General features: G+C 40.0%; 2 protein-coding genes across 2 annotated transcripts; both read left to right on the top strand.

Annotated features, from left to right (window-relative positions):
- Positions 1-5316: 5316 nt before the first annotated feature.
- Positions 5317-14015, top strand: CCDC112 (coiled-coil domain containing 112). The gene is made up of 10 exons (XM_063421606.1): positions 5317-5416; positions 5759-5874; positions 6996-7117; positions 8671-8760; positions 10082-10157; positions 10749-11139; positions 11906-12313; positions 12994-13089; positions 13581-13699; positions 13777-14015. Exons 1-10 carry the CDS (start codon positions 5369-5371, stop codon positions 13805-13807), a joined length of 1497 nt encoding a protein of 498 aa, XP_063277676.1. The 5' UTR covers positions 5317-5368; the 3' UTR covers positions 13808-14015.
- Positions 14016-14160: 145 nt separating this feature from the next.
- On the top strand, positions 14161-48498 carry PGGT1B (protein geranylgeranyltransferase type I subunit beta). The gene is made up of 9 exons (XM_063421607.1): positions 14161-14329; positions 19123-19241; positions 27438-27505; positions 33750-33901; positions 35325-35457; positions 37891-37936; positions 39604-39788; positions 40091-40199; positions 44015-48498. The coding sequence occupies exons 1-9, from the start codon at positions 14190-14192 to the stop codon at positions 44197-44199; spliced, it is 1137 nt and encodes a 378-aa protein (XP_063277677.1). The 5' UTR covers positions 14161-14189; the 3' UTR covers positions 44200-48498.
- Positions 48499-57264: the final 8766 nt, after the last annotated feature.

Genomic DNA, 57264 nt, shown 5'->3' with positions numbered 1-57264 from the left:
GCTATTGGAATCTGGAATAACCTGTGAAACTGGTGTAACCTTACAGTGGCCATGAAAGTAGTAAAAGTTGTCCTTGTTTCAGGTATATTTTTTTAATCTGAATTTGGACAATATTAGGGGGGGAGGTTTGCAAATGGACTTTATGTTTATGTGTTCCCTTTTTAAACTACAAAGACACGTTAAACAGCAGTGAACGTGTCTTGCACCTTTCAGCCATATATCCAGAATAATGGAGGTGAAAGTTGGGACTGCGATTGGCGTATGTGTGTTGCGGTGCTGGTTGTGCAGTTAGAGTCCCAAGTCACACACATGCTCTTTCAGCTGCTGAAGCATAAGGACTTAACCACAAATAAAAATATAGAAGTACTACATGATCACTAATTTAATCACTTAACTCTCATAGCTACCATAGCACACTGGTAGGGATCAGAACTGAGAAAAACAAAAATAATCATAAAAGTTAAGGGGTTTAATGTGCACATTAGAAATGCAGTGCCAAAATTCTTGAACACTTCCAGTTGCAGCAATGCTAGGCCACACATTTGTGACAGACTATCTTTATTTGTTTATGTCAGATTTGCTTTTGTGCACCAATATTCTTGCACTTGCACCCAGTATGGGTCATCTTTGCCAGCCAGCTGTTTTCTTCAGGCACCCAGGAATACTCTCTCTTTTTTTGCAGCACACACTTCCCTAGAGAACCTTCATTACACTGGTAATGCATTCTCATTTATTTGCCTCTAATGTGTTTGAGGTCTTCAGAATGCTGCTAAGAATGGTTGGAGTTAGTCAAATCTTGGCCTTTAGGTGACAGGAGGAAGAAAAGCTCCCAACAGCCCAAAGCAGGCGGCCAGTTTTTTGCAGAAGCTACAGAAAAAGGCAACAAAAGGCCATAAGAAAGTCAATCACATTTGATTGCATTAATAACCAGTTACAGAAAAGCAGTATAGGAGCATATAAATTAAAAACTCCTGATGAAAAAGTGGCAGAGACAGCTGCTGAGTAAGGTCTTAAAGCCCCAGCATGACTGATGTAGTAGTATGACCTATACAGTCTGCCAGTTCCCAAGACAAGCAGCTGCTAAGGTTGTTGATTGAACGTACAAATGTGTACCAGGGACAGCATCCAACTTTTTGCTGTGTTGAGGTTTGGCCAAGACTAAAATCTCCTGTAATTTTGCCAAAGCACATTTCCGTCCCCTGCTTGCCAAGATCTAAGAAGAGAGGTTTTTTGAAACACTGGGAATTGAACTTAGAACTAACACCTTCATCACATCCAGAATGATTTTCAACAAAACCTTTGAGACTTAAGACACATTAGGAATTGTTTGTTTACTGGCATGCCTGCTATCTCTTTTTTGTTTCTTTCAAGTACACTTGTAGGAAACATTTTCTTTCTCCTTTTATAACAGAAAACAGAGATAAACAAGGACATAATTACAAAAGAGGGGAGAATGGGAAATGATGTGAAAATATATTAAAAATTGTAGACAACAGCAAAGAAAAGAAAGGAAGAATTGGAGATGAAAAGGAAAAAATAGTATTCATAATTATTCAGTTGTCTTTTACATATTTATAAATCAAGAGAAAGTAAAGAACACAAATTGATGTTCACTTGGACTTTTCCAGGGTTTATTCTTTTCCCCTTTGGTTTCCATTTCAATTTTACTGTGAAATCTAGATTTCAATGAGAGTTCAAACAGAGAAGGAAAAGGAGGGGAGGGGAGGGGAGGGGAGGGGAGGGGAGGGGAGGGGAGGGGAGGGGAGGGGAGGGGAGGGGAGGGGAGGGGAGGGGAGGGGAGGGGAGGGGAGGGGAGGGGAGGGGAGGGGAGGGGAGGGGAGGGGAGGGGAAGTTGTTTACTTGAGCAGATATTTCAGTGGATACTTAGAATACAGATTTTTATTATTTTAGATAATATATTCCTATTTTTTATTATTTTTATTGTTTTATTTTTATTATTCCTACCACCTATATTCTCCTACAAACACATACTAAAACTAAGTTACTGACTCCAGGCCTCTTTTCATATCTTTTCATATGCTTCTAGTTTCTTTAGGATATCTACAGAGAAAAAAAGAGGAAAGCCAAGCTACCTTTCCTTGCCATCATGCTATCTACCAAAGACCCTTCTACCTAAAGCACACCTTTATGCAAAAATGAGTTGGGTTGAGTGGAATAGGCACTCATATGGGGAACAGAAAACTAATTTCTATGTCATTATCAAGTCTAGAGTTCCTTCACTTCTGGGGCAAATTAGGCACTGGCAGAAGAAGGTACTGGGGGACACAGACACTGGTGTGCAGCTGCAGAGCCACAACCCTGATTGTGTCCAGGCTGTCAGGTCTGCCAGCACTCCAAGTCAGGATTCACAGGGAAAAGTGTGGACCGCTCAGTCCTCATCACATAAAGGGAAGCTGATGGTATCAATATGGGGCCAGATCATCCCAAGGGCTGAATGCAGGCTCTGTTATCTACAGACACTAAAAGCTTGCTGTTGGTTTCTAAAAAACAAATGAAAATACAAAAGCTAAGCCTTTAGTAGCTATCGTGTGTTTCTCAGACGACACCTGGTGGACAAAAACTAAAGAGATGAAAGCCTTCACAGTGCAGAACCTTGATCCGTGCACACAGCTGCACTACTGCACTTACTGCGGGTGCACTATCAGCTGTCCTCCATACTCTGCTTATCCACCCCATGCCCCAAATCCATTACTACAGTTGCCCAGAATAAGCACATATCACCCATGTACCTGCAACAGCGTTTTTCAGCACTCATATCCATTTTATTTATTCTTTAATTATTATTCTGACTCATGTCAGAATATGCAAGTCAGAGGCTAGGCTAGAGTGGACACACTATTTCCAAAAATAAAAATGCAGGGAATGCCCATGGTAGCAGCAACAGGGTGCTTTTATGGTGTGGGATAACTAGATAATATTGTGAATGCTTTCACAAGAGGCACTCCGAGGGTTAAAAGCTGTAGTTTCTTCTGATTATTAATTTACTCTTCCTCTTTTAAACTAATTCCAGTTTGCTTTTTTTTTTTTTTTTTTTTTTTTTTTTTTTTTTTTTTTTTTTGTGGCTTTACAATTGCCCTAATGCATCCCTGTTGAGATCTCAGAAATAAGTTAGCAATATAAAGTGGGAAAAAGGTAGTCTGAAGAGAAATATGTACTTAGAAAAGTGTTTCTTCTGGGTATGCTTTTATCTTGTGGTGAAACAGGTGGTTTTCTCAAGGATCTCATGGAAAAGAATATTAAGTTCTGTTTCTCTATTTGGCTCGAAGGATCTCAGAAAATGTCAGATACTGCTGAATCAATGCTGTGACTTATGAAGCCCCTCCCATAAGTAAGGTGGCCAAGATCAATTATTTGATTGCTGGCATTGCATCTTCCAGGTTAACAGGTTTTTTCCCTGTTATTTGCTTTTTTCCTGCTCTATGTATACTCTATTCCTTTAAATGTTAACAACTTTATTTTTTTCCTTGGTTCCATGCCTTCTTTTTGTGCCAAATCCTGGAAGATTTTATGAAGCAAAACACAGAGAAGTAAGGGACTCATTGACTTCAAATACTAAACTAAGCCAAAAAGAATGTGGTAGAGATCAGAAGGAAATGACGTAATTATCTAGATTGCTTCTTCTGGATTCAGATTACCTGTTTGGCAAACAGGCCAAAGAGTTGTGGCATCATATTTGGTCTGGTTGAGGTGGAGTTGACATTCAAACAGCATGTGCTTTGTGTTTGTAGCCACAACAGCTGAGACCACTCCAGTGCTGGGCTCCTGGGTGAGCAGTGCTCAGGTGGCATCAGGGCTGTCTCTCCAACACCTCCCACAAAGATCAGCAGGCTTGGAGTGTGCAAGAGGCTGGGAAAGGAGACACAGCTGGGACAGCTGGCCCAAACTGACCAAAGGGGCATTCCATACCATATGATACTGTAAAAACAAAAGCTAAGGGGTGATGAGTTGTTTTTGTTGTTGTTTTTTAAGGTGCTTGTCTTCTAAAATAACTGCTACATGTACTGGGGCCATATTCCCAGGAAGTAGCCAGACATCACCAGCTAAGAGCAATTAGAGAATAAATCTTTTTGTTTCCCAGCGTGGCCTTTGCCTTGATCACAACCAATGAGTTTTTCATCTCATTTTCTCTCCCTGTCCTGCTGAGCAGAGCAAGTGATGGAGCATCTTTGTGGAGTCCTGGTGCCCAGTCAAAGTGAACCCACTGCAGGCATATCCTGCCTGAAATGAGTTCTGCTCTGCAGAGAGAATGAAGTAATGTCCTGGCACAGCTGAAAACCAGGGTTCATTTTTATACCAGCATCACAACTTGATGTCTGAGTCCCTGCTGCTCAAAGCCAGAAGTAAGCAAATCTAACTGTGCTCCAATACCTGAAATTTCCCTGCATATGGTTTCCAGAAGAACTGTGAAAAGTCCTCAGGATTCTGAGTAACTCACATGTGAAGTAAAACAGGCATAAAGATTGACCAGCCAGAAACTGATGAACTAGTGGACAGTACCTGAGTTACACTATGAGTGGACACACCTTATTAAAGCACATTTTGAAAACTGATGTTTCCTGTAGAGTAATCCCCAACCCAATTTTCTGCTCACAGTAACAGGAAGCTTGGAAGAGCTGACAATCACCAAAAGAAAGCAAATGCTAACACAACTTACTTTTTTCTCTTACACTCAATAGTGAAGGCCAAGGCAAAGAAGACTTTGAAACACTGCTAAGAAGAGAATACTTTTACAAGCCCTTCAGGGAGCAATATGTGAGAATAATCCTCTTTATTTTGTGCTGAAGGCTATTTCCAGGTTTTGAAATGTTCTCCTTTACTTTTCAATTCCTATTCAGCAAATACAAAGAGAACAAGTATAGGCATAAAATACAAAGGGGAAAAATGTATCTAGGAAGTGCTGTTAAAAGCATCAATTAGGCAATAAAATACCTTCAGCATAGCCCTTCAGGTGGCATCTGTGAATGCATTTGTGTCCTGCAGCTGGAAAAACACCGGTTCCTAAAACTTCCATAGCAGGAGAGCCATTGGATAAATAACTGTTTCTGTCCCACAGAAATGTTAAATGGTAATTCATTTGGAAGTTTGATTTGCATACATCAGTGAGAAACAAGGCCTTCAGAGCCCGCCCCCAAGAATTTATTGAATCATGTGGAACTCTTCGCATTCTGACAGGATAATGAGGGTATATCCCTGAGGGTTTTCCTGAAGGAAGCAATCCACGCAAACCCTGGAACGTGAGTGAAGCCGGGGCCAGCGAGGAGAGCCCTCCTGCAGCCGAGGAAGGAAAGAGTTAAGCGGGGCCGGTCAGGGCGGCGGCCGCTCCTCCTCTGGGCGGGCCGGCGGTAACATGGCCGCGCTGGCCCCGGCGCTGGCGGCGGCGGCCGGGCGGCTCCAGGTAAAGGCCGCCGGCACCCCGGCCTGGCGGGGCCGCGCGTCCCGGGGGAGCCCGGCCTCCCGGGGAGCCCCGGGCTGCGCGGGTGTGTCGGGCTGGCCGCGGGACCCAGCCCCGTGGCAGCCCTTCCGTGTGGCGGACTCGGCGTCTCTCTGTTGCACGGTGCATTCGTGTGTGCGGGCGTGTCACTCCTCACTCCAGTTTCGTGCCCGTGCTGCTTGAAATTACTTGAATCGCGCCAGTAGAAAACTGAACTCTGCACTGTGGTGTTGTCTGCTTGAAAATAACCAACAAGCATTTGGGGGGGAAAAAATCGTAAATAACAGTTGATTTTGTTATCTGCAGAATGAGAGCTGTTCCAGTACTGCAGGTGCTGGCCGACAATTTCAGAGCTGGAAGATCAAAGCTGAACGAGCTAAGAAAGTTGAGTTCATAAGAACTGCAGAAAAGCTAAAAGCTCAGTAAGTTAAACGCTTTATCATAAGTACGTTTTCATTCTGTTGTGGAGGTAACATTATTATCTAGCGTTCCAAAGTAAGACTATATGGTAATGAAATCTTTAGACTCTTGTGGTAGTTACAGTAGCTCAGGATAGGCTTATAAGCTCCAAAATGCCCGGTTGTTTGAATTACCGTTTGGATTTAGGCCAGTCATGTAGTAGGAATTTAGTAAGAATTGCTGCTCTTAGGTGCACAGAAAAGGAAGTGTGTGTGGCACAATTGAGTCCTCAGTCTTCCTGCTTAGCTGTGCTTACCCTCTAAAGACCTAAAGCCCTTAAGACATCCCGACAAAAGGGGAACTACTGCGACAGAAGTTTGAAAGACTTCATCTAGAATATCTAGGCCACTGTTCTGAAAAACAAAATGTTCAAGACAGCTCAGGCACATAAGTGATTCGAATCTGCTTCCCCACATCTTGACCAAGTGCTGATAACAACTGGCAGCTGAAAGAACTAACTCTAACAGATGAGCTTTATGGGGAAAGCTAACATAGCCATCTGACTGAAGGAGAGCTTTGCAGTTGTGAATCCTGATTGAACAGGGCCCTTAACTCTCCCACCAGTGTTTTACTCTGTGTGACTGAATAGAGTTCGCTTTGATTACCCTGGATCCTGGGCTGCGGCTCAAAATTTGACTGCTGGGTAACGTAAGTGTTCCCAAGCCGCTCGAAACGAGGCATGCCATTTAACTGTGGCTCAGCGTCCCTCTGTAATGTTGGCTGTGCTGGGGTTCCATCTAGGTGTGCTTCTGCATTAATACAGCCCATCTGCCTGAACTTTCGAGGGAAAACTCTCACAAGGCTCCCAGAGAGAAAGCATTCACTTAAAATTTCAGTATGTAAACCCGTGCATGCCACTGAGGTGATTTCCTTGTTAATGTCTTGTTAAAGTTCTTGAGTTACTGTGGTGTGTAGTCTTATAGCTGCAGAAATATTTTCCTTGAAAACAGTTGTAGAACGAACATGAGATCTGTATATAAATCTAAGACAGTCCTGTTAACACAGCCTGCACACTAACCTTGGAAAATCTTAGGGCTTTTCTGAGTGTTTGTGCCTTACTCAGTGTGGCACCCTTTCTTCCTAGGCTTGCAAATATAGAAAAAGACAAAACTGGACACCTTTATAATAGGAGGAGTGATTTCAGGGTAGAATACAGATTACTAGAGGAACTGGAACACAGCATGACTGTCAGCAGGAAAATGGAAAGTAAGTGAGGTATTATTTGGGCTGGTTCGCTTTTTTTTTCCTTTAATATACTGTTGTTTTTGTAAAAATAACAGTTTAAAAATAGTAGTACAGAGAGATGAGTTTAGGTGGAAGATAGATACTGATGTGGCATTTCACCATGTGCTTATAAACACATAATTAATTGCAAAATTCAGAAGTGTAAACATTTTGGGCCTCATATGTTATTAACTGTTTTCTTTTAATCTTCAACGTAAAACCACTGTGGTGGAAAGGTACTGTTCAAGAAACTTGGCATCAATTTTGTGTGTGTATTGCAAAACCTAATGTAGTCCACCTAAGGTACAGTAAAAATATTCTTACCTCAACATTCACACACTGATTGTTGCCTTTAAATAGCCTTTTAAAATGTTCCGTGTTTGCATTTTCTGAGGTTTTGGGCAATGAATATTCCTAGTTCAAGTAGTGTTGTGAGATGGTACACTGTCCTAAGAGTAGCTGTTCCAATTACAGACTATAATACAGTTCAAGAAACAAAATTATTCCCTTTACTCTCAGTACTTGAATTCTTTCAACAATAATCACATGCTAATCAGAACAATAATAAATCATGCTATGCCATCTGATACAGATCAAAAAAAGTTGAAGAAAGAAAAGGAATGTAGAAACAACTGAAATTCTTACAAATTTGCATGTGTTCTGATGCGTTTGCATGTGCGCCTTTCATTTAGGGAATCTTAGAAAATCCTTTACATTTTGCAATCCTTAAGAAATGTAAATTTTTGAGGAATGACTAAGCTAGAAAGAATTTTTCCATGAGTAAGAAGGGAGCATGGCATATGGATGGAAATGATGAGATAATAAAGAGGACAGTGATGAGAGCACTGCATGTAAGATGTGAAGGAGTGTATCCTAAAAGATACAAAAGTGTACAACTCCCCTCTGAATTGCCATTTACTATGTTGTGATATTTCAACATGATCTGTGTGCTTTAAGATTTTCTGTGGTCTCAGCAGGAACTTGTAGTTTCCTTAATCCAAATATTTTAGGATAGAAGATACAGCCAGAACTTCATCCTCTTCAGTAGTGGACTCATGAGGAGCCAAGTGGTAACAATGCAAATAAGTGCACACATGCTTGGAGCACATGAAAACATTGATTCTTCACTATTTAACACAAAGAATAAGTGAATCTTGTTGAAGTAGTACATTCATATACACTTTCAAAGTTCGTTTTCTCTCTGTAAATGGACATTTTGAAGCCTAGGTCAAAGTCTGCCTCAAAACTCTAGAAGCATAGGCAATATTTTCAAAGCTCCCCTTTAGAAATGGGAGCTACTATTAAAACCTGCTGATGCTGTGTAGGGAGCTAACATGGGTCACGTGGTCAGCTACATGCAATTACCAGTTAAAACGCTTAGTATTATTGCAGTTTCTTATCATCAAACAGAATTTGTGTCCCTGCTTAGATCAAACCTCTGGTTTATTTTGGACGCTTCATTGCTCTTGTTCTTTTACTGAATTTCATGCACGAAGAAACTGTTACAATTATCAGCACCTTATTTTGTTTAACAGAAGCTAAAATCCTGCAGCAGCTATCAAAAATACAAAACAACGTGAAGAGACTTCATCAGCAATTAAAAGATGTGAAGCCTACACCAGAGTGTAAGTCATGGCGACCGATTTAAAAACATTTTCCTCTACAGAGGGGTTTCTCGCATAGTTGTCTTTCTCCTGCAGACTTGGGACACTCTTCCCAAGTCTTTATGGTTTTGCAGGAATCTGGAAAGGGAAGATTAAACCTAGAAATGGCAGAAACCTAAGAAATGGTGGAAGATTGTAGAGTTCTTTGCAGAAACAGAAACTTACTTGGTCTTGCAAGTGGTGTGTGTTTGTTCCTTGAGGCTGTTGAAAGCCAGATTTCCTATGTGTAACATTTGCCTTTATGCAAAGTAAACTGGGTATTCTACTACCATGTAACTCCCTTTGATCTGGTTAGAGGTCATCAAGAAGGTTCTACAGGGAACTCATTTCTAGCCACCAAATGGTTTGAGATGTAAATTGCAATATTCTACAGAAAATGCTGCAGCCATTTGTTCAGTTTGGATGTTTTAAAACTTTTGGGAAATAGGTCTGAAAGACCCATCCTCATATGGTACCTACTACCTTTTGTGGAGGTCAGGTTGAGGGCCTCCTAGTTAGCTGAGGGCTTTCTGATGGTAGATAAAATGCATCCCATTTCATTTATTCAGTGTTTTATCTATCAAAAATCATTATCTTCCAAAACTGTCAATCAAGATGCTAAGAACCAACAAGGCATGAAAGCTGAAAAATTAGGTTTTGTTTATATATCTTCACCAAAATACAGGTTAGTTAAACTGTGCATTCATTGTGTCCATAGAGATGTTTTACTGATTTTAAAGATATTTTAGTCTAATATTATAATCTAATCTAATGGATGGATTTTCTTCCACTGCAAAATAAATCTTCTGTGGACAGCTTTATTACTGTCTTAAGTCAGGACTATGGCATGTTGACAGTACAGGACAAAGTCTTACCCTGATGTTTCTTTCTCAGCTTTGTGGAAGTAGTTACTTGCAGGTTAAATAGGATTGCTGTAGTCCAGAATAAACCAGAGTTGAGTGTGGTAAAGCCACTAACTACATTGCTGTAAAAAACAAAAGTGGAACTCTAGGATAAGTCTGTCCTATTTTGGGAATCAGTTGAAGGCTAGTCAAAGTGAGACTTCTCTAAGGGAAATAAGCATTTATACTGGGATTTGCATCCAATCAGCTAAGTCCCTTCATAAACACACCTTTTGAATAAATAAGAGTGTCTTTTAAGGCTGTTTGAGATGGAAATGCATGCTTTTTTGTACACAGAAATGTGTCCTGAACGTCTCCATAAGTCCTGCATTTCTGTATACTGCTGATAAAGACTGTAGACTTCTTCAGTTATACGATTTTTTCTTCTTTTCCTTTTTTAGTTGTTGACAAGATCAAGGAAATGATGGAAGAAATTGAAAATGCAATCAATGCTTTTAAAGAGGAACAGAGACAAGTGTATGCTTATACATGCTTCGGCTACTAGAAAAAGGGCTTTCATAAGACACAATGAAAACTTTGCATTAATCTAGCAAACTGTTCCTATGATTTTTCCTATGATTTACTCTTTTGTTAGTGATTCCTGTGGTATGTAAATCAAAGCACAAACTATCAGCATTAGAATCTTGATAAACTGCCTTTTAGAGAGGGTGTTTATATAGATGTTGCAGCATTCCAATGTAATAACGATTTGCCTATGAATAGCCTTTTTAGAGAGGCTGGAAAAGAGATTAGATTGTGGAGGTTTTGTTGTTGTTATGTTGTCTAATTGGTTTTGGGGCTTTCTTTTTCTCTCTACTGGTGTCAGGAGGGGATTGAGTTAATTGTATGCGTGCCATAAATATGTTCTTTCAGTAACAGGACAACTTAATTCTCATTGTGTAGGGCTTTATTATTGGATCATTACAACTGTCGTGTTATCACTTCAGTTCTTAATCTTTGAAGAATAGCTCTTGTTTGGCATTGAACAATTCTAAAATTCATTTTTGGCGAATGGACAATGAATAGTGGATTCTTTTTTCTTATGTTTCAGTGTTTGTCTCTTTTCAGATATCAACAGCTTTTGAAAGAGGAAAAAGCTGTCATTAATGAGCTTTGTCTCTTCGAGAGAAAACTGGAACTGTGGGCATTAGGGAGCTCAACAGCAGAAAAAGTTTGGAAATTACCATCAGCCAGGGTCACAGTTGATAAAACACTGGAAAATCATCTACCCGAAGAAGTGGTAGAGTTTGAAAGATTTCTTCAGCGAACAGGGGGCCGGCAAGGAGGCTGGGATGATTGTGATCATCAAAATTTTCTGAAAATATGGACAAAATATAGAGGAAGGCTGTCATACATGGATGAAGCCCTTGAATATCTCAGTGGAAGAACAAAGGAAGATATAGAACAGCATGACAAATGGTATCAAGAATATGTAATCCTACATGAAAGAAAGAAAGAGGTAAAATAACCCCTCTAAGACTTTTGAAGATTTCAGAAAACATACTTATTTTTGAAATGCATACTCTCTTGCTTTTGTATCTGTCTCTCTGGTAGTAGTGCTAGGCAGATTTCTCTTACAGTTGAGGGTATATAACTGAGGGCTTTAGCATCCCCAACCTGCCAAAGTATTTCTCTTTAATAAAAAATTACAAATAAACAAAGACCTAACAACACAGAAGTGGGCTGTGTGTTGCCAAAGAGTGAACTCAGTGATCTAACAAGTTAGGTGCCAAGCCCAAGGCACTTAGCGATCCTGTCTTCCTGTTACATTTGTCTCTAAGAATGCTCCACTGTATAAGTAATACATCTAAGACAGACTGACATGCAGATTTATGATTCCCTCAAGAACTATCCAAGTAATAAAAGATACACTGACATAAAGCTACAATAAAACAGTCGGTTAATTGGAAAAAAAATAAGAACTGAAATACGTTTGCATTAAAAAAGCACATCAACATTCATAACTACCCAAAGTTATTATTATTGCTATCACTGAAACAGTTTTAGCAGACATCTGTTAAATCTGCTTGAGTGATCCATAAAATAGAAAAAAAAAAAGAAAACACATATAGGTGCTTCTTGGTTTTAAGTTTTGCCTTCAGTAGACTTTTAATTCCTGTGTGCATTTTGTGCCCTTGGAACAAATGTCTTCATCAGACTGAATCAATAAGAATATGTAAAATTTTCATGAAAATGTTGAAATTTTTTCCTATGGTATATTGCAGTCAATTAAAAAGTGGAAAGAAAAGCAGCAGCAAGAAAAAGAAAGAAACTTGAAGGAAAAAGAGAAATCAGAAAAAATGCTTAAGGAAAGATGGCTACAGCATGAAGAAGTTCAGAAGCAAAAAGCAGAAGAAGAAAGTAAAAGAAAACAAACTGCAGTTGAAGTGTGGAAAAAACAGAAAGTGGTAGCATTTGCAATAGATCAAGCATCTCAACTAAAACTAGAAGACAAAGAGAAAAGGCAACAAAAAGAGCGCCAGACCCATGTGAAGTTACTGTTAGAAAGGAATACTTTGCAAAAAAAAGTAAAGGAGGAACTTGAAAAGCTTGAAAATGAGAAGAAAGTGGAAACTGAAAAGGAGGGAAGGAAGAAGATTGGTGCAGAAGAAATTTCTAAGCTTCAAGAGCATGTGTGTAATTTCATCTCCATTTCTGCCATGTTGTTGTTTTAAATATAATCAGTTAAACAGGTTTTAAAATCCAAGTTTCATTCATCTAAATCCATTATTGATTCATTACAAATAACAGCATCTATTGCAAACAGAATGAAACTTAATTTTAGACAAAGACCCTCATTTTCTTCAGTATCTAAATTCTACAGGATTACTCAAGCTCATATTTCTTTATCCATATAGAAGTGGTTTTATTTCTTCAGTAAATAATTTCTTTCAAAAAAACTACTTGGGCTATGCTGCCTAAGAAGATGTCAGAGGACCTGAGTGTTGTATTCAGATAGGAGGTAGAAAGAGTAGTTTGAACATCCTGTGGATTTCCGTACCTGTTAGGCAAAGTCAGGTCCCATATCAATGTATGTGCAATTACTGGAGAATTGATATTGTCAGCATTTACACTAAAGTTTTGTAAACAGAGTTTAAACTACTACTTTTTTTTTCCAAGCCATGTAACTAATTCATGCAAGACAAGCTATAGCATGTAGCTGCCTAGTGAAACCTTATTCTTTACTATTAAAATAATTCCAAAACAAAAACAAAAAACCCAAAAACAAGCTGTGAAAAGGCTACATGTATATTTTTATGTAATTTGAGTTACTTCCACAGAAAAGTTTGCTTTTCCGCTCATTATGTTTCAGGATCTGCATAAACTGGAGCTAAGGGTTTTACAGAAACATGCTAAAGAGATAGAGAAACAAGCAAAAGATAAAAGATTGGCCAAGTTAAGAGAAAAGGTAACTTTTTGTTTGTTTTAACCAGAGATGTGAGCAGCTTGGTGGTTTAAGTAGACTTTTTTTTTTTCATTTTTTAATTATCTAAATAGTTGATAAAGGAAAACAGTCATGCCTATTATTCGGAGACAAAGCTGCAGCAGGCAATAGTTGTTCCTGTGTTTAAAAAAATGGGGGGAAAATCCCTAGAATTTATGTATCTTGTGGCAGTATTTTACTGGGTAAGGCCTATGGGTCATAAAAGTAAGCTGTAATATGGGTGGTGGCTTCTAATATTTCAAGTAGTTTTCTACCATTGGTTAAATAAGTAGGCTGTCTCCCAGAAGCATTTTGCATACACAAGATTTTCCAAGAGTCTAACCTTTTAAATTATTAAAATTTAATGAAAGAAATCGCTTGTGTCTCTTACCGTAAAGACACAATGAGCATCACTGAACTCCTTTAGTGATGAACGAAAAAGACTAATTATTTTTGGTTGTTTGTTTCATTGTGAGGTCGAGATTCGGGTCACCAGAGATCCATCCAGGTCGAACAGACCTTCCAAGTGCTGGGAGGAACGCAGGCAAGAGAAGGCACCAGCAGCTGCAGACCCGCTGTTGCGCGTTTCTCAGAGGTGAGGAGGGGACCGATGGACGCGCAGCATGACACAAGTGCACTTTTTTACTTAGTGCCTTTTTGCTTTGTTGTCAGAGCTGTTCCAGCCTGGAGAGGAGGGTCATAGCTGCGCGCCGGCCTGTCCCTGTTGCAGGACGAAGCAGCAGCCAGCACTTCCCGGGAGCCGGCACAGAGCTGGCTTGACCCACGGCTTGTATTACCTCTGTATTTTGGGAGTGTCGGGTTTGACGCGCCGGATGTCAGACCGGCCGGCTGGCATGTCCCGTGGCATTAAAAGCGCGTTTTCCCCGCAGCTGCTTGTGGCGGGCCCTTAAGCCGTGGGGTCGCCACCCTATCGCCAGTCGCAGTGAACTGAGGCGCCCGCTCCCCTTCCCGCTCCCCTTCCCGCTCCCCTTCCCGCTCCCCTTCCCGCTCCCGTTTCCCCGCCCCGGGGCGGGCTCCGCGGGTGACGCGATCCGGGCGCGCCGGGCGCGGGCAGCAGCGGCAAGATGGAGATGGCGGCGGCGGCGGCGCCGTCGTGCCCGGGGGAGCCGGAGCGGCTGGACTTCCTGCGGGAGCGGCACGTGCGCTTCTTCCAGCGGTGCCTCCAGATCCTGCCCGAGCGCTACTCGTCCCTGGAGACCAGCAGGTAGCAGCGGGCCGGGCTCCTCCGGCGGGCCGCGCGGCGGGGGGCGGGACGGGCGCCGCCGTGTCCGCCCGGCGCTCCCCGCCCGTCCCGGGCCCGGCCGCGCTCCCCGCCCGGCCGGCGGTCGCGGTGACAGGAAGCCCCTCCCGGAGCGCTGCTGCCCCCGGGGGCAGGGAGCAGCGCCCCGCGGCCGGAAGGACAGACATCCCTATAAATCTGCCCACCAACAGACGGCTCCTAAGAAATATGTGTTAGTGTAGGGGTGTAGTCACTGCTCGCGTAAACTGCTTGACATCCACGAGGGAAGACTTGTTGATCCTTCTAATCTGTTTTAAATCCAGCGCTTCGCTCTCCTAATCTGCTCTGGAAGCCATTTTAAAATAAATCACTTAAGCTTCATTTCAACACGCAGAAGACTCTTGTTCCATGTAACAAATATTTTTAAGTCTTCATTACCTAGTATAAAAGAGAAAATGCTAGTGAAGTATGTTCCTCACTTTGAATTGGAGGGACATTTGTTCTTCTAATGGCTTCAAAATGTACTTGTTTGGTATTCTTCAAGCCTTTACTTAAGATAGTTACATTGGAGGTGTAAGAATACCAGTAATGTGATTATCAAGCTGCACTTGGTAAAATGCTGGAGTCATGTAGATAGTTTCATAACTTAAAATAATAAGGTTCTTTCCACTTTGTAATGTCTGGCAAGTCATCCTGGGAGGAATGATCCATGGTTTTGATGAGGTCATCCTGCTTTATTGTGGTTGAGAGCACAAACACCTGGCATAAACGTGTAAGGACTAGAATAGATAGTGCTGAGCTGTGTGTGAAATATCACAACTTTATATTGAAAAGTTAGAAATGGAACTACTAGAGAGGGGCCAGCAGAGGGCTTTGAAGATGGTTAAGGGACTGGAACATCGGTCCTGTGAGGAAAGGTGAGGGGAGCTGGGCCTGTTCAGCCTCAAGAAGAGATGACTGAGAGAGTGTCTTACCAAAACATTCAAGTGTGTTATAAGATAGGTGGTGAGAGGACGGGGCCAGACGCTTTAAGTGGTCCCTGTGACAGGGGAAAGGGTAGCAGACTGAAACACAGGAAGGTCCATCTCAATATGAGAAAAAACCTCCTCACATTGGGAGTGGCTGATCACTGAAACAGACTGCCCAGAGAGGTTGTGGAGCGTTCTTCCATGGAGGTACTCAAAACTTGCCTGGACACAATCCTATAGAAACTGCTCTGGGTAAACCTGCATTAGGAGAAGGAGGTTGTAGTAGATGATCTCCAGAGGTCCTTTCCAACCCCAGCTGTTCTGTAATTTTTGTGAAATTTTGGTTGCAGAAATGTAAATCATTTATTCATTAAAAATTAGCTGGTGTTTCAGTCTACTTTCTCATTTATTTTAGGTGACAGCAAGGGGAAGTCTAGGCATCCTAGGCTCAACTGTGTATAGGCCTTAAAATTACCACAGCAGGCAGATGTATTAGAGCGATAACACAAATAGCTAACCTTAGCCCCGCTGACACTTGAAAACAGCTGATGAAATGGGATGTCTTCAGCCTAGAGAAGGAGGGATCTAATTACAGTCTCCCATTAGTGGGAAACGACTTACAAAGAAAGATTCAAGAGACCATGGTGACGGGGCAGGAGGCTGTGGGATTGAGGTACTTTGGGGAGGATTGTGTGTCTGTGGGAAAAATCTTCGCTGTTAGAGGAATTAACCATGAGAAGCTTGCCCACTGAAGTGATGGAGTCACGTTTGAGGACGTGGCTTCTCAGGGTCCTAGGTCATCTCCTCTGAGGCCCTGTGTTCTTCAAAAGGTGGGAGCAGTGCTCTTCAGAGGCCCTTGACAACATAGACGTGTTCTGCAGGGGTGCAAACCTGTCTGTTGACAAATCTTAAGCAGGGGGTTGAACCATAAATACATTGTCTCCAGTTTGACTTCAAGGGTATTAAGTTTCCCTTTTTGCCAAGTTCAAGGTCACCGAGTTCAGCAAATCTTCAGGAAACCTCTGGAGCTCATACAGCTGCAGAAAGAAATGCTTTCACACTTTTATTTAGATTGGAGTGGTTCCATTTTGACTTAGATGGGGAAACTCAACTAAATTAAAGGGACATTTGTTAAGTAAGTAAATAAATAAAGTAATAGGTCGGATTTTTTTTTTCACTGCACTGCAGTAGAAAACTGTGTTCTCACCAGACAAGGGTGGTAGAGACGGAAATTTTCCTCACTGTGCTGGTGCACATGCATTTCTTGTTCTCTACTCAACTTCTTGCCTCAAAGCCTTTGTAATTATTTTTATCCGTAGTTATTTGCACGCAACAGTAGTTGCAACAAGAGTAGCTTTTAAGCGTCCTGATTCATAGTGTTTCATACACGCTGATCATCAGCACTGTGAGGTTTTGCAGGGGAAGGCAACTTTCCAGGTCTCTGAAGTCTTTAAGGTTCTGGTACCTCATGGTGATCTTTGTAGCACACTTAATAATTTTCTCAAATTTGTCACTTCAAATGCTTTCTGAATTCTTCTGTGAAACTGTTGTCTTTGTCCTTGCTTGAAGACAAAAGAGTCTGAATCTGCCAGGATGACCTCTGTGGAAATGGCTGTAGATAAAGTTTTTACACTTCTTGGCATGTGTCTGTCACCTGAGGTGCTGCTAGGAGTTGTTTTAGCTAGGACATATGTCTGTTAATTTTCTGTGAGGGAGGATAGCATATGGAGTAAAGATGCAGTACCTAAACAGCTGTATTGCAACCTGTGTATGACCAGTGGTGCCAGACACTCTTGCCCTCCGTAAATAAATTCTATTACACTACAGGCTGTTCTTCAGTAATGCTGGAGACAGTCAACTCTGAATAAGTGAACTGAACCCTAACTCTGTGTAAAACCACTTTTAAAATTCATATAACTGACATACACATTTTTAGCTGTAGATGAGATAGCTGGTTGTCTGTTGTATGTATAGCTTTGTGGGTTTGGACCTACTTTGCGGCAGTTTCTAGTGCTGATGTTGGCATGTTGTTTGTGCTTCATTGAAAGTAATTTAGTTGGGTAAAATAGAGTGAAAATGTAGTTTTTAATAGTTCTAGTAAAAGATTGTCAGTGTTTGTGGAAATCAGAATGTTCAGGCAATGCTTCAAAGGAATAGTTTATTGTAGCAGAACAGTAAATTCCTTGGGTTTTTAAAATAAAAGCAGTGGGTTGTTTGGTTTTTTTTAAATTAGTTATTTATTATCCACGGTCAGATTTTGGATTAAACAGAGATCTGATCAATGGTAAAAGTTGATATAAGCCTTGAAGTGTTAATTTTGCACTTCGAAAGACAATTTCTTAATCATCAGAAGGGTTAAAATTTACTCTTGTTCTACATAAGAATACTTTTGTGTGCAACATACCTTTTTTTGGCTCTCTCTACTCAAAAAAATTATTTGAAATGATAACAGTAAAGATACATATTTTACCAGCCCACTGGTAGGAATGTCACCCCAGGAGGTTGTGCCTGTATTGAGCTTAGTATCTGCTGCATTGTCATTTGGCTGCTTTCATTAGAATAATTCTTTTGGATGTGTGCTTTGGGCTGACTCACTTCACCATTTTTTCTGTGGTCTTACTGCTTGTGATTCTGATGCAAAACCTCATGCAGAAATTAAGTGGCTGTGGAGGCTCCTGTCCATATCTGTCTCTTCAAAGATACCAACTACTGGTGGCTAAGGTAGCTCACCAGTTTGTGAGATAAATAGGAATTACAACCTAATCTCGTAAGGAAAGTTGGTGTTAACTGTTGGTTTTTCCTGGCATGCTGAATTTAGTTTATACATTTGTAGCAGCTGTTTCACAATTCATCATCTTACCTGGTGCAAGGAGAACAAGAATTTCAAGAAGGATCAGCAGACAAGTGTGGGTGGCAAAATATACATCCAGCTAATTTTAGTCTAAGTCAGAACATCCAAGGTACCATTACATGAGCATTTTCTCTCATAGCAACTTCTCCCAAGTTCCTAACCCAGTGCTGTTGCTTTGGTGCTCTGTCAGAGGGAGTAATGCACTGTTGGAGGGCCGTGCTGTGGGTGGCTGCAATGGTTTGAGTTTAAACAAATACAGCAAAGAAGGTGTGATTTAGCAGGAACGATAACACCCATTCATGGAAGGAAGGACATTCAGCATGCTAGCTACTCCACTGCTCTGTTGGTTACTTGAATATGTCATGCTAAGAAACTCATCTAGGCTGCTTTACACCCAAGGACCAGAATAAGTACCTCTTAATGTTAATTCATGCTATATACTTATTTATGCATTGTTTGCTTACAGAGTAGGCTTTGGTGTTTGACATCTAAGCATCTGAAATTTGGTTTGGGACACAATGAGAAGTAGCTTACTATAGTTAAGGGTTACCTTGCATATGCACCTAATGCATGTTTAGGGGATTGTTCATGTAAGAATTTTTCACAGAGAACTAGTGGTCCATATGTTACTACCATAACCTAGTTTACTTTGTAGTGCATTGCTTTGTTGGGCTTTCCTTTCAGGTAAACAGGCCCTTAGGCAAAATTTTAATTACATATCGTTATTATATAAAAGGAGGGGCAACTTAAATTAAAAACCTTGTTGAGGCAGAGAAATGTTTTCAGTACAAAGAACATTATTTTGTCCAGTAGATGACTTTCATGTATTCTAAGCTAGGCTCTGTGTTGCACCACTGTCAAAGGCTGAGAATTCATAGATATATCTGTTGCTGCAACCGTTTGTTAATATCTCCATGATATTTATGGTGGGAAGTGTAAGTCTTATCTTTTTCTTTTAGGTTGACAATTGCATTTTTCGCACTCTCTGGTCTGGATATGTTGGATTCCTTAGATGTGGTGAACAAAGATGATATAATAGAATGGATTTATTCCCTGCAGGTCCTTCCCACAGAAGACAGTGAGTGAGTTTTTAGTTTTTTTATTGATATTAACATTTTTACTTTTGCCTTTTACTTGGGGAATAGTGGATGGCTCTTGTTTTTATAAAATACAGGGTTGACCTTCCTAAAGTGCAGTACTGATAATTTCAGGTAGTGATGTTGAGCAAATCTTGGATATAGATCCCTCACAAATAATAAAGCTAGAAAAAGCAGGAATCAATTTGAAGATAAGCTAGTAAAAAACAGTATAATAAAGCTGCACCTTTAGGCATTTCAGAGGAATGTTTCACCTGGTTCTAAAAGAAATGCATATATTGTAAAAGTATTACAAGTCTAATAGTGATTATATTGACTTCCACTCCAATGCCAAGAGCTGTGATCACAGGCGTGGTTATTTACAACAGCTTTGGGAGAATTGGAGGTGTAAGAGTAAGAAGCAAAAAGGATAGACACAGTCCCTGGTTGATGTTCCTTAGATCTGTGAAGGTTGAATTTACCCAAGGTTTTGAGAAGGAATAATGCTGCTGCTGAATCCCAGCTTTCCTCAGATTGGAAGGTGCATAGCAGAAGAGCTGGCGAGGTAACTCACAGGAAATGTCTCTTTCCTGATTGACTTGACAGAAGTTAGGGAGGTGCTGTTCCTGTGGGCTAGTTGGTGTTGGCAGTTTCTTCTGTGGCAGCCCAGGTGAATGGTTGGTAGCAGTAGAAGGAGTGGGAAGGAGGGTGGGAGATGTGAGTGAGGCATTGCTGCTCTATGACAGAAGGTGATGGCATGTTAAATCTGGTGTGGGCATAGCTCCAGGCTGGTGGTCTCTAGGGAAAAGGCAATTCCATTAGCCTGTCTGTAAGATCATGAGCACGTACTTTGGATGGAGGTAGAAAGAAAATTGTGTGTTTCCTTCTATTATTTATTCTAATTATATACAACAAATTAGATCTTAAATCAGTTTTATAAAGAAGTCGGGACTGCTGATGTTTTATTTTTACAGTAATGAAAAAATCCTTTTTCTTACTCCAGAGATTTAGAAACCCATTAGATCTACCACAGGAGCTAGTTCTGATAGATTTCTTTTTTCTTGTATTGTATTCCAGGATTGATTCTTGAAAATTAGGAGTTTGGATTACATAAATATTCCTACAAAGTTGGTTTTTTTTTTTTTTAATTATTAGAAGGGTCCTGTGCCTTACTGTTAAGAAATCTTTCCAAGGTGTATATTCTTTGTTTCTAGGAGTTGCTCACTTTCTGACTTTTATCTGAGTCTTCAAGATTTAATTCCAAAAGAATGGGGAAGTTTTCAAGAAAAGAGATTAGAACAGGAATTTCTGTTTGTCTGTTTATCTTTGATAGTGTGCTGTAATTCTCTGGGGCTTCTACCTAGCCAGTGTTTAGAATATTGCCATTGTCTAGAGCGTCCTAGGGAGGGCAGTAAAAATCCCAGCATGCAGATGTGGAGGCTGACAGTTCAGCAGAGATGTGTTCCTCCTTTTTCTGAGGAGGAGCATAAAGCTGAGAGGAGTTTTGGGGAGGGCACTTTTGGCAGCACACTCTGTGCTTTCCAAGTAATGAATCTCTGCTTTTCACTAGAAGAACAAGCTTCCTTCCAGTCCTGTATTTTTGTATCATACTTTAATAACTCTTGTTCTTATGCTTTTGGTAATTACACTGCTCTTATGTGGTCGCTTGATCACTAAAACTTCAGTGTTTGTATTTTGGTTTTGCTTTTCCTGTTGGGCAATAGAAAGTGCAGAATGTAAATGATGCTGATAGCAGCAGGTTGGATATTAAATGACTAAGTGAGAAGAAGGAAACACCTACACTCTGGTAATGTCTACTTTCAGTAAAATGTATTGGCTCTCTGCTTTTTAATCCTGGGTGGGTGCAATGCTTGTTAATTGGCAGCCTCCCAGCAGCAGAGCTCCTACTCCCTCTTCCAGCCTCTTTGAAGAAGTAATTAAACTGTGGTAGGCTACAGCACTAAAGTTCTTGGTTTGTGTTTGTGCATCTTGAGTTAAAGAGGAGATTGCTAGCTTGATGGATTGGAATCTGTCCAGGTTAAAAAAAAAAAAAAAAACAAACACAAACAACCAAAACCAAGAAAGCACAACATTTTCGTTTTAAGGAAACATGCGACTGCAGCATTTTTTTCATGCATTCTGATAAATCTCTCTTTCAGTAGAATATTGGTTTTTAAAAAATTAAATTAAATTAAATTAAACTACTTTTTTATAATGATGAATTCCACCAATCTAAAGTAACTGCGTTGTATTTGATAAACGTCTTCACTAAGTTTGTCTCTGGGACTGAAAACTGATTTAAAAGCTACATTTTAAATAGGAATATGTTTTTACAGAATCTTGGGGTTTGATCTTGATTGCATCAGTGGCTGAATTTATAAAATTTGGGTTTAGTCAAAAAGAGAATTCCTGTAATTCTTATTAGAAAAATAAATTTCTCTGCTTTTCACATTTGTCCCTCCAAAGGTTCCTTTATGCACAACACTTAACTTGATTTTTATTTAAAGCATTTTTTAAGATGGTAAGTTCAAATTGTTTTGAGAACTACTGTTACCTTACAGTCTTTTTTCCAGTGGAGGGAGACAGAGCAGTTGGTGCTCCACAAGCTTAGTATCTGTTTATTTTTGTCAATAACTGTTATAGTAGGTGTACTGGCTGGGCTGGATTTTTTTTTTTAATAGTAGCCTCTAATCTGCTGTGTTTTCAGCCTGGTATTAAAATAATGCTTTAGTTTTTCAGCTGTTGCTGAGCAGTGCCCATCAAGGCTGGCTCTTTTTGTCTCCTCTGCACTGCTTTTCCCATGGCAGATACATCAGGGGACACAGCCAGGACAACTGGCCCAGGCTGACCTCAGGACTGACTGGAGTGGACACTCCACACTATCTGACATAATTTTCAGCAGTAAAAACTTGGGAGAAGAAGGAGAAAGGGAGCAATATTTGTGGTTCTGGCATTTGTCTTCCTGAGTAACCCTTACACTTGCTGAGACCCTGCTTTCTAGGAAGTAGCTAAATACCTGCCTAGCTGATGGGAAGCAGTAAATTAATTCCTACTTTGCTTTGTTGTGTGCCCACAACTTCTGCTTCACTTGTCAAACTGTTTCTGTCTCACTCTGTGAGTGTTCTCTTCATCTCTCTCTTTTCTTGCTTCAGCTACTGGTTGGAGTCAATCCACCACTGCTGAGTGTTACAGAACGTGCTAGAAAATTCAGGATTTGGTGGCTTACAGCACTTCTTAGATAAAGTCTCTCAATACCCTATGATAGTTTTAAGTCTCATGTTTGTATTTACTGGTATGTAATATATCTGATGGCTAATCATAGCTTCACTTCAAAGGTTTGTAGCCTTTGAAATTTTATGTGAAACTAAAGCTCACTAATGCTTAAGTGGTGAGGTCTTGATCTACTGAGTAAGAAAGCAAACATATGCTCTGTCAGCCTAATCAAAATGCGCTTAAGGAAGCTGAAGATAAAGTTATCTGTCAGGATAGACTTTATTCTTCTGTGGGTTTATTGTAGCTGTGATTCAAACAAATAATGTCCTTTAGGTACCGTAATTTTAGCTCCGGTCTTCCAGAGACTGGCTCAATACCAGTTCTAATTTGGAGGGAATAGCATGTCACCTGTGCAAACTGACCCTCACACAGAAAAACATTCTTAGCTGAATGCTTCCACTTACTGCTGCCTTCTGCTTGTTTGAAGGGCCCCTGTCTTCTACAACTCATGCTAAATAGTTTGCCTTTATCTTGTGTTGTTACCTTTCCTTCCCTTTTAGTGAATGCTTTGCTTGGGTGCATAGCTACTATGTGTTTTTGTTTTCTTTGTGTGTTCCCTGCAAGAAGACCTAACTATGTTTTCCTTGAGAAAGAATTTGAAATCTTAAAAAGTGGGTTTTTTTGATTTTGAGGAGCGTAAAGTTCTTTTAGAAGCCTCAACCAGAAATTACATGTTTTTAGATTAAGACGTTATTTTTTGAAGGGTTAGTGAAATTAGGAAACAGTTGACAAAACACCCTCTTTTAACTACTTACTTGTTCTTAAGATACTTATCATGTCTATGTTTTACTGTTCTTCCTCTCATAGTGTAGCTCCTTGACAGAATTTAAGGTTTATTTTAACTACCTAAAGTGCAACTCATAGCAATTTAAGAAAGATGTATTCCAGTTTCTTGCAAGTCACACTCAGAGCCAGTTCAACACTTTCAAAACAGAGTGAATCCAGAGCTTTGTACTGAAGTAATCTAATTACACAGTGGAAGCACACTGCTTGGCCATATTCATCCACCATCCTCCCCCAAAGGAACAGTGGCATTTGTCTGACCCTGCTTGAGAGCTTGCTGAAGTGGCAGAAAACCGCACATTTATTTATCTAACAGAGGTTAGCTTTGTGTTGCATTGGTGAACTGTGTTGATTGGGAGTGCCACTGTCAGCCCACTAAGGGAGAGAGAAGAAAATTGTACTTTTTGACAGCTGGATGCTTCACTAGCTTTGGTGTACTAAGAAATGGAACCAAAAGGAACTCTGAAACATATTTTATTTGTTGGTCTGAATCCCCAGGACCCATGGATGCCAGACTGAAAACCAGTATGCTACATGACAGACCTAAAACTTATTTCTATCAAAGTTTAAATTTAGATTTATATTAGTGATTCTTACTTCTTATGTGACAATACTGAAAAAAAAATTATAAAATTTATAATGACACTGACTTTTATGAAATCACTGGTACGTGTGAGCTTTCTGATCATGAGTTTCTTGAGCAAAAATACAAATTTTCCTCCAGCATAGCTTTCTTTTATGGCTACATTTGAAGTATTTATCTGGATAAGTAATCCATTTTAGAGAATGCAGCTTTGCATTTAGTGACATCCTCTAGTGTTTTGATTTACAGGAGCAGCAAGATTTACTACATTACAAGGTCTAGTTCAGTGAGAAGAGCTTACTTTTACCTGTATGCACTGACTGACCCAGCCTATGATTTTTTAATGTGTTGTAAGATTTAGTAATGTATGTAAACTCCTGTACTTAGCAAAAGGAGACAAGCCTTGCAGCCAGAGGAATGCATGGATAATCAGAATGTGAAAAAGTTATGGTAAAAGTTTATCAATCTTTCCATGCAAGAGAAATCATAAAATACAAATAACAAAAATGCCCTGTCTGTAAAAAAAGAGCTCTTAAAATTAGTTGCCTAGTCATGACTAGAAGCACTTATTTATATATCTTTAGGACTTTCTGTCCTAAGGACACATAAGTAACATCTTTTTCTTCACAGGATAGTTTCAGCTCTTGATTCAAGCATGAAGTCCTTTGGTTTTGGAAAAGGGTCAGTTTTCTTTAGTTGTCAAATGTGAAAAGTTTTTCTAGGTGTGTTTTTTCGGCTTTCAAAACGCCACCAATAGTTACACAGCACTTTATGAAATATTTGTTACTTTTTGCTGTGTCTTAAGCTCCTGCAGAAGGTGGCTAAGTAAGGTTAATGGTGGAAGTGAACACCAGGTGGTACCATTTCACAGCTGCAGACGAACTGATGCACAGCAAACTCTGCCAGAGCTGAACTGGCCGCTCCAGCAGTCCTTTTGCTAGGGGACATAAGCTGTGATCACATCCTTTTAATTTGGGTCAATTTCAATTTTAATTCTATTTCTGATTCTGAAAGCCCATTATTGGTTCAGAAGGTGAAGAGTTTGACTAGCAATAGCAAGCCATTGCATAAAACAAGAAGTACAAGTACATTGCAATAAAATAGTAAAGCAAGCTTTACAGAAGATGAAATTTCACATTGTGAAGTTTCTTTCATAAACTGAAAGAAAGTAATTTCCTGTAACTCACCTTTGGTTCTCATTTGATTTTCAACTTTTATGTTCACAGGATGCTAAAAAAACATTTTGAGACACTGCATCAGTGTTTCAGAGTCATGTGGTTAAAACCAAGCTATTTTCACTTCCTATTTTAATGCTGCCTTTATCAGCTCAGAATTCTATTTTTTACTTTACGTATTGTGACTAGAGATTTAGCAACTCACTTGTAATACCAAAGGTCTAGAAACCAGCATCTATTGCAAGAACATTATTGCATTTGAGGACAGGATAAAATTCCCTGCAAAGTTTGCCCTAAAGGACATGCTGGTCTTCTGTTTTTCCTAGGAGCCAGTGTGTGAAATTTAGAGTGGGAAATGAGAAGTACTGACAAAAAAGTGTCAAAGTATATTTTAAATTCATAGCAATACAGTTAAAAGTCCAACTTTTAATCCAGTTTTAAAATTGCAAATGCTGTTTTGTAGTTGATAAAAGTTTAGTAGCAAGAAAGGTTTTAAAATACTACATGAAAATTGAACATCTAAAGGGAGCAATAGATCATGATTTCATTTATGTACTTTATTTTTAACCTATTTGTATAGCATCTGTGAATTCAGAAGGTGATCAAAGTGACCCACTAACAGCACACAAACTTGAGTTTCGTGCTGCCTTTTCTACCTTGATAATGACTTACAAACTACATTCCAAAATGCCAGTGATAGGGATCCGTATTTCTAGAATGAATCCTTCCATCTAGCAACTGTCAGCTGAGCTCTGTTCAACTGCAGACCTGTCTTAGTTGTAGCATGTTTCCTTTGCAAGCAGGCCAGAATAGCTGTGTTAGTAGCATAGTAATTTTTCTGGATGAAGGGTTTCCACACTAGTATCATTTCAAAGTGAGTTTTCTAGTTTGCTTAAGCACTTAAGACACAGATTCATTTTTACTGAAAATGAACATGAATTGGTGAATTTTTTTTTTTCCCCCCCCACTATGTCACCTAGGAAATCTTGGACTTACTGGGCAGGAATTCTAGGTCTTCTCTTACTGTTTTGTTCACATTGTGTGTGATGCTTTTTGAGCAGTGTCCTTCAGGATCTTGGATAAGTCTTTAAAACTCATTTAATTTTTTGTGCTTTCCACAGGCTGAGGCAGCATGAAATGCAAGTTTTTTGACTCTGCAAATGAACAGAAAAGTGTTCTCTGCTGAGAATGTTTATATTATAATAAAACAGAACAGTTATTAACCTTTTTTCTTTCTGTTTCCTCTGTGTGGATCTGACTATGGCACACCAGCTTTTAAGCAGGCTGAAGCTGCTGTTGTTACATGTGTAGAATCATTGAAAAGTACTTTTGACTGAACTGTGGAGGAAGTGGAGATTGCAGATATTTCACTCCATGTCAGTTAGATCCAAAGACTTGTCTTGCAGGGGAACTTGCATACTTCAGGCCAAGCTGAAATTCTAATAAAACCTTTCTAGTTTAAATTTTGCATATATACAGAGTATATTTAGAATTAGAAGGTAATATTATCTGCAGCTAAATTACACCAGAGCTTGTAGGCCACATTGCATAGTGATGTTACTTAGAGCTTGCAGCTTTAAAACTATTCATTCTTATTTATTCTAGTGCAATTTTCCCTAATATACATGAGGATTTTTAGCTTAAAGGCTGAATAACTTAAAAGAGGTAGAGAGAATTTTAGAACACCCAGCTGCAGATTGACTGTCGTTCATTAGGCTTTTAGTTTCAGGCACTGAACAGTAAACAACTGAGGTTTTGCCATACATAAGTAAGTTTGTGCACTGCAAAGCTGTACTTAATTCTTGACAGTGTGTGATTGGTGCTTCTATGTGCTACATGCTCAGGTATTGTGACACGTTTGAAACAAATTACACTGTATCACTGACAAATGTTTGATAGCTACAATGTGCTTAAAACTGCGGATTGTTTGTCCTTGAACATGTTGCGAAGTATGTTGAAACAGTTCTGCTTGGGAACAGACGGTATTACCAGGCAGGAATCCAGAGAGGAATAAAAAAATATGTTAACTCTGGCCATTTTCCCAGGGGAGCGGTCCTTTTCTCTTTTTTTCTTGTGAGCATGGAAGACAAGTCTGTGGTGATACAAGCTGTATTTTCACCAAATCAAAAAAAAGCCAAAAAACGTGATGCTTTGTGTTTTGTCACTACAGCAATAAGTAAGTTAAGTTTGCTTGTGGTTTTCTTTATTTTTTTTTGCTAATCAGAGAGATAACAAACTAAGGCTGGGAACTGAGAGATGTGCACACTTAATTAAGGCTGTGAATAGTGTTGAACTAATGGGTCTTGATCTCATTAGAGAATTATGGTTTATAATGAATGTTTCAACACAACAAGTTAGTTGAGTATTGTTTTAATCTTTTCCAGGATCAAACATGAATCGCTGTGGATTCAGAGGTTCTTCATATTTAGGGATGCCATTCAATCCCTCCAAGGTCAGTTAAGAATGTGTATGTGACATGTTTTCAATTAGGCATTAAATAATCTTGTGTCTTTTTTGTAATGTTAACCTAATTACATAATTACAGAATGTCTGGAATGCAGGGAATTCTGTACTGTTAATATTGAAATGTTTGCAGAACTTTCAAGAAATGTGCATAAGAAACATACTAAAATGATACCTGGAACTTTGATTCTCATAGCGGTAAGAAACTGACATGCAAGTTGTGGCTTACCTCAGTGGAGTCTCCTCCTTCTCTGATCTCTTACTAACAAAGGAAAGCTTCTCTAGCTGAAGAATTGTTATGAAGTAGAGAAGGGCAGAATAGCCCTAATTATGCAGAACGTGCTGTTCTTTGCTATCATAGAAAGATTCAGGCTGGAAAGGGCCCTTAAGATCATCCAGATCCTATCCCCTTGCCACAGGCAGGGACACTTTCCACCAGACCAGATTTCTCAGGACCCCATTCAGCCTAGCCTTGGATGCTTCCAGGGATGAGGATTTCACAGCTCTGGACAATTTGTTCCAATGCCTCACAGTAAAGAATTTCTTCCTAATATATAATCTAAATCTGCCCTCTTTCAGTTTGAAGCCATTCCCCTTGTCCTGTCACTGCATGCTCTGGTAAAAGTGTCTCTCCATCTTCATTGTAGGGTCCCTTCAGGAAGTGGAAGGCCACAATTAGTTACCCCAAAGGCTTCTCTTTTCCAGGCTGACAGATCCCAACTCTTGTAGCCTTTTCTTATAGGAGAGCTGCTCCAGCCCTCTAATGAACTTAGTGGCCTCCTCTGGATGTGTTTCAGCAGGTTCCCATCCTTCCTGTGCTGAGGACCCCAGGGCTGGACACAACATTTCACGTGGGGTCTCACCAGAGGGGAGCAGCATCCACTCCCTCCCCTGCTGCCCACGCTATTTTGGATGCAGCCTGGGACACGTTTGGCTTTTTGGGCTGTGAGTGCTCATGGCTGGCTCATGTCCAGCCTCTCATCCACCAGAGCCCCCAAACACTTTGCTCTTGATGACTTCTTCTCCTAGTCTGGGGTTGTCCTGATCTGGGTGTAACACATTCCTCTTGGTCTTGTTAAATCTCATGAGGTTCTCTACCCACTTCTGGAGCTTGTCCAGGTCCTTTGAGAAAAGTGAAAACCATCTGATGCGTCTGGTAAAATCTTGACAGGGACATCAGCCAGGGAGACATGTATTAGTAGACTGGGCTTGACTGTTCCTTCCAAAGTCAGTGTCTGTAACTGCAACTGGTATTTCACTTTCCGTGTTGAATCATGCGTATTTGACTGCACCTGATACCCGCCCAGACTTAGGCAAGGCTCTGTTCATCCCTGTTTGTCATGACCATAAGGAAGGGTGCTTTGAAGCCCAGTCAAAAGCTGAGGTTCAAGAGAGTTAAACTTTCATATTGTCTTGGTTTAGGGCAAATTTTGGGAGGAAACCTCCAAATGGGGTTCTTCTAGAAAGCAAATTCAAGCAGCCCCTCTCCCAACTGGTTCATGAAAAAAAATCCTTAGGGAAAAGTGGAAAAAAAAATTCAACAAACAAAGTGTTCACAAGCATAAAAAATATGAATAATATTAAACAATAAAACCTCTTGCCGTTCTGAAGAGAGATGTTAAAACTGAGAGAGTCCTTGCCATGTGTTGTAGCCCAGCTCACCCGATCTCTCATCAGTCCCTCTGGTGCTGGAAAATGCTGTCCTGGGCTGCAGGCATGAGCTCCAGCTGTTTTCTGGGTTTTCAGTCCAGAAAAGGTTTAAACAGTTACAAGGAAAAAAAAAGTCCAGGGAACTTCTGTGCCTCAGCTAGCTAAAAACTAACTAAAAAGCACAGGAGAGCTCTGTCCCGCTGTCTGTCCTGCTGCAGACAGCACAGTCTGGGAGCAGAATGTGGAGCAGTGAGTGCAGTTTCTGCAAACAAACTGTGAGCTTCTCCTGTCCCCCTCTTTTCTCTCAGAAGCAGTCGTAAACATGTAGAACTCAATATCCAGCACAAACAGAACGGACAACTGGGGATGCGATACGAGCATCACAAAGTCACCCCAGGACACGTATGAAAAGAAAATGCCATTAATAAAAGACAGAAATTAGGTTAGGAGAAGCCAGTTTAGTGCCCTCACAGATTTTTCATCCACTTTTCAGTGCGATTTGATTCTTCACTGTCAAACACAGAACAGAGCTACTGTACTTTTTTCACAGTCCTTCCTGTACACTGGCCTCTACTTTCCTTTTCCAGCTGTATCACACCTTTATCAGCTCCACAGTGTAGTATGTTAGATCAGTACATACCTCTGGAAACATTTTTCAAATCCTCCCTGGTGTATAAAGCTAGAAGTTTATTCTGGATATAGTTCTGAGATCTTGTAAAGCGCCACAAAGAAAACAGTCTGTAAGATTGGCAAAGCATTGGTTTTCCCTCCAAGCACTTCCTGGTGTTTTAATTTAATTCTCAACTTCCAATAGTAAATACTTCATACTGAAATATTATCTTTACTGGAAATATATTGCAGTCCATTGGTGTCTTAGAATGTGGTGGCCAATATGCATATGAGATAAAGGGGTGGAATCATGTTACCTGTAGAAATTAGCTACAAGGTCACTATCTCTAGAAAACTGTTTGCACATGGATGTGGTTTTTATTCAAGCGTTGCAGTACTTTTTACATTGTATCTGCATTTGAGGGATTTCATCTGTTTGATTTATTGGCAAAGAAAGGTTTAAAGCATTTCCAGCACTGTTGCCTGAAATGTTCTGAAATAACTCAGTAAAAAAGACTTGGAAATTCACTGCCATGACTCTAGGATGTGTTTATCGTTACATCGTTTTTCTTTTTTCATTATTTAAAGGCGTTCCGTTAAATCTGCCTTGAAAAATATTTTTTGAAGAAGCCTGTAAGCTTTTTGGATTTGCATTGACATTTGCTAACAAACCACTACAGTGATTTCATTCCTGAACTCTAAGAAAGTGCCATACCAGAAGTAGCCACATCTCTTCAGTCACTACGGACCCTTCAAAATAATAGAAAAATGTGAGAGTTATGTTATAATGTTCAGCTTTACTAAATCTCAGGAACTGGTAATTTGGGTTTGGTTGGGGAGTAGTGGTGTTTCAGCTGTTGCCTTTGAGGTGTTTGACAGTAGTGTCTTTGCAGTATTTTGGGACAGAAGCAAAAGTGAAACAAAAACATATGCACTTCACCAACTCACGACACAACCCTCATGAACTGCAACAGTCTTAACTGTGAATGAAGGCTAAGAGTGACTCTTCTATCGTCACAGTTAAAACATGATTACTTTCAGAATTAGAAAATAATTATATACTGAAATGGCTCCAGATTTTTCAATGTCTCTGATTTAGTGTTACTGAAGTTTAAACTGGCTTTTTGATTTGGGGTTGAACTGTCTCTTCAAAGTTTCAGACAGGCCTAGATCTTTTCAGTATGTTTAAAGTGTTGTGAGTCAGTTTTAGGGCTAAATTAAAGCCAGTAGCTGCAACTTTTATGTAAAATTGTGGTAATTAACATATGCTTTCACTTGGAGGGAAAAAAAGATGTCTTTTGTGTTCCTGACACAACATTGTATTTTCTCAAGGCTGCAACACTGATACTAGTGACAGATGAATAATTAAAAATATTGTGCAGAGTGAATCACAAAAAAGATAACAATAAATAGAATATAAAAGTAAATGTAATGTAAAAATAAATACGACAAAGACCCAGGTAATCCTGGGCCAAAATATCTCTGTGCTATGTATTTTTTTATTTTAAGCAAACATCTCTGTGTTATATTTTTAGGGGCCCTATGCAACATGGTCTACTAAAAAGTGTCTCTGCCAATGGCAGGGGAGTTGCAGTTAGATGACATTAAGGTCCCTTCCACTCCAGGCCATTTTGTAGTTCCACAAAGTGAGAATTGGCAAGGTCTTGCAGAATAGTTTTGAAACAAGTAAGGAGATTACAGCAGCAAAGACACCTTGAATTAGTGGCTAGATACTGCATTTGGCAATTTACCATAAGTTATACTCAAATTAGCAAAATCAGCTAAAATCATGTGCTTTAGATGAACTTAAGGCATAATGTGAAAAACACCCCTCTAAAGCTGAGGCTACCCACGTCCAAGTGAAGACCCCTACCAACTGAGCACCTGCAAATTGTATTGTGAAATGCATCAAAACATGCAAAAGATTGACTGTCCAATAGATATTAAGTAGGCATGTATTTAGAAATTAGATAACTGCATATTTATGTATTTTGAAAGCATAATTATGCTTCTTGGCTGTAACCAGGTGTGTTGGCTTGGTGGACTTATCATCTCTGTGTAAACGTGTTGAAACCGCTTAACTCTGTGGATTGACACCCTGGGTGAAGGAACTCTGTCTTCCTACAACAGTGCCAGATGTGAGAAGAAAGTTTCTTGAAAGTGGGACTGTGCCAATGCAAGTGCATGTTTAGCAGCATTCTTTTTAGTGTTTGAAGAGATCTTGCCCATGCTCTTGCAGCAGAGACAGTTTCTTAGCTCTGCAGTGGTCAGTGGGTATTATTGGTAGCCATGAGTTATGTTTTAATAGCTGTTCTAATTGATACTGTAGGAAACAGTCACTGAGCCTAGTTTAAATGTTTGAAAGCTTCTCCTCAGCTTACATCGTTTGAGTGTTAATTCTTTTAAGAAGGCTGAGATTGTGGAGAACTTGATGGTAATGGCAATAGAATAGAACTGTTTAATCCATCTCTGAGATCCAAGTAAATCTGTCTCCTGTGGGACCTATAGACTCAATTCTCACAAAAGGTCAAGTGCACAGAGAACAGGCCCTGGCCATACCCCTTTGTTGTCTTCTCAGAGTATGTCTGCACCAGTGCATTGGCTCAGGTCAGTAGAGACCTCTTTACAAAAGCAATTTAATATGCCCTATATGTCTGTTTAAAGTGCAGAGTAGGAGACAGTGATGGAGGCACTGGCAATACAGGGAGGGGAGTGGAAGCTGTTGAGATCTGTGCTGCCTCTTCAAAGAGTGTTCAGGACTGGAAATAAGGGAGAGCAGGTGCAGCTCTCGGCACTCACTCTCCTGTTCTCCTTCTTTGTTCCATAGCTTTTTCAGTGCTGCTGAACCCATTTTACCTTGTTTTCTGCCTCCCTTTCCCAACTGTCTTTGATTCCCTTGTGTAAGAGCAATCTCTTGCTGTCTGGTGGGTAATAACAGCTTTTGGCTGTGGAAATAAGCATGACTTGCCTGAAAAATACCGATTACACCTGACATAATATTAAATTTGGTCTTGTACTGCTTTTTCCATGTGTTTTCAGTATGAATTGTAAAATCAGAATTGTAACTGATTAGGCAATAACGTAAATAAAATTTTAAAAATTATCTCTTCTACTCAGTATTGAAATAGCTTCTACTGTGTTTAAAATAGTTATCTTCCAGTTGCTCCAAACTGAACCATCCCAAGTATCCACAGTTATCTTGTTATGTGTGGTCAGTGTTCCTGAGGTGGTATGGTCCTGGATGGGCCTATAAAATACCATAAAGAAAATCAGTAGTTTTAGCACAGCTGTATCAATCCCTTGCTCATTTCTGTGACCTGTATTGTGGGATTAGTCAGCCTTTATAATTTTTGCTTCTCATTTGACATTCAGTGATCTTTTTAAGTCCCTTTTAACTCAGGGATATCTACGTTCCTGTGATTATTGGTATATAAATACTTGGTTTGAACTCTGATTATTATTTTAAAATAGAGATGAAAGTAATTAAATGGCTAATTTGGTATTGCTTCAATTGACAGAGAGATTACTAAGTCTCTTATGATGCTTTCTACTTGTAGATAATTGTGTTGTGAAATCTCTGCCGACGGGCTCTCCAGAGGTTTGGCTGTTTAAGAGTGCTTACCCAGCTGCCAGGAAGCTGGTGCCCACTGGTGTGTCAGGACAAATTTAGGTACAGTTGAGGACAGCCCATCTTTTTCCTTAACTGTTTTGCAGATGGAGCTCTTGGCAAAACTTTTTTGCAGATCTTCTGTTGACCAAGTGTTTAGAAGAGCAGCACAATTATGCAGCAGCTTAGTTTGATGACGAGAGCTGAGCAGAGTTGGATGAGGAAGGCTGAGCAGGATACCTTCAGTTTAACCATAATGAGTGAAGGGAAAAGTAATTTGTTTACTTCTTACGTTAAAAAAAGTGCCTTGTTGTAGTGTAAGATCTTGTGATGTTTTAATATTTCTATTTTTTTCCTCTTTTTTTAGGGTCCAGGTATATCTCATCCCTATGACAGTGGGCACATAGCAATGACTTACACAGGACTATCATGTCTGGTTATTCTTGGAGACGATTTAAGTCGAGTAAATAAAGATGCCATACTGGCAGGACTGAGAGCTCTCCAGCTGGAGGATGGAAGGTAAAAGATATTTTATATGCTGCAACTCCCACAACCCACATGTGGAATGAAACATAAGAAGCATGGTTTTTATAGAAGTAGCTATAATCTTCTTGTTCTATTAGAAAATAGTTTGATTGCTAGTCATATAAGTCACAGAACATCTGTTGGCTTCTTGCAAGTAGTAAGTCATCAGAGGATACTAAGTAGCTCTTTGAAGCAAATGGAGGTTTGACAAGTAGTAAATCCTAGAAGAAGCAATTAAAGGTTTATTTATTGTCAGAGGTAATTCAACCTTTTACCTATTTTTGTATATTGTGGAATCATTTAGGTTGAAAAAGACCCTTGAGATCATGAAGTCCAACTCTCAACCCCGCACTGCCAAGCCCAGCACTAAACCATGTCCTTAAGTGCCACGTCTACATGTCATTCAAATACCTTCAGGGATGGTGACTCCACCATTGCCCTGGGCAGCCTGCTCCAGTGGCAGGCAACCCTTCTGATACCTGATCTAAACCTCGCCTGTTGCGACTTGAGGCAATTTCCTCTGTCCCACCTGAGAGAGGAGACCAACCCCCACCTTGCCTGCCACCTTTCAGGTAGTTGACTGATAAGGTGTCCTCTTGGTGTTCTTTCCTCCAGGCTGAACACTCTAAATTCCCTCAGCTGCTTCTCATCAGACACAAGTCTCCAAAGCTCTCCCCAGCTCCACTGCCCTTCCCTTGATGCTTTAGCACCTCAGTGTTCTTCCTTGCTGTGAGGGGCCCAAAATGGAACACAAAGCTTGAGGTGTGGCCTCACCAGTGCCCAGTGCAGGGGGATGGTTACTGCCCTGGTTCTGCTGGCCACGTTGTGATACAAACATCCAAGTCAGGGCATCCGTCATCATTTTAGGAGTCTCTGAGATTGTGCCAAAATAACCCAGATACAAAAATTTTTAAATGTTCCTAGAGTATGGTGAGATTGTAACAATAAGTAATGAAAAACTAATACACCATCTCTATTAGAAGTGGTAGTATTAGCAATTACCTTTATACATACCTGGGAAACTGGTCCTCAAGTTGCAGTAAGAATAGAAAGCCTTGTGGGCTACTAGGATTCCTAGGAAGTCAAAGAATTCTGCCCAAAAGAGGTAAAATGGTAACTCATGTATCTGTTTATACTGTAATAGGTGAAAGACTGTAAGCATAAACATCTTGGAATAAACACCAGTGTCATTATGTTGCTGGAAATAGTTACTCAGGCTCCTTAATAGTTCTATGCATTTTCCTTGACTTAGAATAACATAATCTGAAAAGAAAATCTGGTGTAACTTTGTGTTATGTTTATGCGATTACTGTAAACTAAACTTTAAAGAAAACGTTGTGCAAGTCCTTAAACTGCATTTCATATTTTCTGGTATAACAGGCGAAACAATGTCTAAAGACAGAAATGTTTCTTTCAGTTTCTGTGCAGTGCTGGAAGGAAGTGAGAATGATATGAGGTTTGTGTACTGTGCTTCCTGTATCTGCTACATGCTCGATAACTGGTCAGGCATGGATATGAAGAAAGCAATAGACTACATTAGAAGAAGTATGGTGAGTGTTCACAAAATATTGCTTCTTCCTATACTTTAAGGCTTACAGCTTTTTTATTAACTGTGGCTAAAAACAATCTCTATGAAAACTGTATTACGGTAATTTCTTTATTTTTTCTTCCTTTGCTAGTGAGTTGAGAATTACAAAGTACATTGGATTTTTGCATTTGTATTTTCATTAAAATGTGTGCTAGCAAGATGGTTTTATTTGGTGTGTTTATTCGCTGCAAATTAAATTTTAAATCCTCTTTGTTTAAAATAATAGAACAATTGAAAGCAAATTTTTGAAAACTGAGGTATAATGTTTGTATAACTTAGAAAAAATGCATAAAGCACTTTTGAAAAGAGTACCAATAAAATACTCACATTTCATTGAGCTGTAGTACTGCTTTTTAAAAGATACACAGATTCAAATAAACTAATTATTAACATCAGTTCATGCTTAAGTGTTTTCAGTCATGCACTTCATAATTTATTTATTAGATACTTGGAATGAAAAAAAATATTCATGAGTATGTACACATTTTTTTTTCTGTGTCTGTGCAAATTGTCTTCATATTTGATTGGAGTAAAGGAGCTTTCCATTTTTTTCATTCCGTTTCACTGATTTAATTGAGTTACATTTTCAAAGATAGAAATACAATTTTTTAAGGAATTTGAGCAAGCATGAAAATTGCAATTCCCTGAGTGTGAGTAAGCACACATTAAACTATTGTGATCTACAAAGAAGACACAAATTTATGATGATACACAACTTCTGTTGTAAATGAGTATTTTCAGTAATTGCTGCCAGCAGCAAGACTGTAAAATTTATGTGAGAAACAAGTTTAAAAAAAAAATTCAAAATCTTCTGCTTCAGACCAAATTGTTTTTTATTTGTTGCTTAATTTTAAAGGAGGTAGTTCGATGTCGTAGTATTTCTTACTGTACACCTCAAGAAGCTTTCTGGAACACTGCCATAGTCCTGGACAGATTGAGATGATCAAGGCCAGGGCTCAGTCATACAAGAATATGGACCTGCAGTCCATTCACGTGCTAGTAGCACCTTTTATCCCATTTTCCCCTCTGTTTCCCCTTACTTGTTCTTACCCAACACTTTTGATATTTCCCTTTCCTACCACTGGCCTTTTCCCTTGCCATCCTGTAGTAGGCTACGCTCACCTCTGCATTCCCCAGGACAGTTAGTTACACAAGGAGTAATAAGCTGCAGCTTGAATTTGTATCAAATATTAGTCTTTTTAGTTGCTTCAGCTTGCAGAAACTACTCAAAACCAGGAATACAATTTTAATGTAGCTTCCATGTGTTCTTCTGTTTGCTTTTTCCTTCTCAATGTCAGCTTTAAAGCAGATGCACAAAATAATCCTTAGGTAATTTCTAAAGCTAGGATAGTCCTGTAGCCATTCTTCAGTTCAGACTATGGGAGTCATTAATGGTTTATCAAGGTGTCCTGTACCTACTAGCCACTGTTTTAGAGAAAATGTGAAAATTTCATAGCACCTGGAGGATGTGGGGAGAAGATTTTTGCTGCTTTGTGTCTGATCAGATACTGATCCATTCATTAATTGAGCAGTTTATGTAGAATATGTAGGACCTATGTAATTCAAAATATACCTCATTGGTATTTGGTCAGAGATAATTCATTAAGTATTCTATAAACTCTTGTTCCACTTCCTTTTTATGAATAATTTCCTATATGATCCTTTGTTTCTTTTCAAGTAAAATGATTTAATGGATTTTTAGGGAAGAAGGATTACTGTTCTGATATATACATGTGTTTCTAGATTGTTCATGACAGATGTGAACTATGATATTCTTGGTGCTTTGTCAGTCTCAAGTTTCTTCTTTTGTTGCACTTAAGAGAGTGATTTTTCACCACTGTAACAGTAGTTTTTTACAGTAATATTTTGTAGGCCCATTTAAGTTTATTCTAATGCATGTTACATCTTCTTCTTGCTTGTGGTTCCCTTCTCATTTTTTTAAGCCTGATATATTTGCGTCTTGCTAAAATATTGCTTGGACTTGAGTATTCTACACACAGTAGTACCTTGCATTTTGCCTCTTTTTTAATGTTAAACTACTCTTGGATTAGAGTCAGATTACTTAATTTTGTTTTTATTATTTATCCATTTTTTTTTCTTTTTATACCTGCATTACATGCTTTTTTTCTTTGTGGCAAAGATATGCTTACCCTTTTTCAGGTTTCTAACATATATCACAACTAAAATTAATTCCATTACATTAATTCCATTACATTGAGACAGGGCTGATTTGTTAACTGTGTTATGCCAAGAACTTTCAGAGGTTCATATTTTTTCAGGTTAAATTATGGCAATGATCTGATGATAATTTTGCTGATAAATTAAGAAATTGCTATGTCTATCCAAGTGCTGTGATTCTAAAGTAACTGCTTTGTGGGATTTTTTTTTTCTTCAGTCTTACGATAATGGCCTGGCACAGGGAGCTGGACTGGAATCTCATGGTAAGAATGTCAAAGTGTTCTACACCTTTCAGAGCAGTATTGAAAATGCCTCAGAGGGTGCAGAATATGCCATGCCTTTCCTTCTTTTGATTTTTAAGGAAGCGGTGTGAGGAGGAGCAAATCCAAAACATGCCTCCAAATATCACATCTTCTTCCTTTAGATCTAGCTTAATATCTGAACAGACAGTCTCTAAATCACCTCCATTAATCTTACCACAGGAGTGTTTTGTTGAAAGGTGCTGCTTGTAATTCTCAGCTGTTGGCTGACAGAGCAAACTTTTTCCACATGTGCCATTGTTACTCTGAGGATTTTATCTGCAAGAGATTTTGTGCAGTGTAACTACTCATCATTTCCAATTTCAACAGCTTAGGTAAAACCTAGAAACATTTCCTCAGATACAGCATCTGTTATGGGTTCAGATATTAAAGCAACAGTTAATATTTTTAAGGAGTTGGTAGATCCTAAGCTGGGCATCCCCAGGAGACCGCTATTTTTAAGCAAAATGTTTCTATGCCATGAAGTAGCAGCCTGCTTGAGACAGAAGAGCTTTTGACTTTTAGGTGACTGACACTAAATTTAGTGCTGTGGTCTATTTGACAAGGTGGTGATTGGTCAAAGGTTGGACTCTGTGATCCTGGAGGTCTTTTCCAACCTAAACGATTTTATGATCCTATCAAATGTTTGCTATCTGTATCCTTAGTGTTGAGCTTTGATAGGATTTTATCTGTTTTCTTCTTGCTGGATCATAAAGCTGAAAAATTTAAATTACATGCCTAGGTATTAAAACAACTGGTTAACTAACTTTCTGTAGAATGTTAGTGATAACAAATAGCAGTACTTCAGCACTGCATTTCAGCATCAGAATGAAAATAAGCTTAGAGCTCCTAGGGTCTTCCAGCACCAGGATATTTTAAGGAGTATTTGGGGCTCAGGTCATCTGCCGGCAGCTTGCTTGTGGTCTTTCCCAGCCTCTGATTTTATCCTGTCAGTTATTAGACTCAAACTTTAATGGGCTTTAAAATTGATGACTAGTCTACACAAAGAACATGAGTTTATCTTTTTGATTGTGCAAAATTTCCTTGACAGCCAAAAAAATCCTTAGAAGCACAATTTTTATGTACTACAACCATGAGAGTCCAGGAGACTTTTCACTGTATTAACTGTGTGCTTTTTTTTTTAGTAATTTTAATTTGATTTTTTTTTCTCCTTCTGCTCACCAGACACTTCTGTCTGTTTATATCCTCTGAAGGATTGTGTCTGAGGCTAGTTTTGGCATCTCTGCTTCAGTCTGATTGCTGGCATTCCAATAACTTTCTTTTTTAAGTTACGAATGAAGAAATATTTCTGTTGCAATGCTATTTACTTATTTCTGGACTGCTATGTAATGTAAATTATGCAGTGTTGAGAGAAAAAACGCCTTTTAAGAAAATGAGCTGGTTTGTTTCTGCAAGACCTGGGGAGGGATTTCTTTCCCCCTCCTTTGACATACCTGCTGAACTACAGTGTTCTTATTTATTTGGATTTTAGACTTAAAAATAACTTGTTTGTACTTTTAAAAGTCCATTGATTTAATTTCTAATGACTTAGTTAAAATTCTGACTGAGATCATGCAGGCTTCAGAATATCTGTGTATCAAAGCGTTGCAAACCCTGCTCTCTCTTCACAGGTGGCTCTACATTTTGTGGTATTGCATCACTGTGTTTGATGGGCAAACTGGAGGAAGTTTTTTCAGAAAAAGAACTGAACAGAATAAGAAGGTGGTGTATAATGAGGCAACAGAACGGCTACCATGGACGACCCAACAAACCTGTGGACACTTGCTATTCCTTTTGGGTGGGAGCAACACTGAAGGTAGAGTACAGAACAGCTGTAGGGATCATTATTGACTTGTTTTGATTTCATTAAGCACTATTTTCTTTGCTGGAAAGAATTAGGTATTTGACATAAGTGCACCAATATGCATCAATGACTATAAATGTCTTTCATGTTTCAAAAAATGCAGGAAATTGAGGTTTACCAGTTTAGTGCTGTCTATGCTGTCACTAGTTATCTCAAAAACAGGCACTATATTCGAGTGTTAAAAGTATACTATGACCTAGTTAAAGACTTAGTACTAAGACTTATATTACTGTTACAGTCTAATTCCTTTTCAGCTCTTGAACATATTCCAATATACAAATTTTGAGAAAAACCGAAATTACATCCTGTCAACTCAAGATCGCCTTGTTGGTGGATTTGCCAAGTGGCCAGACAGCCATCCAGGTAAAATAATTTCTCAAAATTTTAGTGAGTTCTAAGAAATACATTCCAGCAGACATCTGAGAGGTATAAGGGAAACTACACTCTTCAATTAAAAACAAACAAAAAAACAAAACAAAACAAAACAAAACAAAACAAAAAAAAAAAAAAAAAACAAACACAAATCCCAAATCAAACCAACAACAACCTCAAAAAAAACCCCCTCAAAATATAATAAAATACAATTCTTGAAGTGGAAAGAGGGAGTTGAAGCTTTTCCTTGTTCAGCCACAGAGGAAGTCAGCTGTTGTTGTTTAAATAGTATCACTGCGCATTTAGTATGTGTTTACTGTTCTGCCTAAAAGGAATATTGTGTTTTAGGTATCCTTGTAAATTGAGTTCAGTATATCAAAACATTTGTTTCTTCAGTAAATTAATCATTTAAGCTTATTCAGAAGTCATTGATATTTGTAAAAACAGTCAAAGTTTACACAGTTATGCACTATGATTTACAATTACTTGAGTTATGGTTATGTGAGTATGTCTGAAAGTTAGTTATTATGCTTTTGGAAGTGGATTATTTGAAGTAGTGAAAAAAACTCAAAAGGATGCTAAAATCTTTTAATTTTAGGAGCTGTTAGAATACAATTAAGGTATTTCAAACTTGTGAAAACAAAGCTTGTGCCAGTATTGTTTGCCCATGGCATTTTGTACAGGGAAGATGAACAGTCTTTAAACTGATCAAATAAGATAAAAATTCACTCATAATAAAGGAAGAGTCTGTTTAGAATCTGTGCCCTGATATTTAATCCTTTCTTAATTTCATTTTGAACAGTTCAGAATTTTTCAAGGTGAACCCACACTGAAAATACACTGCTTCTGATAGATTTGCATCTGCCTCTTCCCTGAAAACCAGTTCAGGATTTCTGAGGAATTTAGATGTATTTACTCCTCATCATATTAATTTAAGAGTATCATTTGGAGGGAGTATTTTGGTATATCTTAATGAAACATTTACGTTTCGAGTTAGAGATTAGAAAAGTCTGTTTCAAATACCCATCATGTGTGAAGTGCCTTAACCTGTCTTAAACTTAAATTCTTTTTATGACAAGGTTGTCCCCCTAGATGACCAAGGGAAGCCAGTTGATGTAATCTGATGCTTCCAGTACAGTTCCTTATGGATCCTTCTGGACAACCTGTCCAGTACATGGCTGGGTAAACACATCATGGGATGGGTGAGAAACTGGTTCACACATTGGGCAAAAAGGGCTGTAGTGCATCACATCAGACTGGTGATCTGTCACTAGAAGGTATCCAAAGGGATCCATCCTTGACCCTGTGCTCCTCAACATCTTCATTAATGACTTGGATGCAGCACTGAAAGAATACTAAGTAAGTTCACAAACAGCACTAAATTGGGAGTAGCTGTTGACTCCCTTGAGGGCAGAGAAGTCTTGCAGAGAGACCTTGACGAATTAGAGGGATGGTCAATTACCAACTGTATGAAGTTTAACAAGGGCAAGTCCTGGATGTATGGATAGACTGGGAAACAAGAGGCTGGAGAAGACTGCTGCAGAAAGGGCTCTGAGAGTCCTGGTCAATGGCAAGTTGAACATGAGCCAGCAGTGCCCTGGCAGCAAGAAGAACCATCTGTGTCCTGGGGTGCATCAGGCACAGCATCACAGCCGGGCAGGGGAGGGGATTGTCCTGCTCTGCTCTGCTCTGGGGCAGTCTCACTTCCAGTGCTGGGGGCAGTTTTGGGGCCACAATACAAAGAAGACACTGAGCTGTTAGAGAGTGTCCAAGGGAGGGCCATGAGGATGGTGAAGGGCCCTGAGGGGAAGTGTGTGAGGAGTGGCTGAGGTCACTTGGTCTGTTCAGCCTGGAGAGGAGGAGACTGAGGGGAGACCTCACTGCAGGTGCAGCTTCTTGTGAGGGGAAGAGGAGGGGCAGGCACTGATCTGTTCTCTGTGGTGACAGTGACTGGACCTGAGAGAATAGCCTGAAGTTGCATCAGGGGAGGTTTAGGTTAGATATTGGGAAAAGGTTCCCACCCACCCAGAAGGTGGTTGTGCTCTGTAACAGGCTCCTCAGAAAAGTGGTCATAGCACCACCCTGAAAGAGTTAAAGAAATTTTTGAACAATGCTCTTGGGCACATGGTGTAACTCTTGGGATCCTATGCAGAGGCAGGAATCAGATTTTGGTCACCTTTGTGGGGTCTTTCAAACTCAGGGTATTTCATTATTCTATGATTCTGTCTTTTTGTATAGTTGTGACTGTTTGAGATAAAATTTAAGAAAGGCAAGACAAATATTAATTGTTCTTCTTTGTTGTGTGTGTGTGCGTTTGTGTAATTTCCAGGCTTACTGTAGCCTTTTTCCTCAGGAAGATGGTGGCATAAGTCTGTGGTCATGTTTTGAAGAAAAAAGTAAAAAATTAGTGCAGTTCTGATATGAAGAAGGACTATAAATGGAACATTGCAAAGATTGTGCTTTCATTGTTGTAGATACACAGCTTTGCTTCGTGCAAGCTCAGTGTCATATCTGAAAGGCAAACTGTCTTTCCATCATGTCTACACTACAAAGATTCCTAAGACTTAATCAGAACTAGATTTTAACTTCTGTGCCTCCTACCTTATTAAAACTCTGTTTAAATTTGGGGACTCAAGCTGTCTTTGCTGTGCAGTAATGTTTTTAGGAAAGAGGCTACAAATTTCAGAAGACAGCCAGCTGTTTGTGATAATCTATGTGTTATATGGACTTGCAATGTTAAAAAGTAACTCTTTCCAGCTGAGTATTCAAGGAAATATAATTTTGTAGACTTGTTGTACTAGCGGACATCAAAACATGTTGTGGAGGCCACTAGCATTATTTAACACAGAACTGATAGGAGAGGAAGAAGCAGCCTCAGGTTCCACCAGAGGAAGTGTAGATTGGATAGTAGGAAAAATTTCTTCATCAGAAGGATTGTAAAATATTGGAACAGACTACTCGAGGCAGTGCTTGAATCACCATCCCTAGAGATATGATACAACACTTAGGGACATGGTTCAGTGCTGGTCTTGGTTAAGGACTGGACTCTGATCTTAAAGGTCTTTTCCGTCCTAAATGACTCTGTGGTCGTTTTAGTGAAATACTAAATTATTCACACCTCCACAGAGTGCTACCTGTTGAGATTTTGCAAGGGATACATGAAATTCCATCGTCTTTTGATATTTCGCCTGTGATTTCATGGGCAGATAATCCAATCTGATAGCTTGCTGCTACCCAGAGGAGGCAGACTCAGCAAGGTGTAACCCTGGTGTACATCAGCAGCAGCATGGAACAGGAGAGTTAAGAGTATCCCATTTTGGTGACAGGTATCTCTTAATCAAGCTGCATGAATTCCTGTCCTTGGGATAATCTCTCAGGAAAAAGGGAAGCTAGGCAAAGTAATGGTTTCTTCAGTTTCTCTAAGTTTTGCTGTTGGCAGTTATTGGCACTAATTTTGTTGTTTCAGTAGTTAACTGCTCATAAAATAACCAGCCAAAAACGCTTACAAGAAAAAAAAATTGCATTCTGGACTGGTTATTTTTAGATACCCAAGTCCTTTTGCTTTTTGGCTATGGCACGCAGAAAAAATAAAGTAGTGCACAAGTTGTTATAAAAGAACCTGGACTTCAGTTGATGCTGGTAGCTTTGGGCAGAAATGTTTTCCTTCTGTCAAAATTCAAGTTTAAAATACAGCACCTGATTATTTGTTTTCCTTGCTGTAATTACTCTGAGGTGTTTGAATATGGGAACACTTTGCTGTTACAGCCTGAAATAATTTTATTTTTTCTTTTCTGTTCCTCTTTCAGATGCTTTACATGCCTACTTTGGAATCTGTGGTTTGTCATTAATTGGAGAATCTGGTATTTGCAAAGTTCATCCTGCCCTGAATGTAAGCACAAGAGCATCAGAGCGTCTTCACCACCTTCATCAGATCTGGAAAACACGGACTTTAAACTGCGTTCAGATGACACACACTTCTCTACATGACTGATTTAGACTTGAATTTAGTTCTGGTAGCATAAGTGTAGCCCAGGGTCAAAAGCCATGTATAACCAATGTGCTCTTTTAAGTGCTGGAGTCATACAATCAGATCTGTGTTGCTGGCATCACTTTGATAGGGAGTTGCCTTCAGCAGATTATTCTGCGTTGTGAAAAGGGGAATATTTTGATTATATAGGAATTTGTCACCGCAGACTGTAAATGGCTTTTCAGATGGCTTTACTTCTAAGAAATCCCTTGAGGCATTTAAATTTCATTTTAATTTTATTTTTTTAAATTCGTGCATACTGTGTCAAAATATATAATGGGGAAGTATTTTCAAAATTGTTTACATATCATACAGTATAGCACAGAGCATTAAAGTTCTTTATAATCTTACTGTTCGACATATTTTTGGGTAAAGAATCTCTCATATTAAGTCTCAGTTAAAAGTTACCTATTATCATCAACTTTCAGATTCCATAAACTTTGTTTTTCACAAGCAAATTACTTAAATAGAAATAAAATTATTTTATTCAATATACTGGACTTTTAAAGTTGTGTGGCCTTGCTAAATGGATTTCATAATTCTTCTGAGTAGGGTTTACACAGATGTAGTGGATTGTTAGCCAGACAAAGATTTTTCATCTGAAATAGTTTCTTCATGTGAAGTTCACTAAGAGTGTGGTATATTGATGTGCATCAATAAGAGATATTCAATAAGAGATATTCAACCTAGTCTTTTGGAAGCATGCCTGTATACAAGAGTAGCATTAGAACATGCTTCCAAAGACACATCTTTGCAATATATTAAAGTTGTTCAAATTAGAATAATGATGAACATTCTCAGCTTCTTTAGTGCTTTACTAGTGCCTTACTTTGTATGCTTGAAGTGCTGTGCAGGGTTGAAGCAAGTAACTTTGCAGCTGATGTGTTTGTGGCAGGTCAGTTTGTGCATTCAGTAGACACCACAACATCTTTCTACTTGCCAGTCATTAACAGCACTTTTTTCTTCCTAAAGGTTCCAAAGACAGCTGAAGACTTCTTAAAACAGATTAGGTGCACCGTTTGCCACTGCTGAGCCCAAAGAGACAGGATGTAGACCACTTTGGCCAGCAAAAAGAACTTTGGGGATAAACATGTTTGGGGATTCCTGTTTTGCAATGCAGGGCAAGTGAAAAGGGTAGTGTAGTTGTACCCCTAGCACACTCAGAGAGGTCCAATAGGTATCTTTAGGCTACCAGAACAATCCTGTTGTCCAAACCTGTAGCAGCCTTCCTACCTAAATAAATAGGTTTTATTTCTATAGCAGATTAATTTACCTACCTGCAGCATTGGGAGCATAACTAGTGATAGTGATCTGCTTGGAAAAGCAGAGGAGGAGCAGGGTAAGGTGTGTGATCTAGACATGTCCCAGTAGAGACTTTACTTGAAGGAGGAGAGGAAATAGTTGGAAAAACTGAGAAGTTCAGAGGGGTTGGAACCAAGAGAACTGTGAGGCTAGTAGTGGAGAGGAGGAATGAGGTGCTTGAGTTGGACTGTTGCAGAGTAAGAGAGATGAAAACTGGGAGATACTGAGGCTGGAGGCAAGAGCAAAAAATGTGGAGTAATAATGGAACCAAACTGGTGGAAAGGATTTGAGCTGCCTAGGGTAAGATTAGGGAGTAAAAGATACTGACTCAAGGAACATGAAGGAGCTAAGTGGGGAGGATAGAGCTTGGGAATTGGTTTTATTGGCCACATGCTGAGATAATCACAAATCCAGCCACAAGTAAAAAGAACTAGAAAGCTTTTTAAAGAAAGGATCTCTCTGGCAGGGGGCTCACTACAGCAGTTCCTGTGGCAATCCCATTTTCCTGGATGGGCTTAATGGGATGTTGGTCAGCAAAGGCTGAAGTAACTCACCTGAGCAGAAGTCTCTTAGGTCATGGGAGTCTACCTAGATAAAAACACATTGAAAAGCAAACAAAAAAAAGCAACAATCTTGAAGTAAAAATTGATCAAAAAAGTGCGATATTTTCTTGTCTTTACATCAGATGGTGACCACGAGTTGACTTCATGGTAGGGTAGGATGGATTTCTGGAACACAGTGTAGTCACAATGCAGATGAGGTGTAATTGTAGCTATCCATCCCCACCACTGCTTCTCTGCCTTGCTGGTGAACTGTCTTTGAGTTTTTTAGTGTTTACTGCATACCCTGGTAGAGGGAGTGGCTTTGAATTTCAGAACAGTTGAATAATGGGTTCTTAGTCCCTGCTGGGAAACAGCCTAAATATTCATTCTTACTTAGGTTCGTGAGAAATGTTGTATTTGATTATTGTGAGGCAAATCCATACTTGCAAAATCCTAAACTATGATTCCTGAGTTTCCCTTCGTGTGACCAGAGTCTCATCTGTGAGGGACATCAGGGTCCCTCAGCACAAAATATGGGGGTAACAGTGAAAAATCATATTACGTGGGCAAGAAAAAATCTCATGGCAAGTAATTTGATAGTTTTCTGCCTCAGAAATCAGGTAACATTTCTTGCTATGTTTTCTGTATCTGTAAGCTACCCTGGGTTCTTTATGTGGATTTTGCATTTCTTATCTCCTTGGCCCCCAGTCATTCTACAACATCTTTTCAGGCTGCATGTTGACAGCAGAGCTAGCCTTTCCTAAAGGGTTGCACGAGGCATACTTGTTTCTTATTAACTCCCAAAGTTTGATGAAGGCAGGAAAATATCTGCTTTCACCTCATACTGAGTATCTAATTACTTTAATTCTTTTGAAATCTCTAATCTTTTTTAGGTTAACAAAAATCTGTACTAATAACCAACTCTGCATTCATGATTTGCCATTCTAGATGTCCCAATTGATGTCAGGCAAAAAAAATGATGAACATTGAATGTTCCTGTGTAGCAGACATCTGGATTCTGACTGTATTGAATTGCCTCTCTGATTTTTGTTGTTTATTGTGTCTTCTGACTAGAAAAATGTTAAGTGATAAATCAGTGGACAGGAGTTTCACAGAAGTCCATAACCTAAAATCACTTTTAAAGGGGATACATCAAAATGGAGCTAAAACTTAAATGTGAACTATGAAGTTTAAATGTAGCTAGAAAAAAAATATGATGTGATTATTACCTACCTCTGATAATTTTGTGTTAACCACAGCTTTACATTGCTGAGACTGAATCTACATAAGAAATTAATGCATTAAATGGCTTTGCCATGTGCTTGAGGATGTAAAATCTCTTAGCTATCAGTCTGACAAATGTGAGTGCCTCTATCCTATGTGAAACACTCCCAAACTCTATGTGTGGCCCAGGTTTCTCTTGCAGAAAAACAGCTTTAAAATGGTATGTTGAACAAAGGAAGTCAAATGTATTTTTTCCATAGGATCTGAGGACTGGGGATTTAAACATTGTCACATTAGGGCTTTCAGGCCCACTTGATTTGTACATAGCTGCTGGTGGATATGATAACACCATTTTGAGAGGCTGCTTCCAAGCATGTTTGTATTTATGAATTTTCATATTGAGAACTGTTTTTACTAAATGGAACAATCATCATCACTGAAAAAAACTAGCAAGTAAACTGGATATTGCAGAAATATCTGAAATATGTATGCTGAAGCACATATTAGGAGTACCTTGCTCTATGTCCTATTGGCCAAGGTAAAAGACAAACTGAGAGGAGCTTAAGAAGCTGCACCAAAAGTGCTTTCTCCATGGATGCCGGTATAAAAAAATAAATACTCTCTAGAAACTGTCATGTTTCCTAAAAAATACATTTCAACTTTGTGCCGAGTGAGCCATTCAGTATGGGGTTGCCTAATATAGAAGGGAGGAAACAGTGATCTCCAAAGTCAAAGCCTTTTATGGACAGCCCATTTCCTGGCATTTTGGAGAAACCCTGCTATCAGTGGCCCTATGGAGGTCAAAGAGATGTAAGGACATGCATGAGAAGCAGAGAGACCCTAGGTAAGAAGATGCTATTGCTGCAACTAAATATGAGACATCTCCAAAATTCATCTGTTGAATGAGATTACTGGTTTACATTGATGTTAAATACTGTGGTGGTTCTGAAAAGCTCTTTTTTTGCTGTTGCAAGAAGAGACCACTTAAGTTTTTCTCACTTCAGATGACATTGGGTGAAAAAGAAGATAGTCTCAAGATCTTTATACTAAATGGTTATTAAATTACTCCACTGAGTGGTTACAATGTGTTGTAGATTTACACTTTCCGTTCACCATTTTTAAGCTTTTGTGTTCCTGGTTTCTATTTGCCTGATTAGTTTCTGAGTTTAATAAAAATCAATGAACTGTTGGGAAACTGAGGGAAAACTGTAATTTTTTTTGAATTGTAGCTCTTGTCATGTCTTTTTTTTCCAAGTTATTTGTTCTGGGTGTGGACCTGTCTTCCCAAGGGCACAGAGAATGACAGCCTCCAAAGGTTTTCAAGCTGAACCCACCAAAGGCAGCAAACCGTGACACTACTGCCTTATTTTGAGGCACTGGAAAAGTGCCTTGTTTGATAACTACATTGTGAGAACACAGAATCACAGAATGGTTTGGGTTGGAAGGGACCTTAACAATCATCGGTTTCAACTCCTTTGCCATGGGCAGGGAGAACTCCCTCCACATCAGGTTGCTCAAAGCCCAGTCCAGCGTGGATTTGAACACTTCCAGGGATGGGGCATCCACAGCTCCTCTGGGCAAACTTTTTCCCAGTGCCTCGCCCACCCGCACAGTGGAGAATTTTTTCTTAATATCTACTCTCGGTTTTAATCCATTCCCCCTTGTCCTGTTACTACATGCCCTTCTAAAAAGTTCCTCTTTTAGTCGAGTCCCTTCAAGTACTGGAAAGTGCTATAGGTCTCCCTGGAGCCTTCTCCTTCCCAGGTCAAATCTCCTCTCAGCTTGTCTTCACAGGAGGGATGTTCCAGCCCTCCAGCTGTCTTCATGGCCTCTTCTGGATGCATTCCAAAAGGTCCATGTCCTTACATTGAGGATCCCAGACATGGATGCAGCACTCCAAATAGGATCTCACCAGAGCAGAGCAGAGGGGCAGAATCCCCTCCCTCCCCTGCTGCCCACCCTGCTTTGGGTGCAGCCCAGGACACCTTTGGCTTTCTGGGCTGTGAGTGCTCATGGCTGGGTCATGTCCAGCCTCTCATCCACCAGAGCCCCCAGTCCTTCTCACAGGCTGCTCTCAGTCCATTCATTACCTGGCCTATACCGCTGTCTGCAGGACTTTGCACTTGGCTGTGCTGAACGCCACGAGGTTTGCACAAGCCCCCTTCTCAAGCCTGTCCAGGTCCCTCTGTATGTCATCCCTTCCCTCTGGTTTGTGGACAGCACCAAGCAGCTCAGAGCCATTGGCACACTTGCTGAGGGTGCACTCATTCCCACTGTCCCTGCTGCCCACAAGGTTGTGTAACAGTGCCAGTCCTAATACCAACCCCTGCGCAAGGCTGCTTACCTTTGGCCTCTGCCACAACTGTTCTGAGTGAGACCATACAGCCCATTCCTTATCCATCGAGGAGTCCACCCTCTCCAGTTTAGTGCAAGGATGTCATATGGGACAGTGCAAAGGCTTTGCATATGATGTCAGTTGCCCTTTCCACACCCCTCAGTGTAGAAGGCCATTTTAGAAGGCCACCAAAGCTGTCAAGCACTATTTGCCCTTAGTGAAGCCATGGTGGCTTCTTATTTTCCAAGTGTCTTAGCATAATTTCTAGGAGGAGTTGCTCCATGAGCTTGCCTTCCACCAAGGCTTCACTATCACTGGAAAACAAGTAGGATTCTGAGGAAGAATATGGTCCTGACTTGCAGTAAGTAGAGAAAGTTCATTGAGGAAAATAAAATCTGCATGATAGCAATCTGCATGCTTCACTTTGAGAATTAAAGATGTTCAGGAAAGAGCTTTCAACTTGCCACATATGTTGCTTATATTAAATTCACAAATGCAAAGAGGGAGATATGAATGCAGCAGCTGTATTTTGACAATTTTAGTCTGCTTGTGAAAGTGGTTTGCCTGTTAACTCTCAACAGCGATGATAACCAGGCCCTAGTATGAGGACCAGGAGCTGCTCTGTTGCATTGAGTCTGGCTGGGTTCATTCTCCCTTAGCAGCCCTCACAGTGCTGTGCTTTGCACTGGTAGCTGGAAAGGTGCTGATAGCACAGTGGTGCTTTTGTAGCTGCTGGGCAGTGCTGGCACAGCAGCAGCACTGTCCCCCCAGCATTCTCGCCTGCCCTATCTGTAGGCTGGGACTGGGCAAGGTTCTGGGGGAAGACACAACCAGGCCAGCTGACCCAAGCTGACCCAAGGGATATTTCATAACACATGACATCAGCTCAGATATAAAAGCTGAGAAAAGGAAAAGGAAGGGGGACATTTTTTATTTATAATGTTTGCCTTCTGGAGCAACCACTCCAGGTGCTGAAGCCGTGTTCCCAGGAAGTGGCTGAACTTCACTTGCCAATGGGAAATAGACAAAAAAATCTATATTTTTCTCTTGCTTGTTCATGTGTAAACCTTTGCTTTAGTAAACTGCATCATCTAAACCTCTGAGTCCTTTTCAAACTTATTTTCTCTCTCCTGTCCAGCTGGGAAGGAGGGTGATTGGGCAGTTTGGTAGGCATCTGGTGCCCAGCCCAGGCCAACCCACCCCACCTGTGCACCAGTGAAGGAAACGCTTTGGATGCTCAATCTGGGAGAGCATGGAGCTTTCATGAGGCTATTTCTGCAAGATCCAGCCTGGGCTTCCATCCAGAACTCTCCCTGTGTTCCCTTTGCTCCAGACATAAGACAAAGGCTCTGCCTCACACTGGGAGGGAGGATCCCACCTTATCCTTTTATGTGAAATCTGCAAAAGAAGAAATTGAAGTGAAAATGACACAAGTCAAGGCCAGTTTTTCTGTGGTTTATCTCCCTTCATGACTGCTTGTGGCACAGGTGCTTATGCTGCCTAGAAAGTGAAATATGCAAGACTGCTGTTGAAATTGCATACTGCCTTTGTTTAATTTAAAGGTTTCCCTAAGCACAGAGCTATATTTATTTGCTGTTGTGCTGTCCAGAAGTCTTTGTTTTACAACCTTCTTTAAATTATAGCCAAACCTTACTAAAGTAAGTTCACTTGACCAAATTGCATTTTCATCTTTGTCCCAACATCCGTATTGCTTATTTTATCACTGAAACCTCCTTTGATTTCAGACTCTATCATGTGGAAAGGTATCATCTGTGTAAACTTGTTGTCTAGGGAGCATTTGTCAGGGGTGCTCTTTCACAGCAGGTTAGACTACGAACTGTTGGACATGGTGTAGGGACAGTTTATCCTGCCTTGAGGCATTTTGGGGGACTATTTCTTACATTTCTTTAGATTCCACTTTAATTTTTTATTTTTTTAACACCACCCCCACTTCTCCTAAACCCCCAAGCTGTGAATTCTTAAACCAAGATGAGTTTTGCACTGGTGGGACAGTTTATTGTAGAGCCAACCTGTGAGGTACATAGATAGGAAGGCAGGACAGGGGGAAGGTTTCTATAAATACCACAAAAATACTTCAGAGGAAATCAGAAATCTTAGCTAGATTGGACATACATGCAGTCTGGTCTTTATGCTAGTATTTTACAGATTAGCTGTCCTTGGGAGGTACTCACTTTCCAGCATCTTTCCAAAATATCCTCTGAAATATGCAGTCCTCTGATGAGGCCAAGAACTGGCTGCTCAAGAGAAGTCCTGATGAGGCTTTCCAACACAGGCACAGGCCTCTTCTGTATTTTTGTATACAGCTCTATATATAAGTCCCTGTATGTGGCCAGAATGAGTCCTGCAGGGCCATGATAATGTGTTCTCTGTGACTTCCCAGTTGCTATAGATAGCTTCCTGTGCACACCATGCAAACTGCTACTACCACAAATATTTTTCCTGGTGGCTCCATGTCTTGACATCTGTTTTCAGTGTAAAAACCTGCAGCCTCAAACAACTTCATTCTACAGAATGAGGAGCTGCTGGTACAAGTCAGGACTGTGATGGTGGGGATCTAAAGAAAAGGTGTCAACTGCCTTAACAAGGTGAGCTTCCCTGGCCATAAGACAAGTCTAGTCCCCTTCCCTTCTGCCAAAACACTGCATTTCCCTTACCCTCTGCCTGTAACCTCTCAGGACTGTTGCAGTCTTCCTTATCTCCTGTGACTCCAAGTCACGGTCCAGAAGCCATGGAAAAGGCAGGCTTCACAGGCAGGTCCCTGGATAGAGCAAACACAAGCACACTGTTTCTGGCTGCAGCAGAAACCTGAGCAAACATGAAGGCATTTAAGATGTTACGTAGCGTCTGTTCCCCAGGGAGGGCAGATTTTTAAGCCAAAGGCTCCACTGACTGTGGAGAGCAACAGTTCCCACAGTTTCCCTTCTATAAAAGGAAATTAAATTCTGCAGCTGCTGTTGATATGATAGGCAGTCTGGATTGGACCCCCCTCCCATCCCCTTACTGGCTGCCCAGCCTGCTCCAGCTACCCACAGGCCACTTGTCCTGTCAGAACAAACTGAGCTTTCTGGTGCTTTTTGATGCTAGCTGGATTTGGAGTCAACAGGGACATAAAGCAAGACTTTTTTTTTTTTTTTTTAATATATTTTCTTAATAATTAAATGCCCCAATCTCAGTCACTTCAGTGAAGATTTGTGCTCTGGAAACCCTGGCAAATGAAGATTCAGATGTGCCTTTTCTTATGGGTTGAGACAGATCTAGTCTAAACACTTCTGCTCGTCTACTGCTGTCAGTCAGGCACAGATGATTCTCGTTTGCTTTAAACTAATGGTAAAAAAAAAACAGCCTAAAATGTCCATTTTGCCAACCTTTTACACATCTCAGTTCAACATACATGCAGTAAAAATGTAATAATTAATGTAATATTTCAAACTAGTCTGACTTTGTCTATCTTTAACCTCTTTGAAATACGTGCCATTTGTTATTTGGGGAGGTCACTGGGAGATGTCACCCTTGGCACACTAAGATGCATTTGACTTTCCTGTCCACAGCAGGGCAAAGTGAGTGTGCTTCTGTGGATGTACTGTGTTGTAACTGAATTGGAGGGAAGTCTGTTCCACTCTGTTAGGCTGCTGCAGCAGGGAGGCCTTTTCTAGCATGCTGATGAGAACTGCTGTAGTTGTCAAGCAGTCTGTAGAACTCAAAGGAATGAAATCTGCATGGGAATCCAGGGAGATTTTGCTTTCTAGAAACTCCAGAATAGTGTGTAAGTACTTGTGCACTCGTGGCAGAGACTCTTATCATGAGGACTGTGCTTCTGCCCGTGAGCCATGTGATGAAGGCAACCAAGGTCACACAGCAAGGCTGGCAACAGCTCAGTGACCACTCATTCAGTGCTATCTGTGGAACAACACCTGGAGCCATGGCTCTCTGCTTTTGCACCCCTGTGCCTGGCTCTGCACCTCCTGGTGCTTTGTTTGCCCTGCACAGCAGCACACACAGGAAACCAGGCAGAGCCATGATTTGGGGGTTCAGACACCAATGCTGCTGGCCAGCCTTAGCATCACTCTCAGATCCAGGACAAATTTATGCCCCACATCCTCTCCTCACTCCTCACAACGGGACCAGGGAACAGGAATGTCACTGTACTCCACCCTCGGCTTTTTATTAACACTAAAAGGAAAAAATTTCTTTGTGATGATTTCAGAAAAACTCCCCCAAGTGACATTTCTGACCTTTTGCTCTGTGGTGCACATCCGTATATACACAAACCAACTTTATTTGAGCCCCTTGTTCTTGGCAAGGTCACCAGCACCTTTGTCAGCCTTCAGAGGAGGAAGGAGGCATGGGGACCCTCAGCAGTGCAGTGCTGCCTGCCCAGAGGCAGCAGAGTCACTGCTCCTGCAGGCAGGTACTCCAGCAGCATGACAGATTCCTAAATACTGATCTCAGCTGGATACTGATGTGAGATGGAGTTATTGGAGTGGGGGTTCTGGAGAGCCTCAGATGCCCAGTGGGCACACAGGTAAAAGGGCAGGCTTGTTCTGGTGCTGTGTGACACTGTGAGGGTCAGCCCTTGGGCACAGCAGGGTCTGCATCCGCCTTGCTATGTGCAAAGCCTATCTGCAGGGAGCTTGGTCCACCTTTAGAGGGGATTAAAGACTTTATTAACCCATGGGTAAATGCCGGGGATGAATTTCATTGTAGGAGCACAGCATGCCATTTTGAAAAAGGAAAGTTAACTCAAACCTAATCCTGGTATTAGTTAAGCTGAAAGGGAAGTGTACGAGCCCAGCTGACACACTTAAACCTTGAAGGCATGAATTGGACAGGCTTTGTAGAAGGGTGTAACAGTCTCTGAAGGCCAGCTGAGCCTAAAAAGCTTCCATACCTGTGCTTCATTCTTCAGAGCCCTCAGAGTTACAGACCTGCCCGTTTTGCAAAGCACGTAAAATTACTAAAACATACATGACAACTTTTGCATGCAGATCTCAGCAGTGCTCATCTTCCCTTACCTTTCTCTGATTTGCATGTCTCTGATTTCTCCATTAGACACATTGTTTTAAGTAACTGAATAGAATCAGTAAATTAATAGACTCAAGCTTGCTCTGTTTTGCTCAATTAGTACTTGTTAAAACTCTAGATACCCCAAATTCTCCTTGTATTGTCAAACTTGATTAATTGTAGTTGCAACAAAAAATGGCAATTACATGATATATTCACAGTATGCATAATTGTGTACTCTAGCTTATTCCTCATAAATATCTAATAACATACTCAATACATTAAAAATTAATAATGGTCTACATACTTAACCCATATTTTTTAAATGAGCTTCTTCCCAGGGGCATGTGATACTCTGCTGGTGTCACATGGGACAGGCTAGGAGGAAATCATACACAAAGATAATTTTTCAAACAGCATAGATTCAGTTTTCTCTATGTACTTTATTTTGTGTGCTTGTGTCTCAAAAATACTTACTGAATATATTAATGGAGCTTGAACAGATATCTTTAAAGGGAGGAAGACAAAAATCCTAGAGATAGGTATCTCCAGTGTCAAACAGGTCTGAGCACAGTAGAACAAAATATCTGGCTCCAATAGATCGTGGATTTGGAATTCACTTTTTAATTTTCTTGCATTTGCCTGTGCCCAAGAACTTAAAGCCAGAAGCAAGGGAAACAAGAGGTACAGTCAAAGAGTGAGAATCTTTCTTCTGGACACTGGCAACCAACTGTGTTGCGTTATCCAGAGAGCAGCAGCAGAACTGCTTTAGTATCTCCTGTTGTTTATTTGCCATATTAAGTCCTATGTGTTTAGTGACCTTCATGTTTTTTGCTATTTTCTGTTAGATTAAAGTATATAAAAATACATAAAATCCTGTTTCAGTCTGTAGTAGTGATGAGGGGGTAAAAATTAGATCACTAAGGAAGTTTAGAGACATTGAAAAGGTAAAAATCAAACTCTCCAGCAGAAAGATGTGATTTGGCAGCTGCATCATGTGAGAGATCTGGGGATCCCAGGCTAAATCTGAATCCTGACGGGAATTTATTAAGATGGTTGTCAGGGTGAAGGTGCAGTAGTTGGCCATCTTTAAAAGGACCTCAGTTAAAATGTGGAAGAGATGCAGAAGCAGACAGTTTTCCGAATAATTGTCAAGAGACTTGGGAGCTTCTGCTCCTCTGTTTACCCTAGAGCAGCAAAAGTAGGGAAAAGATGGGGGGAAAGAAATGCCCCTGTGGTATCTAGAAAAACTATAGGGGTGGGGTTTATTGCAGGGAGAGGTTTAGGTCTGCATGCAAGTACTGTGTTCTTTGAAATAATTTGGTCCCATTTGTCCTGCTTGCAACATCTTTCCAGCCATCTGAAGGTCTCATCTGTTTCATGGCAATTTTTTTTTCTGCCAGTGACAGTTCACATCTACATCACTCCCCACAGAAGGAAGGAGTTTATACAAAATTCATAAACTATTCACATGGATTCTCTTTCATATTACTCAAGCTGGATGCAAGCCTCTGAAGGCTGTTCTGAGAATGAAAGCAGGTCACAGTCTTCAGCAGAGATATGCATACTCGCATTTCAGAGGTGTTTTGTCCATGATTTCAAATGTTTGCTCACATGTACAATTCAACAGTGATGCACTTTGTGCTGAATGTTAGCACAGTTTTCTACTGTCTTTAACATCACCTTTTTTGCATCTCCATTGTTCAGTGACGTAGGAGTGGTCTGAGATTAAAGTGCATATACACAGATCCATTTGCCCCCTGCATACTATAAAATGGAAGTGTTCTTTCTTTCCTCTATACTAATTATTTGTACTAGCCCTTAACCATATCACCACCTGCAACTGGTTTCAAACACTCTTTAAGCAGATTTCCTCAGGTGATGATGGTCAACAAGTTCAAGTGTATTTACAGGAGCACTGTGGGAGAAGGCCCACCCCACCGTGGTACTAGACAGCTACTGAGGGTGTATGCTTGACTGGATTCCCTGTGCAATGGAAATGGGAAAATACTTTCCCAAAAGTCCTAGGGGAACTGAAAGACAAAAGCATCTGAGTAGGCTTCATTGCTCAGATTTAGTTTAGAAATCAACTAAGACAGAGAAGGAGATCAAAGAGAAAACCTACAGCTGTGGTTGCCATCCTGGGAGAATCAACATAATTCACAGGTCAGGGAACACAAATTTCCTTTGTGTTTTAATTTGTGTACCAACATGCCACAGCAGAACCTTGTGTTTCATGAAATTTCGGGATTGAAATACAGGACCAGTTTTTCTACTGAGATAAAATTATACCAATTAGTTTATATAATTTGATAACATGACTGGTATCCTTATTTTTTTGGAGACATGCTTCAAGTTTAAGTATCAGAAAACAAATATGATCCTATATGTTTCACCTTAACATAATGCAACATACTCTTCAATAATTTCATGACAACAGAAGGCTTGAATTGATTTTCAGACATCCTGGTTCCTCAGGAAGAAACTGACGTAAAACACACAACAAGACAAGGAAAAGTATGAAAAGCAATTTGTATCTTGGATTTATGTGGAACAGGTGAGGAGCTCCAGCTCCAGCTATTTTCAACATACAGCCCACCTCAG

This window comes from Prinia subflava, chromosome Z, assembly GCF_021018805.1.
Source record: "Prinia subflava isolate CZ2003 ecotype Zambia chromosome Z, Cam_Psub_1.2, whole genome shotgun sequence".
Taxonomy (NCBI): Eukaryota; Metazoa; Chordata; class Aves; order Passeriformes; family Cisticolidae; genus Prinia; species Prinia subflava.
Note: the sequence above shows the minus strand (reverse complement) of the source record. Positions and strands in the feature narration are given on the sequence as shown.

Excerpts from the sequence above, each read along its gene's own strand:
- CCDC112 (XM_063421606.1), top strand. The coding sequence starts at position 5,369 with ATGGCCGCGCTGGCCCCGGCGCTGGCGGCGGCGGCCGGGCGGCTCCAG. Across the intron at positions 5,417-5,758 it reads CGGCGGCCGGGCGGCTCCAG|AATGAGAGCTGTTCCAGTAC; the intron begins GTAAAGGCCGCC and ends TGTTATCTGCAG. Across the intron at positions 11,140-11,905 it reads TACATGAAAGAAAGAAAGAG|TCAATTAAAAAGTGGAAAGA; the intron begins GTAAAATAACCC and ends GGTATATTGCAG.
- PGGT1B (XM_063421607.1), top strand. The coding sequence starts at position 14,190 with ATGGAGATGGCGGCGGCGGCGGCGCCGTCGTGCCCGGGGGAGCCGGAG. Across the intron at positions 33,902-35,324 it reads CTCCAGCTGGAGGATGGAAG|TTTCTGTGCAGTGCTGGAAG; the intron begins GTAAAAGATATT and ends TGTTTCTTTCAG. Across the intron at positions 39,789-40,090 it reads GGGTGGGAGCAACACTGAAG|CTCTTGAACATATTCCAATA; the intron begins GTAGAGTACAGA and ends ATTCCTTTTCAG.